Consider the following 72,089-nt stretch of genomic DNA (forward strand, 5'->3'; position numbering starts at 1 on the left):
GCTAAAAGGACTGCAGCACTTTGATTCAAATTCACATTCATGAATAGAAAGGGAAATGATGTTAAATTCTGAGTCGTGTGACACTTTACAAATGTGGACTCAGCTAGAGCTCTGATATTGAATTTTCTGACAGGTGCTCTCAAGTCTAAAACTAGCATCGATTGGAGTCTAGACGCATTTAGTCAGGAGCGAGAGGGCCGGTGCTTCTGTACTACAGGCCACATCTAAATGGCTTAGCACTAGGTGAACATTAAAAAGTTATTAATCAAACAGAAGCACCTTGGAATTTGTCGCAGGCTGATAAATTGTCTACTTCGCCTGGAAGATAGTGGGCAAACATAATCACTTCAACGATTAGTTTAGCCTTACAAGATCTACAATGCATTTAAAAAGTTGTTAGGAAACAATAAAAACAAAAGGTTACTTTTGTGCCATGGCAGCAGTGCTGAAAAATCACCCGGATTGTTAGAGGAACGTGGCGGAGTGGAAATGCTCGAGAACAACAGCTGGAACGCTGGGTACAAACATCAGTCCTGACGGGGGGGAAATGTTCAATAATCACAGATGAGTAATCAAGCATGTTTATGTCATCACATGAAATTGTTAAAGAACTGTTTTTGGTTTTCTTTCAGAAAAAGCATCTACAGTACATGCTTGATCTTGCACCAGTCATGTGAACATGTAAGGTCATGAAAGTGATTTAGTGATTATTGGGATTTCATCTGACCCTCCATCTCATTCAATAGAGTAGCACAACCCTTTATTATAGCCAAAACCCATTATTAGAGACCCACTCCAGCCTGTAAGATGGATTAAAGTAGAATTAGCTTTGCCAGGATTGGTATAGAGGTTCATTCTGATATGAATTTTAATCCAGGATTTTTCAATTTGACATGCAGGTTCTGCCAGGACTGGTCTTTGTGATATAAACGTTAAGCCAGCATTGGTAAATTTGATTTAGAGGTTCTGCAAGGATTTGCTAAACCAGTACGGGTCAATTTAACTCTCTGCTGATATGAGGCTCATTTGATTTTACTACCAAACCTTAATACATTCGCAACAGAGCTTGTCTATTTGCCGTGGATTAATTTTAGGAGATGAGAAGAACACAAGCTGTTTGCTAAAGGCAATTACTGTGGAGACATAATGAAGAAATGAGTTATACTACAACAGGCACATTAGTGTCATCAATAACAGTTCACTTACACAATTCAGACCAAACAGTGTTCCTACCAACTGAGGTTTGGTAAGACAGATGTGGGTGCAGTTCACAGGTACGAAACCGCTCTGACACCGGCTCCAGTGTGAACGCGCCCTCAGAAGTGCTAGTCTGGTTGTAAAGTTCTGCCAGTATGAGCCGGATTGACTCTGGTGGAGCCCGTGAGGCGACAGGGACAGATGGAGGTTGAGCCGGACTTTCACAGCCAGCAACTCTCGCCAAACACACGGACCCGTGAGAGAACAGAGAAACTGTCTGCATGTAGGCCACATTTTATATGCATATCATCTGCCACTGATATGATGGTCGTTTTCATCCCTAAATGACTTAAATTTAGAGATGTTACTGAGTTCAGCAGCTTCTGATGCAAATGAGGAATGTAATTAATATTTCTTAAAACAAGAGCTCTTGAGCAATAATTTGGTTTTCATGGGAATTAATTCAAGGATCTGCCGCTAATTCACTTCTCATACGCTGGGGTTTATGAGAAGATGAAGGGCTGGAAGAATGAAAGAAAGATTGAGCAGCATTTCAAATGAAATTAGTATTTTCTGCCTGAAGAGGTGGAGGAGTCTCATCTTCTGAGGATGAACCTGAACTGACCCCAAACCAGAGTGTTCAAAACAACAAAACTGAAATTACTCTACTTTGGGAATGCGTGTGTGTTATAGGAGAACTGTCTTTTTCTATTAATTTCTTCTGTCTGTCTTAATGTTTTCCATCAGTCTCATTACCAGGCAGGTTCAGCTTTCAGTGCAGATATGACTTTATGATGTTTTTCGGTCTGTGTGAGATGTTAATGATCCTGGTTCATTACTTCAGTAGGGGTTTGTCTCTATCATCTAATGGTGCTACACATTCCTTCCTCGGCTCCGTCAATCTTTCTCCATCTCTTAAGGTGTTGATACATGGGACAACTTTTTGAGCAATGTTGCCGAGCGATGTTGCTTGGCACTTTCCCATTGAGAATGGGAAACAAATTTCAATCTAAAGAATCCAGATAGAAATGTGTTGCTCATTCTCAATAGGAAAGGGCCCAAGCAACATCGCTCGGCAACACTTCTCAAAAAGTTCTCAAATATCATCACCTTTACCCCATTTCCACCAAAATAGAGCTTGGGTGGTGAGTTTCCCTCAAAATCAATTCATTTATTTTACCTTATTATGACAGGACAGTAAGTTGACAGGAAGCAAAGTTGAAGAGCGACAGGGGGACGGGATCGGGAAAGGTTCATGAGCCGGGACTCAAACTCGGGAAGCCCGAAGTGCAACTCACAATATGAGGCCTCATGATGGTGCTGCCCACTAGGCTATTGGCGCTAAAAACCAATTCAAATATTTAATATTTTTATTGTATTCATCATCACATGAATGCATTCAGCTCCTTTTCAAACATGCAATATGTAGGATTTTCTGGGTAAAAAAGAACAAAATTCCATTATTAAGCAAGTACGCAAATTTACTACAGCAAGCATACAATGACTTATATTTTTTAAGTGGGAAATTTCATAAAGAAAACAAGGTTCAGCTACTATCGGTATGCGAGTTACTTGCTAAAACATTTGCTTGCAGGACTTTCTTCTTACTGTCAGTGGGTGTATAGTGACAGATTGGCTCTTATAAGATCATTAAAGGGAACCATTTGTCCTGCATATTATGTTTCAACCACTGAAAGAGATAGAGAACCCAAACTGAAAGTGAAAACTAAACAACAGGCCTGTTATCAAGTTGTGTGAATACACTGTAAATTAATCCAACAGTGCTCTCACTCACAAAACAACTGCAGATTCTAGATCTATCTATCTATCTATCTATCTATCTATCTATCTATCTATCTATCTATCTATCTATCTATCTATATATCTATCTATCTATCTATCTATCTATCTATCTATCTATCTATCTATCTATCTATATATTGTTCTATCATTCTATCTATCATTCTATCTAACAATCCAGCTTGGATTGATTTATAAATAAATGATCCATTAAGAGGGTCTGTCTACATCAATTACTAATAAACGGCTGCTCGGCTAGGGACCTTTGTGTGTGTGTGTCTGTGTTGATTAGTTCCAATCAGCTTCAAATGTTCAAATCAGATTTTTAGAACTCCAGCCTTCTAATGGTCTGACGATGGATTTAGTTACAGACCTAGTTACTAAATAACCTGCTTTGAGTTCACATTTTACATGGAAACACAGAACCGGGCACCAGCTCATGGTCATGGGGAGAATCTTCCTCTCTTTGTCAGCCCCTCGGGCTTCAGGTTTTGCTTCAGGAAATAGACATGTGTCAAGGCGAACGCGGGGCTGTTTTTCATCCCTTCACACTGATTTCCACATGAATGGCATCTTTGACAGGCATGACACACCCTGCGGATTGGTGAAGCTCACGGACAGATTGGTTCCCAGTAAACCGCCTGCCCTGACAGCTCAACAGTCACGTGACTCCATCACAGTTTCTCTGCATCTCAATTTCTCCTTATTGCCCTGCTGTAGTGCTGGGTGATATGACTGTTCAACAGAATGCATGTCAACCGGGGGTGATTATGCAATACCATTGATAACAGTATGCATTTGACTGGATATCAGTGAGTGGAAAGGACTGCTTTACAAAACAACATGGAGTAATTCTGAAAATAAAATATAAAGTATTTGCAATATTGCATTGCATGAGATAAAGTAGTTAGTTCTCCACAAATAGTCATTAAGAGATGATTATTAAAATATAAACCATTTTTGCATTAAATTTATAGCAATGACATCTAGTATATATACTGTTCGAGTGATATTAAATTACTCTGTGAAATGGGATCTCGCCCAATCATGAGATCCGTCAGGCTGAATGACTCAAGTCTGTGACGCATGACCGATCTGTCGCATTCTCTGAAATGAGGTGAAGCTCGTGCCCCGTGTCACTGGGCGCTTTTCAAAAGTATTCATCTGCAAACAGCTCGTCAATTTTTTTTTGTCTTTTTTCCATCTTAATTAGATGTCTGCTCTGCCAGCGCCTCAGGAAAAATTCAGATGTGTCCCACAGAACTTTTAAATTATTCCTGAAGAGAAGAACCTCTGAAGCAGAACATGTAGCTTCCCTCTGCGTCCGCGACAGGGACTGACAGCACGCGAGTTATCAACCCACTGCAGACTTCTGTTGCAGCCATGGGGGAATTTTAAAAGCATGCGCTCAGAATATCTAAAAGGCTTCGGCTATCTGTCTCTGCATGCATCTGAAACAACTGTTAACCCTCCGCGATTAAGACGGAACTGCGGTAAACGGCTGGCGGCCATCTGATCCCTCTCTGTCAAACTGCACTCCATATGCTATTACACGGCTAATGCTGCATGCTAACGCAGGCCGCAGGATTTATCTGATATTATCTCTCTCTTATCCGCCGCTAAAAGCGATTTTCGCTCTTGCACAAAGAAGCTTAGAGCATTCTCTGATACCTCATCAGCCAATAACCAACAAAGATAAATGCCTCCCCTTTAGACAGCAATGTGAATACAAAAGACTCTAATCGCAGAATTATGACCTGTACTTCAAACCAGACCTGGAAAGACAACTCATGTGCTTCGCTATGTCCAACCTACCAAATATCATGCCAAACATGTGTCAGCATCCTCACAGTATTTGAAAGTGTTTTGATATAGTCCTCAAGAAGAGACTCTTTGTTAATCACCACATGACTAGTGGAATTAGTGGTGTTTGTTAAGTCACGCATCATTACTACTACTGCTCATATTGAGGGTTAGTGATTTCAACAAACTCCTACATTAACACGCAGCTCTTATCAACACCCTAGCAATTATATCTGATTTAATTTACCAGCCCATGTATTTAAGAACTATGGTGCAAGATCAAAGAATAAAATACATGACAGAATTAAAAATAGACTGTGGAAAAAAAAGACAACAAACTACATAGTCTACATAGCTTGCATCATTCCCTACTTACAATTAACCCTACAGATTTTAAGGATGAAGATGGACCCCTTAATTAATATCCCTTGTCTACAGTATAATGCTATCTAATCATTACACTCAAATCCAAACTATATGACATTTTTAAGATGATCCAACCAGTTATTTTTTTATAATCAACTGTGGCCTGAAAATATTCCTTTATTTGAACAACTTCAATTTGATGATTGTGCACTCTAAAAAATGAAGTTTTATATATACATATATATATGCGATGCGCCGGCGCCACCATGAAAGTTTCACCTCCCGCCAAACAGATGCACGACCAGAGCTGAAACACGACATGATTATCATTTGTAACAAACATTAAAGGGGACCTATTATGCCCACTTTTTACAAAATGTAATACAAGTCTCTGGTGTCCCCAGAATGTGTCTGTGAAGTTTCAGCTCAAAATCCCCCACAGATAATTTATTATAGCTTGTCAAATTTGCCTCTATTTGGGTGTGAGCAAAAACATGCCGTTTTTGTGTGTGTCCCTTTAAATGCAAATGAGAAGAGGGCGGAGCTTTAACAGCTCAACAACAACAAAGCTGGAGAATCTCACACAGCCAAAATGAGGATTGTCAGTAACGGTGTTCAGCCTTATATTGTTCAAACCGGAGTCGACACTGATGGAGAGACTCAGGAAGAAGTTACAACTTTTAGACGTTTCTGAATGGTTAGTGGATAAATTGATGTAGTTGCTGTGGAGTTGATTCAACTCATCCACTAGCATGTGCCGTCATGTTCATCTTTTGTGTTGAATTGACCCTCGTTTGTGAAGCAGTCCGGCGTAAAATGACGGCATGTCAACAACACTCTACTACAACAACTCTTCCTCTTCTCTAAAGCAGCCCAACATGGCCCCGCCCCCTTTGTTGTGTGTTCTCGGGGGCGGGGTTTATGTACATCTTAGGCTTAGTGATGCCAGCCGTTTGTTGTAGTCCTTAGAAAGCAATTTCTGTAAAAGAAAATATCTCCTTTTGCATTGAACTTTGAGTATCGTAACTTTGCAGATGTTGTTTATGATCAAACAGCAACATTACACACTAACTAAAGTTAAAAAAAGTGAAATCTTAATCAACCAAGCCTTTAATATATATGATTGTAATTTAATGAACTGGAACACCCTATTGATAGCAGTCTTCTTCACACAGATTCCATTTGGCTGTTCCCATCACATCCTAAAATGTTTACTAAATGTTTTTGAGTATTTTATGATTGTATAAGACTAACTTAACATTAAATAAAAAATATTGTATATGAACTGTTCTGTCCTATATATATATAAAACAGAGATTTTAGAGTGCATTTTTATTATTTAAAATGAAAAACCTTCAATATCAGGTTGACTGACCCAGCACTATGTCAAAAAACAACCCAGCATATGGGTTAATGTATAAACCTGACAAGCTGGGTCAAAATAACCCAGCCTAATTCTAATTCTCTTCAACATGATATGTTGTTTGCATGGTATTCTTGCATTTTTTTTAATAAAAATGTGGTCAGACTCTGAAGTATTGTGCATACACATACAGTAGGCTCGTGCACTCCCCTTTAAAACAGGAAATATGTGCCGGAAAAAACATGACACCTTATCTGTTTCAACATACCCGAATAATGATTGGAAGCTGTGGTTTAGATTAAGTATCTGTGATGAACTGTACATCAATAAATCACAACAATCTCATGCTATTGATAAAGACAACAGTGCAAGTTATTTTACGCTACTATTTGAAGCTTCCGCTTTCGAAGTGTGATAAAGGCTAACAGTTTCTATATCTGTGTGAATTTTCACTTCAAATAATCAGAACATGTGCTGTAATGATTCAGGTGCTCATTAGGATGTGATCTAACATCCATCTGACACGAAATAAAAAAAAATAAAAAAAACCTGCTTAATTAGGCCCAAACCTGAAAGAAATACAAGCCTGCACTGACACAAGCTAACCAGCAACTCCATTAGTGCTGCTGACAGTCTCTATGATACATAAACGCCCGGTTAAATTCCACACACACACTTAGATGAGGTGCTGAATGGTGGTAGACCAAGAGACATGGCAAAAACATGCCGTGTCTGAAGTAAACATGATCAGCATTATTAAGCCCAGAGGCTGTTTGCGTAACCACAACCAGAACAGAATTATTATCTTTTCCATAACCAGCCCAGAGCATTCTACTTATCATTAAACTAAATCTAATATGCACGCCTGTGAATAGGATAATCCATATCATCAGCATAAACCATTTACTACCTACAGAGCATCACCCGTCCCGTGAGGATCCAGCATCAGGACGGGGAACAAAAAAAAAAGTTAGTTCGCCAAGAGCTGTTTTTATCCACGTGAATTAAATATTCTGCAGTGCATAATCCAGCTGTCACTAATCACAATGTCAGTGTGTGTGTTGCATTTCAGAGCTTAAGATGTCCAGAACTTGGATTAGTTTGATCCGCAGGAGATCTTCTGGAAACTCACGCCGCAGCTGTAGAATCGGTGAATCCATCTGTTTCGGTTCCGAACTGTCAAGTCCGCAAACCAATCACAATCAAGTTCTATATCACGTGATCGTTGTTAAATTCGGTGGCGGCTGAACAAATGGCACATTTCATCAGGCTTCTGTTTACACAGTAATTATAGTATTACAATAATAGAGCCCTCACACATCATTCCTCACGCTTGGCTACAGGAAAGAGTCATCAGAGAGCGGACGTGTGCTGCCGCCGGGTTTACATGTGAGTAATAACGTTATTTTAAAGACAAACCACAGACTCGTGGGTAGAAAGAGATAAACTGATGAGACCTGTGTGACTACTGCCCACTGACCAACACACTCATTCAACACTGCAATCTAAAGGCAGACATACTATAAACTCACATTGTTTTTATATAGTCAATTACTACAGATTAATGTTCACACTATCCTTAACGGATAACCCTGGATAGATAGATAGATAGATAGATAGATAGATAGATAGATAGATAGATAGATAGATAGATAGATAGATAGATAGATAGATAGATAGATAGATAGATAGATAGATAGATAGATTTTTTTTTAAAAGTTCAAAGCTATACTTGTGGACAAACCTTTTTATTTAGAGAGTGGTATATTTTAATTGGTTTATCTATGACTTTCAGTGGCCTTGGTTCATGAAGTATTCTTTCCATTCATTATCTTCACAGGGATTTAAAAAAATCTTAAATAACGAGACCTAAGCCTTGAACTAACAGGCTGTGAGATGAATCACAACATTACAACATTTGATTTGAAGCAAAATGATATGAAAATTGGAAAAAAGACAAAAGTTTGACTTTTTATTGAACTTTACTTTTTTGTAGGTATTTAAATACTATCCCACAATGCATTGCAAATTATGTAATTGTATAAAAATGACTAAAAATGAGTAAAATATAAAAATGTTGATTATAAGTATAAAATATACGATTCCATTATTTGACTTTAACTAACAATGATTGACATTTGAACATTTGAAAGTGAATTAAGACAAATATTAGTATTGTAACTTGTAGTGGAAAATAAATTAATAATTATTATAATAAAAATTAATATTATTATTTTTTGACAATACGGTTGGAATTTACTAATTTATTTTATTCATTTTGATTTGACTTGGACTGATACTCAAATCACATTGAAAAAGAGGTTTAAGTCCACTTTAAAGTCCAGCTACAGTCAAAATAAAACAATATTTTGTCTATTTACTTGCATGTCATGTGATCATTAACCAAACATGTGAACATGAACCGTGAACATGTCAGTAAATAATTTAAATATTCATTTAAAATCTGAATAATTAGTTTAAGTCTAAGGGGTTCGGCTCACCAAAAAAAAAAAGGTTTATTAACCCTTGATCCTACATTTCAAGTGTCCAAATACTTTGTAGCCTCTGTATATGATAGTAATTCCATTTAGTTCTAGTAGGCCTGTCGGCTCTCTCTCTCAGAGAGTGTGTGTGTACATGGTTTGTATACATAAGGACACAAATTTGTCCTTGTAAACCAAATGGCTTACTAAACATCTTGAATTGTGGAAGTGTCCTCATAAAACATGTTTACATTGTAATACCCATGTCATTATACACATTTGTGTCCTCATGTGTGTGTGTGTGTGTGTGTGTGTGTGTGTGTGTGTGTGTGTGTGTGTGTGTGTGTGTGTGTTTGAGTGAGTTATGTGCCAGTGGCCCCCAGCGGCCGCTGCTCCACTCGCGCTCCCAGCCGCAGACAGACACACCCCAACAACAGCAGCGTGAGCTCCGGGACTCGATCCGGACTGCGGTACGGGACCTGCTGCGTTTATCTGACCTCTCACATCGGTCTTACTGTGATTTTACTGTGCCCAAAGTCTCTGAGTTACTGATAAATGCAGCAATTCCCACCGGTCCTACTAAAAGAACCGTTCAAAAGCGCAACTTAGGCTCGCCAGCAAACCTTTACATAACCTATAGCCAACATCCCAGCGTCCCATAGCCCTACATTGACATTTAAATGTGAAATAAACGGGCCTGAGAACGTAAATGGAAAGTTTAATGACTGTTAATGATCAGAGGAATCTCTGAAGGTCTAGCAGAAGCAAGGCGGTCCTTCAATAGGAAAATCAATCAACATTTTCTGACTGACAACAACAGTAATGCCAAATCCCATTAGTTATTTTCATCATCACCTCTTAAAAATATCGCTCTTCCGCTAATGGGTCTGCAAGTCCTGCTATGCGCATTGAGTATCCGAACCAAAGACACGAATTTGTTTTCAATAGACCTTCCAGATTGCATAATAATTTGCAAGGTACCACACCACAAGCAAACAATCGCTCATTATTTAATAAATGTTTGACCTCTAAGGTTTGATTTATTAAACAACGAGCTGGCATTTGAAGAAAAGCAGTGTGATGCTAAATATAGTCATCAAACTGAACGCAAATAACCAAAGTATTGGATCACAGAGTGTTTTGTTGGTGTTCTTATCGCTTAAAATGAAAACAATAAGTGCGTTACCTCCGTCCTGGAGCATCCAAACGCCTCTCAAGTTCAGAGCAGCACAGAAATGTCCGAGATCTTCTGATAGATGATGTCTAAATCACCTCCTCTGGGTCCAGAGTCTCGTAACAATATGCTCACCGGAATAAATATATTCTATAATACATATAAAACGATAAATGTATGAATATAGACCAAGAAATCTCATCCGAATGCAGAAAGTGGCGCGAAAATCTTAACGGCGATTCTTAACGGTTCTTCAATCCAAACGGCTCCCTCGATTCAAACGATCTTTGAAATCCCACAACAGACTTTCGGTTTCAGCACATTTGATTAATAAAGGCGATTTAATCCAATCATTTTTAGACTTCCAAAACACCGTTAGAATGAGAAATTCTCGAACAATCCATAAATGTTGATGGTTTACTTCTGAAGGAGGTCCAGTCAGACTTTTCACCTCACGTCGGATCGCCTCAGAGGAAACACGCCATATAACTACATCGACTGAGGTAAAATCAGTACGATATCGTCGTATTTAGTACATAAACACGAAAATTAGATAATCTGATGAGAAATGCGTTTACAATCCCCTCGGATAAAGAACAAGTGCATGAAAAAAGACGCAAAGGACAAAGCGTCCATTCACACCGGCGCTATTTCCCTCAGAAAAGCCCATCCAGTTTGCTCAGAATACAGATATATTTTCCAGCATTTCTCCACATGCAGCTCGCAGTTTCGTTATCATAGATCCAATGGCCAACACAGAAGGGATCCCACCCACGTTTATTTCATATGCGCATTTTTTCCCAAACGGCATCCTGCGGGAAACGGTCGCAGAAACCGAATTAGAAACATTTGGCACCGCGCTGGAGTCGCTGATGTATTGCTTTACTCCTCATGAAGGAGCATCTGCGTGTCCCTCCCTCGGTAACAGTCCACTCACGGCGAGCTGAAGACAACACTGCTCTGTGTCTGTAGTGTGCGAGAGGATGAGAGATGGATTTGCACACATGCCAATAGCGAAATTTCACCTGCCTATTCCACATAGGCTACTTTAAATGCACACAGTTTTGAAAATAGCCACATTTCTCCTTCGAAATTAGTCAGGGGTAATCAACAACGTTATCGAAACAAATATAACATTTAATTGTTTACCACACAATCATTCTGCATTATCAATCTACACCAAATAGGGGAACAGGGGCTAATTGTCACACTTCTGAGGGCAGGATTGAGTTTTAAAGCCAGTTAATGGACAAAAACCTTAAAGTCATGTCAATGGAAAAGCTATTTGCAATATTATTGGGGGAAAAAAAACAAAAAACATTTGTGACAACATGCTCAATAGGGAAAGCTGTTGTATGGGGTAAGTTGTCACAGTGGGAGTCTGCCATAGACACTTGTAATGGATTTATCAAAATTTTTAGGGCCTTACTATTTGGGACACACTTTGGTACCTTTAGCTTTGAAATGAAACTTTTGTTTCTTTTTCAGGAAAATCAATATAATATATTTTTGTTCAATAATATTTTTTTTTGATTATTATTTAGAATTTTGAGGGGATTTTATGATATTTATATAATTTTTATTAGTTATTTTTTACCATTAAAAATAATATAATTTTTTTTAATTATGTTTCAATAAATGTAATATTTTAGAATAAAATAAAGTGAAGGTAAAAAAAAAAATTCATTCATTTCGGTCATTTGTTGGTCACTTTTGACTGCGAAAGTGTAAAGGTGTTACTTTTTATTTTTCGACCCTTTAACATGTCAAAATCATATCCATGTTTGTGTGTATATGTATATATGTGTGTGTGTGTGTGTGTGTGTGTGTGTACTTGTTTTTGTGAAATATCAGGACACAAATGTGTATAATGACATGGGTATGACATAGGTATTACAAAAAGAGGTGAAATATGAGGACATTCAGCATGTCCCCACTTTTCAAAAGGCTTATAAATCATACAGAATGAGTTTTTGTGACAAAGTAAAAGTGTGCACAGTTTCCTGTGAGGGTTAGGTTTAGGGATAGGGGTAGTGTAGGGGGATAGAAAATACGGTTTGTACAGTATAAAAACCATTACGCCTATGGAATGTCCCCACATTTCACAAAAACAAGTATGTGTGTGTGTGTGTGTGTGTGTGTGTGTGTTCACAAAGCTAATGCGACAAAAGTCATTCCATTCCAACAAATTACAAATTTAAAAAAAATTCAAAGCGTAAAATGTTTCTGTTTCAGTTCTGACCGAAAAGGCTAAATACATCAACTCCGTGACCCAAACTGTAAAATAAAAATGTTACCACCCTGCATATGCTAAAAACAGTAACCACACCAACAATGAACAATAAATCAACAATATTTTTCATATGAAGTTAGTGCTGTCTGTCAGAAGAAATCTGTGTCTTTGGAAAATGGAGTCACATGTGTAGTGTCCTTATGATTGGCTGTTTTAACATGGCACATTGATTTGGCTCCACAGTTCTCTGCTCTCTAAACCTGAAGCCTGAGCGAGACGTGAGTGAATTTTCTAATGAAAAAATCCCTCGACTTCAAAGACAGCTGGTGAGACACTGCTGGTTAATATTGCATAAAAACTATGAAATAGTTAGGACTATACACATGATGAGCTGAAGTGAAAAAGTATTAAAACACTTGTGCTAGTTATGGATTGAGTCTTGCTTCATAAAACATTACACTTTACTGGGGTTTACGTAACAGTTTAATGTAAATGACCTATTACCTAAACATATATACACCGATCAGGCATAACATTATGACCACCTTCCTAATATTGTGTTGGTCCCACTTTTGCTCCCAAAACAGCCCTGACCCGTCGACTCCTCTAGACCCCTGAAGGTGTGCTGTGGTATCTGCACCAAGATGTTCGCAGCAGATCCTTTAGGTCCTGTAAGTTGCGAGGTGGTTCCTCCATGGATCGGACTTGTTTGTTCAGCACATCCCAAGGATTGAGATCTGGGGAATTTGGAGGCCAAGTCAACACCTCAAAGTCGTTGTTGTGCTCCTCAAACCATTCCTGAACCATTTCTGCTTTGTGGCAGGAGCATTGTCCTCCTGAAAGAGGCCACAGCCACCAGGGAATACCGTTTCCATGAAAGGCTGTACATGGTCTGCAACAATGCTTAGGTAGGTGGTACGTGTCAAAGTAACATCCACATGGATGGCAGGACCCAAGGTTTCCCAGCAGAACATTGCCCAAAGAATCCGCCGAAGCTTGCCTTCTTCCCATAGTGCATCCTGGTGCCATGTGTTCCCCACAAGAGCTGCCGTTTTGGAGATGCTCTGACCCCATTGTCTAGCCATCACAATTTAATGCATGCATCTTTATTGCCATTTCAGTTCATTATGATGCACGCATGTGTGCATTTTACAACAATATTTCTCAAAACCCGCAGCGCTAAAATCACATAAGAAGCTGATATTTGCATTGCCACGTTGAGGACGGAGCGTTGCCTGAGCAGAAGAACAGAATGCTGTTTTCTCCAGACAGAGGAGGTGTGGGAGATTTTGCTGAGTTTTGTGGCTAATGCAGAAACACGCTGTTCTCCCGTCACTCAAACGCCACAGCAGCACGGCAGGGATTCACAGATGTGTAGACATATCTAGGCCTCACACAGGGCCGGAGAGTGGGAAAGAGATGAGGTGATGGAGAGGGAGAATGTGCATGTGATGAAATAGAGAAAAAAAAAAAAGAAAGAGCATGCATTAGTTTGCATTTGCTGAAATGTTTAGCGCTGATGCCATTTCTAAGACTCTTTTCAGAAATACTGCATTACAGAAATGTGAGGATAGTTCACAGCTGGATCACCAGACAATGAACGTCAGTGATAAATGACCTTCACAAACATACAACGAGGAAAAAAAGTCTGAAACTACCTGGATGTGAACAGAAAGGTTTTTGAAATAAAATAAAATGGATATATTTATGATTCAGTAACATTTCTGCATCGCTAAACAATCATTTTGCAACTTCGACACTGTTACTGAACTGAATTGAATCTGAGCTGAATAACAACACTGTTGTCTTTTTAGAGCTGCTTTACAACAGAAATTAAATTTGTCTCATATTTGATAAAGTTTGAATGATTGATTTGGTTATTTTCCAGTGAATCTGTATTGTATAAACCGCTCGACTGTGCTTCCAAACGAACGAGTTGTTCTTTGATACATCTTGAATGCAAAGTCAGTCTGAAAATCATGTTCAATTTTCTATTCAACGTTAGTCAAAATGTTATACTGACCATATCATTTTTCACTGAAAAAAATTGCATTTTCTCTAGTGGTCTCAGAATTTCGACTCTTAAACAAAAATGCTCAAGGTCTATAACTTCTCTTTAGCAAAGCCAGAGAGGATTTCACTGCAGAACTAACTCACTAAAATACACAAAATCAATTTGGCATAACAAAAGGAGTATAAGTATTTGAGGCTGTTTTATAATATCAGCACCATGGAGAGTTCCCATTCTTCTGCCACACTCAGGACCTTGGACAGCGGCGGTTCAATAGACAATACATTCATTTCAATGGCAGATTCTACTCAATAATAGTTTAATATAATGGCCTTCTTAGAGCATAAGAAATTCAGTTTCTTTGACATGAGAAGAACTTGTCTTACCTGAATGTCTGATAAAAACACACATTACTCACTTGGGTTACTATAGTAAGCATTTCATTTCTGATTCATTCTCTGTCCAATCAGTAACTTTGTTAGATTGCCACATATATGATGAATTACTACACCATCTAAACAAACTGTAACTGTGCATATGCCATTATTGTGAAATACACAATAATGAATTCTATGCATTGTTATAAATATAATGGTAAATGACTGTTCATACGTGCATTATATGCCACATTTCACTGCACCGTTTATAATGGCTCCATGTTGTCATGCATCCAGAGAGCAATGGTTTTCAATTGTGGAAAAGGTGAAGAATTCCTGCAGGCTTTTTTGTATCGAAAAGAAAAAACAACACTGGTTTGTACACCTGCATCCATTCCATAACGAAGATTCTTTTTAATTAAGTCGCTGTGTGAATGCATTGCCTGGTGGCACAGATTAACATTCGCTTGATTGCACTGTACGCCAGTTCCTCAGGTCCAAATCTTCATAATTAATTAAAAAAAAACTGTAACATTTCACTTCTATTTCTAATTTATAACATACCTCCAAGACGTGTGAAATCCCGAAGGAAACGTGTGTGTGGCATGTTTCTTTTAACTTCGCCTGTCATTCGTACCAATGCTGACTAAACAACATCATTCAGCTTAGTTTTCTGATACTAGATTTTCATTTGTGCTGAACATGTTTCCTGTTGTTTGAACCACAATAGTGAGAGCGCAGCTACATTTTGACACATTTCATTGAATGGTTGATCCTGTGTGCAATGTACTATACATCTGAGATACTGTTAAACAAGGTTTCAAAAGCTCAAAAAGTGAAGTCTGCATTAAAGTCAGCATTAAAACTGAAGTAGCGCTCATTTTTCTTCCTTGTTGTGACGTATATCCGAGTGAAATGACTTTGCAAACAAGAAGAAATGTAGGGCGGGGCTTGATTTTCTCTGTAAGGAATTGATTGGATGGTTGTGGTTTGCTAGTGGTGGATCTCATGTGAGTGGCAGGTTGCCCCGCCCTCATCATCAGAGAAGAGAAGAGATGCTGCAAGAGGGAGGAGAAGATATTTTGGTTCAATATTGCCAGGAACATGAATTTAATACAGTGATGTGCAACGATAAATCATTTGTAAGTTTACTCTCATACCTGCATGAAGAAATTTACACTAAAAAAAAAAAACTATATATATATATATATATATATATATATATATATATATATAGTTAAGTATTTGCATCTGTTTGACTATTTAATAATCATATTTCAACACGTATTAATTCAATTTGCATAGAATCAGCATAAATTGTTAGTTGTGAAAAAATAAATCAGATATGAATGGTGTAAAAATGGCTAACTATAGAACAAGTTAAATTCAGTTGGTTAAAATGTATGATATTTAAAGAAATTGTATTTCTCTTTCTCAGGAAAAACATCTGAGAAGCTTTCCATTTCCACAAAACATTAAAGAGATTTGATTTCATCCGTGATTTGTCTTTGAATGATATGAATACTTCAGGTGTGTGTGTGTGTGTGTGTTTGAGTGGAAGGTCTCAGCGTGAGAAGATTACACTCATCTAGCAGGTTATCTAAAAATTGTGTTACCACAGTGAGAGACGGAGAGGAGAAATCGGAATTCTTATCAGAGGGAATCATCTCAGCGATACATTCACACTGCTGCCATGGCAACGGAGCATTCCAAAGAATTTTGATGAGAGATCAGGAGAGAGAAAGAGAGAGGGAGGGAGGGATGACAAGGAAGACAATTTGTTACCTGAATTGCATGAGCAAGCAAGCCTGATTGTTCAACACACACACACACACACACACACACACACACACAGAGCAGTTGTTATCTGGACCACAGCACAGAAAAACACTGATGCATCTGTTGCGTCACAGTGGACACTTCTGCCAGATGCGTGAGAACGAGTGATTTCTGCTGGGATTATCAACGCAAACTCATTTAGAATGTTCTCTCTTTCTCTGAGAGAGAGTGAGGAATAGAGGGAAAGGAGGTAAGAAGACAGAGTGTGTGTTTACAAGAAGGAAAGAAGAGAGAGAGAGAGAGAGAGAGAGTCTGTGTTTACTAGCTGTAGTTTCAAGCTCAATCTGAGAAAACCTCCCTGTGGTGACACACTCACACTCCTAAAACATGATTCATAAAGAAATATCTAATGCTTTGTTTAAGGATTTTAGGTTAGTCTGCAGCAGGGCTCTGCATCACTCGCAACTGAACTGAGAATGCTTTTTAATTATTTAATTTATTTATTATTTATTTTAATTCAGCGCATTTTAACTAAATTTAAATGAAAGGGAAAATAATTAAAGAATTGTAAATAAAATAAATTCTGTATAGTTTTTATAGAAAATGGATGGATGGATGGATGGATGGATATGTGGGTGGAAGAATGGACAGATGGATGTGTGGGTGTATGGGTGGATGCTTGTATGGATTGGTGGGTGGGTGTATGGATGGATGGATACGTGGGTGGATGGATATGATGGATATGAGGGTAGATGGATAGATGGAAGGATGGATGCATGGATGGAGGATTTGGGAGGGTTTATGGGTGGATGGATGTGTGGATGTATGGATGGATGGATGGATGGATGGATGGGTGGATAAGTGGGTTCATTCAGGTATTTCAGACATGATACTCGCAGATTTTTGCATATTTTATATCAGGACAGAAATTTTACCAACAAGCAATTTGCCTGTCCACACTAAACACAAAACATTCCACAATCACAGACAATCAGAAGATACTTCTTCCATTTGAAATATATTAACATCATTATTTGTTATATTATATCATATCATATATTAAAGGCTTTTTCACAAGATGTAATATAAGTCTAAGGTGTCCCCTGAATGTGTCTGTGAAGTTTCAGCTCAAAATACCCCATAGATTTTTATTTATTTATTTATTTATTTTTTAACTGCCTATTTTGGGGCATCATTAAATATGCGCCTATTCAGCGCACGTCCCCTTTAAATGTTCGTGCTCCCCGCCCCCGAGCGCACAGCTCTATATATAGTGCATTTACAAAGTTCACACAGCTAATATAACCCTCAAATGGATCTTTACAAAGTGTTCGTCATGCATACTGCATGCATGCATCGGATCATGTGAGTATAGTATTTATTTGCATGTTTACATTTGATTCTGAATGAGTTTGATAAAGCTAACATTACACACTGTTGGAGAGATTTATAAAGAATGAAGATGTGTTTATGAATTATACAGACTGCAAGTGTTTAATAATGAAAATAACGACAGTCTTGTCTCCGTGAATACAGTAAGAAACCATGGTAATTTTAACCACATTTAACAGTACATTAGCAACATGCTAATGAAACATTTAGAAAGACAATTTACAAATATCACTAAAAATATCATGATATCATGGATCATGTCAGTTATTATTGCTCCATCTGCCATTTTTCGCTGTTGTTCTTGCTTGCTTACCTAGTCTGATGATTCAGCTGTGCACAGATCCAGACGTTAATACTGGCTGCCCTTGTGTAATGCCTTGAACATGAGCTGGCATATGCAAATATTGGGGGCGTACATATTAATGATCCCGACTGTTACGTTATGTTGAGATTCGCCTGTTCTTTGGAGGTCTTTTAAACAAATGAGATTTATATAAGAAGGAGGAAACAATGGAGTTTGAGACTCACTGTATGTCATTTCCATGAACTGAAGCCGAGGTAAATTAAATGTTCAATTCTATGGCACCTTTAATATAATATAGTCTGTGAGATTTCTGGTCTCTGAACTTCTACTTGAAATCTTCTTTTGCTTTTAAGTATGTTTATGCAGAATTATGACTGATATACCTGTAGATTATCTTAAGCAGCTCAAAGTCAATCTTTTCAAACACTGTTAGTTTCCAGCAGTCTGGTTTTGATCAGTGTTTAGAGATCTGAGGTGACATGCAGCTTCAACACTTCTCCAGCAACACTGCTTCTGACACGACGCCGGTCACTTTCAGCACACACACTTGTAAGTGCGTCAGTCAGGAGTTTTTCCTTGTTTTTATCAGATGGAAGAGATCAATCTTTGTCAAGATTCCCCTCACTCCTGCACTAATCACAGCTGCTCTGTAAACATTACACACGTCGCCGACACACAAACTCATTCAGCGCTCAAGACAGAGTGTGTGTGTCCTCAACATCAATTGATCAAACTGTCCTCTACTTCAGTGACCCGAGTTTAAAGGGACAGTTCACCTGAAAATAAGTTATGTCATCGTTTCATCAAACTCATGCATGACTAACTTTCTTGTGCAACATTTATAATCAACAAGACATGGCATCAGGTTTCAAAAACAACAAATAAGCCCCATAACTATCATTATAGTAGTCCACTCAACTTGCATACAAATGACATCCACTCTGAAATCAATGGTATTAAACCTGGTAACATCGCGTAAAGACGGGTTCTGTTGTGATAGTCACTGTCAGATAATGCAATTTTGACACTTTTTTGAAATTTTTGAAATTCTTGTCGTGTCGTGAGCGAGAAATGTCAGATTACACGTTGATTTCCATCCAATGTGAGTGATTTCATCAAAAAGGTGGAACCATGTCTCTGTTATTGTCTATCCAAATTGTCTCTATAGCGAAGGAGAATATAATGAATGATTTTGTCATAGCTTTGCATAATTCCACCAAGCAGCACCAAAACCATCATCTTTCTTTCGCTTCACAATGTTTGAAAGCTGTGTACAGAAGAGCTTCTGTGCTCCTATTGGTCAGTGTCACAGATGTAACCTCTATTTGAAGGGACAGCCATTTGTACTGGTGTCTGAAACCATAGTGAACGTTTTCAAGTGCACTCATTCAATCCCACAATGCACCGCAATAATGAGTGTACAACCAATGTACACTCAACAGCTAGAGAATACCAATAATGCACTGTGAGAGTCATGTGTCAAATGAATTCCCATGTCTGATCAGAAGATGAATCAGCTGAATCATCCATCCATCCATTTTCCAAACCGCTGGTCCAATGTGGGTACAGTGTAATATCACACAGCTACAAATTCATTTTTAATCAAGTATTAAGTTGTTTAATTCATGTTTATACTCATTTTCCATGACAGAGTTCAAGATAAACTTTTTCATCTTACTACTGGAGCTGTCGGTTTGCATAGCTTCAAAGGATTATTAAACAGTAAGCACAAACTATGCAAAAGCGACAGCTCTTCCGGCGCACTCAGTGTCCAAATTCACTCCCTCAAGTGAACAATATATCAGTGGACTATGGGGTCTAGGGGGGCAATTTTGAACACGCACTATACGAGATAAAACAATTGATTCTTGAGTCCCGACGACCAGTATCATTTACAAATCACCATGACACTCATGGAGATCATGCCAAAATTGGGCTGATATTGTGTATTCTGAACCGGCATAGTAACATGTCAGTTTATGCACAAGCATGAATGAGATTTCAGTTCTACTTTTGTCCCACAGAGTTTCTGAAGACTTGGAATATAGTGCACACGTAACCAGGCCAATTGAAGTCAAATGTGTTTATATTGTTTCAAAGCAGCTTTACAGAAAATCATAATCTTGATGTTTATAATAATCTTCTTGTATCTTCATATATCATATTAGAGCTCGGCGATAATATAGTTACATTTTGCGATGATACTAGCAATCAGGCAGTTGAGATTTGCTATATAGTATATTCCGCTTTATGCAAGTATAATGTATGCGGATAAAGTTGGACACACTGGGTGATAATATAGGTCATTTTTTAAAGAATGTCTATTTAAACTAAGTGCAAAAACGCTATTTACACTAGCTCCGCCCACCAATGTCTGGTTGGGCCACACAAGTTTTAAAAAAGACATGCAAAATTTAAAGTCTTCAGCAGTACAGTGGCTTCTAACACGATCAACGTGGGTTTGAATCTACCTTTTGCCTATAGCTCACATTTATTTTCAATACAATCAAAAATAATGTTCTAAAAATGGAAATAGACTCAGAATGAGTGTTTAATAATATTAAAAGTGTTTATTGGGTAGGGTTAGGAGAAGGTGTAGGGAGGGTTTTTAATTCTCTCAAGGCAGAATCCCTCATTTTAATAAATATAATCATTTACACTTTATGATATTATTGCATCCTGTTGATGCACAAAAACTGAGGTGCAAATAATATCTGCCAACATAAAGTATAGATAGCATCTAATTACTATTTACTTTTATTGCAAAGAACTGATACTTTTACAAGGTGTAAATAGCATATCGTTAAGGAAATATGCTATTTTCACTTAGTGTAAATAGCTGCTGCCAAATTTTTCTGCAAAATAAAATCTGCATTGCCCTTACGCAAACATACTGTATGTATGAAAAAAGTTGGATTTAATATATATCTGATTTTATTTATAGGCATGTGTGATATTATAGTTTACATTTTTTGATGATATAAACATTCACACAGCAGAAATTTGCTATATATATATATATATATATATATATATATATATATATATATATTTCTTTATGTGAGTGTACATGGGTAAAGTGGGTTGTACTGTATATCCGTCTTCTTATACATCACATTCATTATGCTTTCATTGCATGGAAAACAGCCGTGTTTCTCTTGAACTTTTGTTTTTACGCAGAAGAACTAAGGTCAGTCAGATTTGGAACGCCGTGTTTTAACACCCATTCGCCTTGAAAGCTGACCTCTCACGACCCAAATCCTTCGTTTTGTTCCCTCCATCTGCCTTTCCTTTGTTTGTTTGCTTTAAATTTTGCTTTATCTTCTATCTGGATGGAAAACCTGCCTCCTCCGAATCCTGCGCAGTAATGAACGCGCCACCGCCCGGGAGCCGAACACACCACTTTCTCTTCCTCTGATAAATGTTTCTTCTCCACAGGCAGGATGTGTGTTTGTTTACTGCAGAGATTCGGTCGGGCTGAAGATGAGCAAGGTTAATTAAATTCATGAGACACCTCAGACTCACAGAGATATCGATCAAAAATGGAAGAATATCAGCTTATCTCTATCCAGCCAGTTAGCAGAAGAAAACTCGTTGAGATGGTTCCAGTATACACTCCAATTTATGAACACACACAGAGAGTTTTGACCTCAGGCCAGTAGATTCTCCAATCAGAATCCCGGAGAACACAAACTCCTCAAAACCAGCCTGTAGATGAATATCAGGCTGAGCTGGATTGAATCTGTCCTACAGACGTGACCGCGTGTGTACAGATTTAGACGACGCGCTACACACTGAACGATGAACTCGTTACAGCGTAATGAGAGACATGGAGACAATCCTGAAAGAATTTACCATGGAAATGCTCCCGTTAAATAAACAAAAGTGGTTTATAGTACCAATTATTCCATCACTCGCACAAATGCAGTTAAATATGCACTGTAAAAAATGTTTTCTAGTTTTTGTCTTGTCAAATAAACTTGGATTCATTGATGTTGTTCAGATAACATAATATTCTGAGTTTTTGTTTACTAAACTAATAGCTTTCTTTGTATTAAATCAAACTTTTAGTTTCAATGAACTCAAAATTTTAAGGCAGTTTTAAGTCAACAAATCATTTTTACAGTGTACTTAACACCTAAAATTTTATTATATCTATGTAAAATAGATATATAAACAATATTATAAATATACACTACTTTGCAAAAACACAAATATAATAATATAAATATATAAAATATAATAAACATATAAACCAGTATTATAAATCTATAACACTTTGTCAAACACACATTAAAAACTTATATAAATAGTCTGTATGCTACAACGCAAATATACAAATAAATATAAAAATTTAAATTGGTATTATAAATCTATACTACCAAAAAATTAAACTAAAATGCACTAAAATTAGATTACAATAGTTTGTATACTACAAGTAAATTAAGACATCACAATATTAGAATGTACAAATACATATAAAAATATAAATTAGTATTATAAATCTATTCTACAAAAAAATAAACTAAAATGAAAAAAACTTAAGATTAAAATAGTTTGTATGCTACAAAAAATTAAGCCATCACAACATTAGAATGTACAAATATAAAAATATAAATCGACATTATAAATGTATGCTACTAAAACATTAACAAAAACGCGATGAAAACTAAGATAAAAATTGTTTGTTTACTACAAGACTTCAAAACATAATGTACCAATAAATATAAAAATTTAAATTGACTTTATAAATGTATAATACTAAAAAATTAAACTAAAACACACTAAAAACTAAGATAAAAAATAGTTTATGCACTACAAGTAAATTAAGACACCACAACATTATAATATACAAATAAATAAATAAAAAATACATTTTTTTAAAAGGCACTAAAAAGTAATAAAAGTAGTTTGTATGCTATTAATAGTAGTAGTATTAATAGTAGGAATGACAACATATTAATGCACAGTATGAAAGTTATAGAAAAGTATAGTTTAAAACAAACACACACACATACATACATACATAAGGGATCCCTGGGATGCTGATTAGATAAGAAAAAAACAAAAAATTAGAGCCCAGATTAGTGCTTGATAATCTAGATGTTAAAACATTTTAAATGTTAAAACAAGTGTGACATTCGTAACATTAATAGTCCAGAAGTGTTACTGAAGAGTTTGACTGAGACGCAGGTCTGTAATACGATGCTTATTTTAGGCCCCACTGTATCTTAATGTTCATCTTTATATGGATTATTAAAACATAACCCTGTAGAATTGGGCTATTCGCTCACTTGTAAATAACAGCGGGTTGATGGGCCTTGAACGCTCCACAAACTCTGACTTCTCTCTCAGATCGCAGCACAGATGCTGTAATTATCACCAGTGTTAACCCACGTCAGCCCTCGCCGCTGAGATATGAGCACTTTGCCAAGCGTTTAGACCCCTTGCACCTCAAAAAAACAACATTAGATCTTCTTTTAGCCCTTGGTTCCCCCCGACGAGACTTTGGAGAGTTTGAACTCTGAGAGGGCGGCGCAGATGTCACACGCTGGTTAATAGAATCAGCTCTGAGAGCCGCTGGAAGTCATGATTGAATGAATTCTCCCCCCGAGAGACGCTTTTCTGCGGCAGGAGGAGTTTCCTGACGGATCAGAGCATTTCTTTTCCGCACTTGGGATGCTCGCAGCCCACCGGGTTTGGAAGGATGACTCTGGGGATTTGAGCATTATGGACGGAGCGATGAAAAGGTGGATTACTGCTGTTTGTGGTGTGTTAACGGTGAATTTCCTGCAGCCTCTCTCTAGCCTGTGTGACTACAAAACATTACACCATTTTTGACAGAAGTTATTTTTGGTGTTACATACACGACAATAATCCTCTAATTCCTAATAATTAAAAAAGGTGTGTGTATCTGTAGGCTAGAGACATACTGGTGTGTGTGTGTGTGTGTGTGTGTGTGTGTGTGTGTGTGTGTGTGTGTGTGTTATTACTTAGTTTGAGGACAAAACCTCTCTGCTGAAAGACATCTGAAGTCATTTTCAACTGGGAAAACAGTTCATAAATACAATAATTAATGGTAATAAATAAATAAATTACATTAAGATTGTTATAATTAATATGGAATTATTATAGTATACCACTAATATAATATGACATATAACATAATATAACAGTGAAAGAATTATTGTTTCCTCATTCTGAAATGCTGGAATTTGGTTTTTATATAAAACCAGCTGAATTCAGTGATAAATCCTTATTTAAATGTGTGTGTGAGTAAATGGAAACAGAGTTTCTGCAGGAATTACAGGTTTTGTCTTTGGGTCAGAGTTTCTGTGACTTATACAAGACAGACAGAAAGAGAGCGAAGCACTGAGACAGACAGACAGATGTTGGCCTTCAGTGTTTGATAACTGCAGCACACAGACGCCTGAAGGAATGATTTCAGTGTTCAGAGAACAGAAAGACACCTGTCTGCCTGAAATGCCAGAGTCTCGGTCTCAGACGGCCTGCCCGCGAACCACAACAACAAGCTCACGCTGACTGATGCATACTGCACACAAAGTTGGCAGACACTTGAAAATGGAAACTGAACCTGACTGCCTAGCTTTATGCATCATCAGGACACTCAGGTTTATATCAGTCCACCTGGAAAACAGGAAAGTCTGACTCTGCAAACTCCAGACGGACTTCCCACAGGTTTGAAATATAGTTGCGGTGGTAGCCAGGTGAAAAATCCTCCTATTACCCATGCCACAAAAATGATGTACTACATGTGACAAACAAATAATGTGTGATTTTTAACAGTATTTTTATTTATTGAAATTAATTTCAATTACATAGCATACCATTACATTTAATTACATACTAATATTATGCATTGTAAATTATGCAAAATTACAGCATTTAAATGGTTATCCTTTTCCTATGTTCTCCTTGCTGTCATATAGTGTCTCTCTCAGTGAATGGGACACAGATTTTACTAGTAAAATGTATATAATGAATAATAATTATTATGAATTAAATGGAAATCAATTTATTGTGTAACCAAAATACCAATAATGCCTTTTAATTATAAACAAGCCTGAAATACACCAGGACTCTTATTTTGAAATGTCTGTACTATTCCAGGCAGATCCTTCAGATTCTTACAACCGTATAAAACATTTTATATAAAGGCCATGAAGTAGACTTTGTATTATTTAATCAGCTTGAGTTCATTAGCAATCGCTTGGCATAAATCTGCACTTTTCATTGATTGAGAATCACTTTGAAGCAGTTTGAAGAGCTGTTGCACAAGCTTGTAGAACACGCAACAGCGCCCCCTTGTGACTTTGCAAAATGCAGCGCCTGTGGGAATGTTAGTAAACAGTTCTGACGCACACATAACGAGCAGGTATGAAACGACTAGTTATTCGATCACGGTTGGTTTCATCATCTTGGGCGGGTATAAAAGTATAAGAGGATAAAAATAATAAAAGCAAAAATGTGTCTCCAAATATACTTGGGCGGCCGTTAATATACCTGGGTGGCCTGCCCAATTAAAGTCTATGTGTGGGAAGCACTGGGAAACAACCACACTCCTGAGAGAGAACTAGTCACATGATTGAAACTTTGTGAGATTCATTGCTTCAAATCTTTGACAGATATTCAGTAAAGGGGACTTATAATGCCTCTTTCACAAGATGTAATATCACTCTCTGGTTTCTCCAGAATGTTTCTGTGAAGTTTCAGCTCAAAATACCCCACAGATCATTTATTATAGCTTGTCAAATCTGGGTTTAAGCAAAAACACACTGTTTTTGTGTGTGTCCCTTTAAATGCAAATGAGCCCCCTTTCCAGAAGAGGGCGGAGCTTTAACAGCTCAACAACAACAAAGCTGGAGAATCTCACGCAGCCAAAATGAGGAAAGTGTTCAGCCTTACATTGTTCAAACCGGAGTCGACACTGATGGAGAGACTCAGGAAGAAGTTACAACTTTTAGACGTTTCTGAATGGTTAGTGGATAAATTGATGTAGTTGCTGTGGAGTTGATTCAGCTCATCCACTAGCATGTGCCGTCATGTTCATCTTTTGTGTTGAATTGACCCTCGTTTGTGAAGCATTCCGGTGTAAAATGACGGCATGACAACAACACTCTACTACAACAACTCTTCCTCTTCTCTAAAGCAGCCCATCATGGCCCTGCCCCCTTTGATGTGTGCTCTCGAGGGCGGGGCTTATGTAAATTTCCGGGGTTGTGATGTCACTAACCCAGGAAGAAGCTCGTTGTAGTCCCTGCCAGCCGTTTGTTGTAGTCCTTAAAAAGCGATTTCTGTAAAAGAAAATATCTCTCTTTGCATTGAACTTTGAGTATCGTAACTTTGCAGATGTTGTTTATGATCAAACAGCAACATTACACACTAACTAAAGATAAATAAGTGAAATCATAATCAAGGACCCTTTAAGAAATGTACAGTAGTCGCAAGTAAACTAGAATTCAATGATCAAAACTGTACAGAATATTATGGACAGACACTGATGGTCTGTACACTTTTTCTCTGTTGTGCCGTTACACTATTATTACTCTCACTAAACGGCACTTAAAAGTCAATTCACCTTTATAATTGTTTTTATTTTTGCTTCATCGTTTGTGTCACAGAGTAAATGCGCATTCCACGTTTTTTACCCATAATGCCTAGGGGTGCACAGCTGCCGAATCAGGAAGTAGCTCAGCAGTGGGAAACCAATTTGGCATGTAACATTACACCCACAGCTCGACTATCCCATCATCCTCTGCTCTGTCAGACTGCTTTCCTTTGCCCTGAACCTGCCTGGAGTGAGAAAACAAACCTCCAGGAGAGCATGCTGGGAACAAACAGAAAGACAGAATCAACGAGATTCACTTAACCCTCATGTTTTCACATAGGAAAGTGCAAATGAGATCGCTTTAATATCTCAATTCCTTCTCCAGCAATGAGCGAACGGAGACTCCAGCAGCTCAGATGAGATCTACTCAAGATGAACTCAAACGTGTCTCATCTAATCATCTCTGTATACTTTCATTTTATAGCTCTATTCTCTTACCGTGTGCCAATATTTGACGTTTTTAAGTTCTCCTAAGAAATATTAAGATAAATATCTCAGGCAAAGTTCATACTGTGCTTTAATAAAAATAAGTCTCAAGAGCTATACAGGAGAAACCGAATAAAAATGAATAATAAAAATAACAGAAAAAGTACTGGCTCTTAAGACTTACAGTTTGCGCTCTGTAACAGGGTTATTATAGTTTGATCAGTTATCTGGAAGAGTAACACTGTTTCACTCACATTACAGTAACATTGCCGTAATGACAAAGAATAATTGAATACATCTGCATTTAAAAGACGCAGAGTGAGCCTCATGTTTTATTCATGTGTCAGTGGTGCTCTTACTGACCCGCAGGTCTGCAGCGCTGCCGGTTATTTCTGGTGACTCTGTTTAATGTGGACAGGTGTCTCTCACTCACCTGCAGAGAGTGAATTGGATAGCAGGTGATGCAATAGTGAGACATAATGTCATGTACTGTACTAACTCTTGTGCTAACTTTGAGCCGCCTCGCTGTCTACAACACAAACAGAGATAGAGATGAAATAGAAAAGCAACGACAAACAGCAGCAACAAAGCAACAGGAACAATAGCAACTGTTACAACAGCAACAAAGCAGGCAAGAGTTTAACTTTATGCATGAGTGGCAACCAGTGAAGCTGAGGAAGACTGAAAGATGAGATGAGTTTCCCAAACACTTGTACAGTGGTTTACTGTGTTTTTTCAACTGTTTACACACAAAATCCTTACTTTTCACACAATTTCTGAAACCAGAACCACACAATCAATTTCAATTTCATAAAACAGTTTTTGCAAAACACAAAAATCTTACAGGAAGTATCTTGTACTATTGTTTTTGTCCAACTGCACTTGGTTGATGTATTTCTTTTCTTATGTACTGTAAATACTGTATTCACAACCACAGAAGCTTATAGTAAAAAAATAAATAGTTTGGTTTCAATCTTGCTTTCGTGTTCATTGTGAATTTTTCAACATCTCTCTGCACAATCACTTTCAGTCTTGTACAGAAATGTGCATAGGAGCTCATGAAAGAAGCGCTTTAGGTTTTGAATAACTGTGTGAATATGATATATCCAAAAATAGAGTATTATGGCAAAAGTGTTTGCTTTGAGATGTGTTTGTGATATTTTGAATGCAGACTACTTTTTGTCAAGAGATGTGAGGCATTTTGCATTTTGTGTGTGCAATTCTTGGATTTGTGTGTAAAGTTTTGAAAAAAAGAGGCAAAGTTTTGAAAATGTAAGCAGTTGAAAAAAGCTGCAAATCAAAACGCAAAAATAAATGAACTTTTTGGAAGACACTTACAAATGGCTGAAGTATTAAAAAAAATAAAAAAAAATGACTGGCCAAAATTTTCAGACAGATATAATGACAGACAGAATGATAGACAGACTGAATTATAGAACGACAGAACAACAGACAAAATGATAGACAGAACGACAGACAGAATAACAGGCAGAATGATAGATAGATAGATAGATAGATAGATAGATAGATAGATAGATAGATAGATAGATAGATAGATAGATAGATAGATAGATAGATAGATAGATAGATAGATAGATAGATAGATAGATAGATAGAACGACAGACAGAATAACAGGCAGAATGATAGATAGATAGATAGATAGATAGATAGATAGATAGATAGATAGATAGATAGATAGATAGATAGATAGATAGATAGATAGATAGATAGATAGATAGATAGATAGATAGATAGATAGATAGATAGATAGATAGATAGATAGATAGATAGAACGACAGACAGAATAACAGGCAGAATGATAGATAGATAGATAGATAGATAGATAGATAGATAGATAGATAGATAGATAGATAGATAGATAGATAGATAGATAGATAGATAGATAGATAGATAGATAGATAGATAGATAGACAGACAGAACGACAGACAGAATAACAGGCAGATAGATGGATAGATAGATAGATAGATAGATAGATAGATAGATAGATAGATAGATAGATAGATAGATAGATAGATAGATAGATAGATAGATAGATAGATAGATAGATAGATAGATAGAACGACAGACAGACAGAATAACAGGCAGATAGATAGATAGATAGATAGATAGATAGATAGATAGATAGATAGATAGATAGATAGATAGATAGATAGATAGATAGATAGATAGATAGATAGATAGATAGATAGATAGATAGATAGACAGACAGACAGAACGGAAGAACGACAGACGGAATGACAGACAGAATGGCAGACAGACAAACAGAACGGCAGATAGAATGATAGAACGAAAGAATGACAGACAAAACGGCAGACAGAATGATAGAACGACAGAGAGAATTAAAGACAATGACAGACAAACAGAATGACAGATAGAACGAGACAGAACGACAGAGAGAATGACAGACAGACAGACAGACAGATAACAGTTATTATAGTTTAAGATTTGAACCAACATCATCTTTCATGCTCCATGAAAAGTGTGCGACAAGACTAACACATTTTACAGCTGAAAACTGATTTTTGTTTTTGTGATCATGTCTTCTCTCTTATAGGGCACCAACTGACCCACGACTGCCACTGGTGTCGCCTCAGAAAAATGGTGCATGCCGACCCCTGACTCGGGGTTGAAATCCATAACCCCTGATATGAGTCATAACTACAGTCACGCTTGCCTGAACACACTGACAATACTTCTGCCTTTCCACAGCGAGACACAGACTGAGAGTGACAGACAGGTTTCTCATGTGTTTGTTTTGTTTACCACTAAAAGTTTGTTGAAGAGGAAAATGAGTCACTCCTCGCTTCACTGTACCTTCAAACGCTTAAGACTCTCAACCGCCTGAAAGGTAGCTGTGAATGTACAGCTCCCCAAACGTCTTGCCCTCCAAACAACCCCTCTGTGATGCACAGATCATTATTATTGATGCAGAGTGAGAGAGACGACAGCTAAGATGAATTAATAAACACAAATATACGGTGGGAAATAATTATGCCTTCAGAAAAGAAACCAACAGGGCCAGCAGTTTTACTGTTTACTACTAGCATGACACTCTGTGTCCATTTGGAAGATAATTTAACAGATTTGTTTCAGTGTTTTATGGTCACAATAAGTTCTTTCTTTGTAAACATTAACAAACTGTTCGGTAACACTTCAGTATTTTAATTAAATTAACTACAACTTTTGCCTCAATTTCTAATTTACTGCTTAAGTGTAGGTATTGGGACTGTAGGATATGATCATGCAGAATAAGGCATTAATATCTGCTTAATAAGTACTAATGAACAGCCAATATACTAGTTATATGCATGCTAATAAGCAACTAGTTAAAAGTGAGAATCAAACCCTAAAATAAAGTGTTAGCAACCGTTATTCTACAGCATTTATTAATCTTAGTGTTAATTTCAACATGTGGGAGTCGCACTTGTGTTGTTGTTGTTGTTTCAGTAAAATCAATGTAATATATTTTTAATTAATGATATTTTTATTTTTTATTTTGTATTTTGAGAGAATTTCATGGTACTAATTAATATTTATGCGAAAATTATGATAATTTTTTTCCCATTTAAAATTAAAGCTATATTTCATGGTAAAATAGATGCAATGCCTTTAAAATCCTATTTTTTGAAGACAATGCCATCTGGTGAAAGTAAAAAACAAAACAACGTATGTAATGCTATGGTGTAACCACTAGATTCCTATATAATTTTATTTAAAAATGTTTATAAATTCTCTAGTTGTTTTACAGTAAGTGAAAATAGCGATAGATTCTATTTACACCTTGTAAAAGTATCAGTTCTTTGCAATAAAAGTAAATAGTAATTAGATGCTATTTATGCTTTATATTGGCAGATACTATTTGCACCTCAGTACTGCGATAATATCATAGAGTGTAAATGATTATATTTATTAAAATGATTAAATGGATGCTGCCTTATTGGGAGAATAAAAACCCTCCCTACAACTTCCCCTAACCCTACCCAATAAACACTTTTAATATTATTAAACACTCATTCGCAGTTTATTTCCATTTTTAGAATGTTATTTATATACTGAAAATAAATGTGAGATTAGCAAAAGGTGGATTCGAACCCTCGTCGATCACGTTAAAAGCCAGAACTCCGATCCTGCTGTGCCACTGAAGACGTTAAATATGTGCGTCTCGAGTGGGCCAACCAAACATTGGTGGGCGGAGCTAGTGTAAATAGCGTTTGCCAACAAGAGATGCTATTTTGCACTTAGTGTAAACAGACACTCCATATATATTTGGACATTCTCAAAGATTACTTTTTGTCAAGGTTTAGATATTGTGTTTGTTTGAAATTGATTTGAAGTGTCAGTTTTTGCATTATTTTTTACTAGTCAAACCTGAACAAAGAGAAAGACATTTTGTTACACATATGGTTTAAATCCTATTTGGCTAAAGATCTTTTTCGGTTCATCTTGGAGACTATACCTCCTCAACTGCTGCACTCACATGTGGGGTCCCCCAGGGCTCCATTTTGGGCCTATTCTGTTCTCCCTGTACATACTCCCATTGGGTCATATTTTTAGGAAATTTGGTATTTCTTTTCATTGCTATGCAGATGATCTGCAAATTTATCTGCCCTTGAAGCGTAAAGATACCTGCTCTTTAGCACCTCTTTTGCAGTGTTTTGAAGAAATTAAGACCTGGATGGCACTAAATTTCCTTAATTTTAATGAAAAGAAAACCGAAGCGGTGTTGTTTACGCCAGGGGGAACCTGTGAGACAGTAGACCTAAACCTCGGAGAGCTGAATCCATATGTGAAGCCCCATGTAAAAAATTTAGGTGTTGTTATGGATTGTGATTTTAAATTGGATAAACAGATTAATTTAGTAGTTAAATCATGTTTTTTCCAATTGAGACAACTCACCAAGGTGAAACCTTTCTTGTCATCTAAAGACTTTCAAAGAGTTGTGCATATTTTCATTTCAAGCCGCCTTGATTATTGTAACAGCCTTTATTTAGGCATTAGTCAGGCCTCTCTCTCCAGACTGCAAGTGGTCCAGAATGCGGCAGCTCGCCTATTGACGGGCACACGAAAGCGGGAACATATCACTCCCGTTCTTGCGTCTCTTCACTGGCTACCTGTCCATTATAGGATTAATTTTAAAATTTTGGTGCTTGTTTTTAAATCTCTTAATGGTTCGGTGCCAAGTTATTTATCAGATTTGATTAATCTGTATTCTCCGTCATGAGCACTAAGGTCTGCTGACCATTTGCTTTTAGCTGTTCCTAGGGCAAAACTGAAGAGCAGGGGGGACAGAGCCTTTGCAGGGGCGGCCCCGAAGCTCTGGAACAGCTTGCCTCTCTATATCAGACAGGCTCAAACACTTGAGGTCTTCAAATCTGGCCTTAAAACTTATTTTTATAGTCTGGCTTTCAATGCCATGTGAGAGCTGCTTTCTTTACTGTTTTATTGTGTCTTAAGTGTTTTTTCTTTATGGTGCTGACTGTTTGTATTATTGAATATGTTTTCTTTTTGTATGTACAGCACTTTGATAAACACTTGTTGTTTTAAAAAAGTGCTCTATAAATAAACTTTGACTTGACTTGACTTGATAACATCAAAATGTAACAAAAATGAACAGGAATGCTTTATCAGAGATATATAAACCTGATTTTAACCTCTTATTTGAGTTTACTATATCAATTTTGCCATATTGTTACAGCCACATCAGTTCATTTGTGTGTACAGTAGTGTGTTGTGTGGGTCTGTGAGTGTAAGTGAGTGGGTGTCTGTTTTGCATTCTTGATATTTTAGAGTTTCACTCCTTCATTGCTGTGCACTTTTTCTGCATCATGGATGATTTGTAGATTGTACACACAAAAAAATCCACTGTATTGTCATATTTTTGCCTATTTCTCAATCATTTCCTATGGTGGCAATTTCTGACAGTGACTTTTTTTTCTTTTTTTTTTACAACCATTTAGCTTTTTCGAATCAAGTCCATGATTATTTTTTTTTTTTGTCATCATTTTAACTGGAAGTAGCAATTTTTAAAATTTCCTTCTTTTTTGGGGGGTCTAAAATGACCAAACAACACCAGGGTTTAATCAAAAGTTAAACATTATTCATGTTAGTTTACAGTGAATGATCATATGTAATATGACAAGCTCAAAACATCAGATGTAAACTGAATGCCACAAAACTTCCATTTGGATATGTTAATGAGGGACACGGCCATTTAATAAAATGTCCCCGGTAATAAAAGGTCTTCTGACTCTCATTATTGGTTTTCTCCTTCTGTCTTTTTCTCTCGCTCTGTCAGTCTCCTTCCTCCTGCTGTAGTACTGCACTTATTTCCCATGGTGCACATCCCTCAATATTCAGTAGCTAGCGTTCTGCCACACGAGGATGAAGCCGTTCTCTTACTTTCCTCTCACATCCTGCCCTGAAGACACTCCTCTGCGGTAAAAAAAGGAAACCGTTCGGTTTGCGGACATGAATGACAGGATAGCTGCGGGGAATCTGTTCAGCCGTCCGCTCCCGTGTACTGATCTGGGATCAGTGTAGCGTATTCTGCCATGATTAATGCTGGAGCTGCTTTCATCCAGACTGTGCTGTGCGAGTTGTCAAGGTAAAGGTCACTCTCAGTCTGAGCCATAAACCTCATGAAAAGATAAAATAACAGTTTTATGCTATAATATGAAACATTATCCTAGAGTAAAGGTGAAAAAACACCTTAAATATTCCAAGACATATTTCAACTCTAAATAATTTCATTATAACAGATGTTTTGGCAGTGGCCATTTTTTATGGCTCTTAAATGTGTGAAATTGGATTTAGTACTACCAAACTAACTTCTGTTCTTATTCTTCACATGGAAATATGCAATCAAACAAGAATTTAACAAATTAGCAAAAGAGACTGAATTGAGTTGGAACAGATAGTTTCTCTCAACGCAGGAGTAAAAAGCGCTGGAAAAACTAATATGACAAAGTTATTCTCCGGCTTACTTGCTTCTAAGTGCCTCAAACAAGACTCTAAATTCCTTTCAAACATTTCTAAAAAATCCTGGGTTAAAAGCAACCCATGTTGGGTTGAAAATGAACAAACCCAGTGGTTGGGTTAAAATCTTTGCCCAATGTGCTGGTCATAAACTATTGTTTAAAAATGACTGCAATGAACAGAAAAATCAGACATAATTATTAGAGGCAACAATAATAATATAAATGTGAACATTTATTAATAAGCAACTAAATGCATGGTTTAATTATTATTCATTAAACTTATTAATTAATGTTCATTTACAACATATTTTGGGTTCATTTTGAGCAAGAAATACAGTTCCCTTTCAAGGGAACTCGCGTTGCGTCGAGAAATTGACGCTGTGGGAACGCAACGCGTTATGTCGTCATGAAGCACGTGTGAAATCCGTCCATTGGAGTGACGAGACGTCACAGGCGGGTGACGTCACGACCAGGAAACTATAAAGCACGCTCAAACAAAGCAACGCTAGCTTCTGTGTCTTCAGTAGCGCTTTGTGTGACTTGTCTGTCTTATTTGGTGTTGTTTGTGACTTCTATATATCTATATATTCACTATTATGGCGGAAAAGCAATTTAGATTGCATCCCTGCCCTCGCTACATCACGAGTGGGGACACACTCGAGGGTGCTGGCTGTGAACACTGTGAGATGCTTCCTTTACGGACGCTCCGCTCCCGCCTGGCGCTCTTTGATGAGGGCGCTCAGGCTCGCGTTCCCCAGGGTTCGGGTCCCGCTGCTGCCGAGGCACAGCGGCGTTCTCTATCCTGGGGCTCGCAAATGGATCTATCAGAGGGGTTTGAGACGGGCCCAGCCTTATTTCAGCCCTCACCTGATAGATACAGTGCTTTTTCTCAGTGTCTGGAAGCACGCTCTGCGGTTCCTTCCACACTGGGTCAAGCACCGATGCTCAATATGTCCAGTTCCGAGGAGCTGGATGTGGAGAGCATCGATACTGTTGAGAGTGAGGACTCGCCATCCCACTCGCCTGCTTTTGAGAGTTGGTGGAGGTTGTGTCTCGCGCTGTTGCCAGATTAAACATCGACTGGCCAGCAGAGAAGCAGGACGTTCGTCCTAAAAGCAAATTGGATGAATGTTTTCTGCCCTCTAGAGCGCAACCTCCGCGTCGGGGTCTCCCGTTTTTTCCAGATCTCCACACCGAGGTGGCGAGATCTTGGAAGAAACCAGCCTCATATCGGGTGCATAGTGCTCAGACCACGCACTATGCATCGATCGTGGGGCTTAAAGAGCACGGTTATGGGGCAATGCCAAAAGTGGAGGAGACGCTCGCGAGCTATCTCTCTCCACAGTCGGCGTCGTCCCTAAAGACCCCGACGCTGCCCACTAAGCCAGTAAGAGTCACCTCTGGTTTAGTGGGCAAAGCTTATTCGGCTTCTGGTCAGGCGGCAGCATGCCTTCACACTATGGGTGTGCTGCAGGCCTATCAGGCTTATCAGGCTATTAGGTGATATTGATGAGGGCGGGGGAATCACTCCCGACGTAGTCGATGAGCTACGTCGGGCTTCAGACCTTTCTCTCCGTGCCACCAAGGAGACGGCCAGATCCGTGGGTCGTGCTATGGCAGCACTGGTGGCTACGGAGAGGCACTTATGGTTGAATTTGAGTTCTATTAACACTCTGAGGTCTAAAAACGCGCCGGCGCGTTTTGCAGTTTTTTTTTCACATTGCAGCAAAACAGACTTCAAATACTCCGTCATTTTTTGTCATAGAGACATAAGTAATATATCAATTGAAACTATAGAATGTCTTCTTTTATTTATATACACTCAAAGTAAAAACAAAATGTTGTGCTTTTTGTAAAATAAAGAAAACTAACATGATGCGTGATCTCTCCTCTCCCTCTGAACGAAATCCAATCTGATAATTCTCAGAAAATGAACTGTAACTTAGTGAATACTAATCACAGAAAAATTAAACTTATGTCTAAAAAACGTTAAGATGTCAGGTTTTAAATCATGTAAGTCAAATCGAAAACAAACCTTCTGTGTTTATGTAATCTGTATGAAAAGAGAGCCATGTCAGAAGACTGTGATTCAGCTCATTATCCGCTAATGCGGCCACGCCCACGGAGCCAGCGCTATTCAGACGCAAATTTAGAGGCAATACATGCATTCATCATCTCAATCGTGTATTTATTGTCTTGAAAAGTGTTTATCTGGATGTAAAAGTCATGGTTAGCGATCTCTAGAAGACATACAGTTAGTTCCTGTTTACGTTTCTTCTATGGATGAATTTTAGATGAGTTTTTGTTTCTTTAGTGCCCTCCTGCTGCTGTATGAATTGGAAACTCCATTCATGGAATAGCCTCTTCTTCTTTTAGATGAATTTGTGGACTAAAAATGCACAGAGCGCCCTCCGACTTCAAGGATGAATTGAAAACACCAGCGCTCATAGTAATGACAGTGAATATTAAATAAAAATAACTCCTCTGTATAGAAAATTGACATAAGCATATGAGAATCCAATATTTCTCCAAATGTGCATGCTTTTAAACTAAAAGCCTATATTCAGACTCTTTGCATCACAGAAATACATTATATTTTAAAGTATAATATAAAACCATTACTTTATATTGTAATAATATTTTTCTGTATGTTTCATATATCATAATGAGCTTGAGACATCACAGAAGGTTTTTCACAGCCTACCTGACTGAAATGCCTCATTAATATGCAAGTCATTTCAGCTCATTACTATCCAATTCTTTTTGTCTTCTCAGGTGAGAATGGCCCATTTTCAGTGGTGATTCACGCCTCCTCGCATACTGTGTTTCTTGGCAAAAAGTGTCTTACAAAAACTAAATGAATATATTGTTTTATATGAAGGAGTAGGCAGCATAATTTTTACATAATTCTGAAGCAAAAATTCTAGTCTACAACCTCCAATACCCAAAAGTCTTGTGAACACAGATTTACTATACTTTATTTGGCCTTATTTCAGTGACTTAAGTTTTTTGTTTTTTCAATAACCACGCATAAATGTTATTCCTTCAAAAACACAAACATGTACATACATGTTCCTCACATATTATTGTAGCCTAGTTTGTGCTGAATACAGTGTAATGACACTTTTTCCATTAATATGTCTATGAAGAACTGAAAAAAGCACAAATGTCAGAGCATGTCAAAACTTCTCCAGGCCCCAAATCAGCCTCAGACTCCAGAGGGTTAAGGACAAAGATAAGAACTTCCTTATGGACACCCCGCTTGCGCCCCCTGGCCTCTTCGGCGATGCTGTTAACACGGTCGTCGAGAGGTTTCAGGAAGCCAATAAGCAGGCGGCGGCGTTCCAGAAACTCCTCCCCCGTCGCTCTTTCACCCCTGGGGCTGTTCCACAACACCAGCAGCCCCAGTCATCAAAAGCCAGCTCCTCACAGCAACACCGTGCCAATCAAAAGCGGAGCGTTTCCGCAGCCTTCAAGGGGTAAGACGGATCTGAGGAACGTCATTATCGCCAAGAAGGCTGCAGCAAAGAAGTCCTGACGCTGCGAGTGTCAGGGCTCAAATGAGGGCAGCCCCCGCTGGAGAGAAGTGGCGCACACCTCAGTATACGGTGCCCAGTTCTCTTCAGTGCCCTCAGGGGGCCGTTCTGCCAACCCTGCCACCTCGTGTGCTTCAGGGCGCGGTGGGCCCCAGCGAGCAAACACCCAGGTGTCCGCCCGGAAACGTAGCGGCCCTGGGGCGCTCGCCCCCTCTAAGGAGGGTCTCCGAACAGTCAGCTCGGTTGCCCCCTGCTGGTGCGCCGCTTCAGGGCACCGTTTTGGCTGTTCAAATTACACCAGAGGCCAGTCTCGAGAGACTGGTTCCCTTAGTAGAATATCTGACAGCATGGAGGCTACTGCCAAATATTTCTCAATGGGTCCTGCGTACAGTCGAAAAGGGGTATACTATTCAGTTCGGGTCTCGCCCACCCAGGTTCGCGGGGGTCCTGCCCACTGTGGTGGGCCCCGAGCAGGCTCTGGTTATGGAACAGAAGGTAAAAACTCTGTTGGAGAAGGAAGCCATAGAGCATGTACTTCCTCTCGACAGAGAAAACGGTTTTTACAGCCGTTATTTTATCGTTCCGAAGAAGGATGGGGGGTTGCGTCCCATTTTGGATCTGCGTCTGCTGAACCAGTCAGTTATGAAGCTCAAATTCAAAATGTTAACGTTGAGACAAATCGTGTCACAAATCAGGTCCACATCTCCATCCTTCCGCATCACAGGAAGTTCCTGAGGTTCGCTTTTGGGGGCAAAGTTTACCAGTATCGGGTTCTTCCGTTCGGCCTAGCGTTGTCACCCCGCACTTTCACCAAATGCACGGATGCAGCCTTGGCGCCACTGCGTTTACAGGGCATTCGCATTCTCAATTACATCGACGATTGGCTAATATTAGCTCAATCGCAACAACTTGCGGTTCGGCATCGAGATGTCGTTCTCGCCCACATGAGAAGGTTGGGGTTAAGGTTGAATGCCAAGAAGAGTGTTCTTTCTCCAGCTCAGAGAACCACTTTTCTGGGCGTGGTTTGGGACTCTGTTGTGATGCAGGCGCGTCTTTCACCTGCTCGCATAGATTCAATCCTTTCTACCGTAAACCGGATAAGGCTAGGCCAGTCACTCACTGTGAAACAATTTCAGAGACTGTCGGGTTTAATGGCAGCAGCGTCCAACGTGATTCCCTTTGGCCTGCTGTACATGAGACCCCTGCAGTGGTGGCTCAGGACCAGGGGGTTTTCTCCAAGGGGAAATCCATTTTGCATGATCAAGGCCTTGGGTTTTTATCCCAAGGCCCGGTATTGGGAGCTCCTTGTCGTCGCAAGATGCTAACGACAGATGCCTCCCTCACGGGTTGGGGGCGATCCTAGACGGACGCCCAACTCAGGGTCTGTGGAGCGAACATCATCTCTCCTGGCACATCAACTGCCTGGAGATGATGGCTGTGTTCTTGGCTCTCAGAGTCTTTCTCCCAGATCTCAGGGGCCACCATGTTCTTGTCCGGTCGGACAACACATCGGTGGTTGCCTATATAAATCACCATCGAGGTTTGCGTTCGCGTCCACTTTACAAACTGGCGCACCAAATCCTCCTGTGGTCCCAGGGGAAGTTGCTGTCGCTTCGTGCAGCATACATCCCCGGGGTTCAAAACATAGGAGCAGACGTCCTGTCGAGGCAGGGGCTGAGGCCCGGGGAATGGAGGCTCCACCCCAAGGTGGTGGAGCAAATATGGGGGATGTTTGGCCGGGCTCAGGTGGATCTGTTTGCGTCTGGAGAGACGTCTCACTGTCCACTCTGGTTCTCCCTCACCCATCCAGCTCCTCTCGGACTGGATGCTATGGTGCAGACATGGCCGAGGCTTCGTCTGTACGCTTTTCCTCCGATTGCTCTGCTCCCGGGAGTCTTAGAGAGAATTCGCCGGGACCAAGTCCGGCTCGTCTTGATAGCCCCACGGTGGCCGGGCAGAGTTTGGTTTTCGGACCTAGTATCTCTCCTAGACGGCTCTCCCTGGGAGATTCCAGTCAGGAGGGATCTTCTGTCTCAGGCGGAGGGCTCAATATTTCACCCTCGCCCGGAACTTTGGAACCTGTGGGCTTGGCCTCTGAGGGGACCCAGCTCATAGACTCTGGTCTCTCAGCCGAGGTTGTGGGTACCATCCTTCACTCTAGGGCTCCCTCCACGAGGAAGCTGTATGCTTTTAAATGGAAGCTGTTTTCTACTTGGTGCAGTGTTCGTCAGTTGGATCCTTTAAACTGTTCGGTTGGGGCAGTGTTGGAATTTCTGCAGGAGAGGTTCACTGCAGGGTTATCTCCGTCCAACTTAAAAGTCTATGTGGCGGCTATTGCGGCTTACCACACACCTTCGGCTGGTGGCTCTCTGGGGAGAGACCCTCTTGTCACTCGCTTCCTTCGTGGCACACTGAGGCTGAGGCCTGCGGTACGCACGAGGGTACCGGCTTGGGATTTGGCTGTGGTGCTCCAGGGCCTTTCCTTAGCTCCCTTTGAACCCATTGAGGAGGTTCCTGTTAAGTTCTTGACCTTCAAGACTCTGTTCCTTCTTGCTATCTCCTCTCTTAAAAGAATAGGAGATTTGCAAGCTCTTTCGGTTGCCCCATCGTGCTTGGAATTTGCACCCGGTATGTTGAAGGCTTTCCTTCATCCCAGACCTGGTTATGTTCCTAAGGTCCCCACCAATGTGGTGAGGCCCATAGTACTGCAAGCCTTCTGTCCTCCTCCCTTCAGGGATTCAGACCAGGAACGCCTTAATCTGCTTTGCCCAGTTCGGGCGTTGGATGCTTATGTCCACAGAGCTGCCCTGTGGCGTAAGTCGGAACAGTTGTCCATTTGTTTCGGGTCCCCTAAAAAAGGGGCCCCGGTATCTAAGCAGAGGATGAGTAAGTGGATAGTTGAGGCTATCTCACTTGCTTAGGAGTCGGCCGGACTGCCATCTCCTTTGGCAGTTCGAGCCCACTCCACTAGGAGTTTGGCGGCCTCTAAAGCTCTGCTCTTCGGAGCATCTTTGCAAGATGTTTGTGATGCGGCAGGCTGGTCCTCACCGCATACATTCATGAGGTTCTATGACCTTGATCTGAGCTCCACTCCTGGGGCCAGGGTTCTGTCTGGTGTTGACGAGTCACACTAGACAGGCATTGGTCATTATGGCGGCGTGGGTATTAACGTTCCCACAGCGTCAATTTCTCGACGCAACGCGAGTTCCCTTGAAAGGGAACGTCTCGGTTACGACTGTTGCTTTGTTTGAGCGTGCTTTATAGTTTCCTGGTCGTGACGTCACCCGCCTGTGACGTCTCGTCACTCCAATGGACGGATTTCACACGTGCTTCATGACGACATAACGCGTTGCGTTCCCACAGCGTCAATTTCTTGACGCAACGTCTCGTTCCCTCTTCAGGGAACTAAGGTTACAGTCGTAACCGAGACGTTATCTTTAAACACTAGTTGAGTTAAATAAAACTACCCAGCAGGGTGGGCAAACATTTAACCCAACCTTTGCATTAAAACAACCCAACTGCTGGGTTTGTCCATTTTCAACCCAACTTGGGTTGTTTTTAACCCAGCATTTGCAAATCCATCAACTAGCTCTTTCTTCAAAGTGCTTGTTCAACCTGGTACCTTGTAAACTTCATTTCCAGATGGACTGGTGCATCCCGACTCCTGGATGGGGTGTAAAGATCAGATTGGAAATGGCGATTTTTTGTGTGTTTAATCAGGCTGAAATGATCTGTAACAAAACCATATGACATTTATGCATTAAACTAGATGATTTGAGGTTGTTTTATACATGATATTCATATATAATCAATAATATATACAAATGATAGTTCAAATGGTAATTACATTGAGACAGAGAGAGAGGTAAAGCATGAGTGAGCGGTGTTCAAATCAATACTTATTAAAGTGTCTTTCTCATCTGAATGTGTGCAACTTTTGATGCTTGAATGACATTTCAATTCAATTTTCCATTCAAAGACCAATTCCAGACGTGCACGGCAGGTCATCGGCGTATCAAAGCCAAAGGCTTGCAGACATCTCATCTGTGTCTCGTTCATATTTGAGCTCAGTATTCACTGATGTGGAAATGCATATGACCTGCCGGCACACTTCATCAGTACGACAGCCAGAGCAAAACGGACAGAAACATTCTCATCATATCCTTCTTAATGACACTATTCACTCAGGTTCAAATCAGACGTGCAAACTGGTTTATTCAGAATATCTACTCTGAGAATCAGTCTCATTGGCCGATGAGTTTATTGAAGGCTGATTGGATCAATCGACTTGTCTGTTTGAGGTCTGGCAGCATAAAACTCAACACTTATTCATGAAGCAAACAAAACAAGATTCACAACATCATTTGTCAGCAGTTTTTGTTTGGTTGACATTTACTAATTCAGGGTTCAACATTAAGCTTGCCTTTCATTGATCAACACCCGAACAATACAGTTTCAGTATATTAAAATCGTTAACAAATTGCTGAGGGACCAGGAATAGGAAGTCAACCATACAGTGAACCACATTATGCATAATTCAGACAATGTGACCTTGACTGCCTGGTGGGAAAACAGGGGTCGTTTCCCATCCAAATTAATGTTCTTCTGTGATTATTCTTCACTACAAGTTAGAGGGCAAGAGTCACTAATGAATATAATTCAGGGTGTTTTTACTCTTGAACCAAACCTACTAAAATGTGAACCAAGACAAAAAAGGCCCCAGTTGTCCTCACATGATTCAATTTATATATAAAATTACACAAATGTGAAAATAATGTCAAAAGTGCATTGTTCCACATGGGGGAACTGGGCCTTAGACTAAAAGTGACCAAAACATTGCCACTGTTTTCAAATGGATAATTCCTTGTCAACTCAACCAGAGACATTTTATTCTGGTTAAACATACATGAATGAAGAAGAAAGCCAATATTCACAGAGATCGGTGGATGTGTTAGTAAAATCAGTTGCCAATGGTGACAGTTCAAAAATGAAAAAAAAAAAAAAAAAAAGCACTTTTCACAGTTTTTACATGCATATATCTCAAGTAGTATTAAAGATATCATAATATCCTTTTAGAGTCTGGTACTTAACAGTTTTCTTCTGCTATTTGCAGATTATTCAGTTCAAGAGATATGGGGATCTCAGTGTGGCTCAACCAGTAAATACTTACATTTTCAGTGGTCAAAAACCAAAAGTGGGTTACTTTGCATTTGGGTTTAAAGTGCATAGTGCTGAAACGATTTTCAATGATCAAAAGTCTACCCTAAAAGTGCCAGAAAAACCATAAGTTGTAGAGACTGGAAACTACAACATTACCAAGTCTTGCCCTAATTGGCCTGACGGTGGTACTACATCAATCTAAAGTATGAAATTGCTCATAACTCCTAAATCTTTTGTTGCAGATTCAAGACCAAGCCATTATAGATTTGTTGATAAACCTACAGTCCTAAGATTTTCGGCCAATTTAGAACCAAACCAGTGCAGAAAGTTTCTCTTAAGTATGATTGTACAAATCTCCAAACTTGGTACACCTATGTATGGGCTCAGTCTGTGGTCATGTGAAAAGGGAAGCAGTGACTGGCAACTTGGTGGTGCCATAAAATGAAAAAAAAAAAAAACGAAAAAACAAAACAAAAAAAAAAACATGTAAATGGCTATAGCTACACAACAGTCAGTCTGATTGACTTGAAAATTGGCATGCAGTGTCTTTGTCTAAGGTGCCATAATTGTCTATGAAGACATTTGTTTATTTTGAAAAACAATGAAGTTTGAGCACCCTGATAATTGCTTTTCTTCAGACATTCAAAGTATCATAGGTATGCAAATTAACCCACATTTGGTTTTGGACCACTGACAATGAAATTGAAGCATATTGGGCCTTAAACATGAAGATACCAAAAGAATCTTGGTTAAGAACCAGCATCTAAAAGGATCTTAAGATATTCTGAACGTTTCTTGAGTTACAGGCATACAAACTTTGGGGGAAAAAAATGCATTTTTTTCCCATTCCCAACTGTCACCACTGGCATATAATGCAACAAGGATTGATAAAATCAACTGATATTACTATTTGATCCACCAATCTGTGTAAAAATCATAACAATGCTGCCATCTTTCTAAAAATGATTTTTCTCTACTGTAATTGCTCCAAATCTCAGCAGAGAACTAACTCTCCTCAACAAAATAATGAGTACTCAGTAAATAATCATCCATGACATTTAATATTTTGAATTTCATCAGTCTTTATGTTTGACTTTCTTCAGAAAAAAACATTGAAAAAAATCAAAAAATGTCAGAAGTTTCTAAAATGTGGTTGATTTGACACAGAATGACCCAAAAGCAATAAGATGACTGTACTTTTGTAATGGAGCAGAAGAAGGACACCTGCTCTTCTGTCTTCAATGTACAATTATATAAACAAGAGTAATTGCCAATTACCGCCAGGTTAATATTGATTCACAACCAGTCTAAGTAATTACACCAGAACACTAAAAAAAAAAAAAAATCCATTTCATTTCAGATAGCATGACGCGAATTCATCTTTCCACTGCCCTGTAGGACACAGATAGAGTGTTTGGAGATGTTTTTAATTGGTACATGTGCCGTGAAATATAGCACAATATGTGCTTACATCAATTACCTGACCCGAATGAGTCAAGAAAATGAGTTTGATCATAAAACTGTAGTCACTCACAAAGCAAACACAGGCAGATTCCTGCAAACCTCAGTCCGTGTCTTCCTCTGGGACTGTGACGGTGATTTAACCTGTTCAGAGTCCAGCAAACCACAAGAGCTTATCCTCCTAATACAGTCTGTCGGATTATGGAAATAGAAACCTTAATGTTTACACTCCAAGATGAGAAAGTGACTCTAGAGAAAGATCACGAATGAGCATGAGATGGAAAGAGACAGATAGAGAGAGAGAGAGAGAGAGAGAGAGAGAGAGAGCGACAGCTTGACAGAGAGAAAGGCAGGTAGAGAGAGATCTTGACTGCTAGTATTTCACACTTACTAAAGAGACACAGTGCAGAAAATAATAAAAATATATGGCAGAAAATAACACCTTGAGCAGTCATCGTGGGAATGAACTCGGACAGCTATTTTCAGTACCGCTCCTACTTAATTGAATGGGGGGGGGGATCTCAATTTCAATTACATATTTCAAATAAGCAATAAAATCTGGCATTAGTTGTATGATAAATGTTGTTTCTTACCCTCAAACAACACTGAAAAAAAATGCCTTTTCAGCCTATGCTTTATGTCAGCATGTTCAACAAATTGAGCATGGATCTGCTTTGAGATCCCCATATCTATGGGACTGAACTGTAAAAGGCCTTAAATCAAGATTTCAAAAGTGAAGTTTAATAAGAATGAGAATCTAGAAGGATACTAAGGTATCTTGAATACTTTTAGAATTACAGACATGCAAACTTTGGAAAAGGAACATTTATGGCACTCAGACAGGAATGTTCTATGCAATTGAGTTGATAGAAAAACATTTTAGTTTCAACATTATTTGTTCTTCAGATATTCCTTTTCAAAAGAAAAAAGTATCAGCTGTTTGCAAAGTGCCCCACATTTGGTTTTTGACCACTGAAAACGTGTAAAATTTACCAATTTGCTCATGGAGCCACATTTAGATCTCCATATCTCTGGGATTAAACCATCGACTTTAAAATGAAGATACCAAAAGAAATGTATCTTAAGAACCAGAATCTAAAAGGATATTAAGATATCTTTAATACTTCTTGAGTTACAGGCATGCAAACTTGAGGCAAAGAACACAAGAAGTGTTTTTTGCCATTTTTAAACTGTCACTGTTGGCATATATTGAAACAAAGATTGATAAAGTCAACAGATTACTAATAGATCTACCAATCTCTGTGTAAAAATAAAATAATGATGCTCCCATCTTTCTAAAGTCATTTTTACACGCCTGTAAATTGCGGCTTTAAATCTCAGGTGAAAATGGTCATTTTGACCCCCTCTACAAAATAATGGATTACTCAAATACACATCCATGACATTTAATAGTTTGGCTTTCATCGCTATTTATATTTAAAATCTGAAATTTGGTTGATTTGACACGGAATGACCCTATAGTGTAAATGCAGATATCAGGGACAAAGTCAACAAATCATAATTGGGCATCAAGACCTGCCGTGTAAATGCAGCCATAGAGACACTTTTCACCATCTAATCAGTTCCTTATGGATAAAATCAAATCTATACTACACTGTAAAAATGATTTTTTTTTTGAAGTTGTAAATAAAACAAAGATTATTGGAATATGTTGCACAAGAAAATACTATTTCTGTCTTTCTACTTCAAAATTTCACATTGCTGTTTCTTTGTAATTAATTGTCAAATTTACTAGCAATTTCTTGCCAAAAATTGTTTATATACACAATTTTTTATACAGTGAGTGTAGTCATTGAATATCCAACAAATTTGACTACAATACTTAAAATAGGTGGTGCAAATGTTTAACGAAATGAACTGTGGTTACTGCATTTCTTACCGCAGATACTGCCTTCAGCGAGCAGCATGCAATTCATCCAGTCCAGACAAACTCTAAAAATGAGACTATGATCTGTAATGCTTTAAAATGTTGTCTAGGTATGTGTTTGGATTTGAGATCAGATTATCAGACTATAAAAGGGAAAGTTTCAAAACTGAGAACATTTTGAACCTGCATATGATGATGCTTCTTCACTGTTAATTATTTGAGAATCTGTTATTGAATCTGGTTCAGACAATAATAAATATTCATGTAACATGTTCAAGCCCAATTAAAATAGAAATAGACGCTCTAGTTGCTCTAAACGTAGCACGCTGCCTCACAGTACACTACAGACATAGCCAAACTTTGGAAAAATAATATTTATGGCACTCTATGTATGGTCTATGCAAATGTTTTGATAGAGGGAAACAAGATGAATTAGTAGCAGTTCCTCAAACATTCTTCTTTAAAAGTAAACACAGTATCAGCTGTATGCAAAGTGACCCACGTTTGGTTTTTGACCACTGAAAATGTGACAAAAAATATGAGTAAATGTGAAAATAACGTTGTCACAAGTTCTCCTGGTGGTACTTACCCTAGTGACGCAAATAACACAATGTGAAAGAGACCTGCAAGGTGAAGAGGATAGACTCAGACTACCCAGAAATCATTTTTATTATTTTATCTTTCAATTTTCAGCTGAAACTAATGGATCATTTAGAAACACCTGACCTACTTCCATCAGAACAATGTTTCTCAAAGCAAAAGGAGAGAGAAAGAGAGAGAATAAAATGAGATAAAGAAAGATGACAAGTCAGGCAGGAACTGCATTAGCTGGAGAGCATGTACATGGCTAAAGAAATGTGCAATTTACAGCAAATTATAATTTGTAATTTAGTAACAGAAGCTCCACGAATGAACACATTTTTAAAGGGCAATGGACATGAGAGAAGGAACAAGATAAAACAGTGCCATTGTGTTTCAGATATCAGTCTGGTTTCACCATACAGATAAAGTCCTGTCTAATACCTTGTGGTGAGTACAGAAAAGCAAAACCAGACAAACTGGCTTTGTTTCAATATGTGAGCTGCCTGCGGTCTACTAAGAAAGCATCCTAACTGAAACACAGCTGCTCTGGCATCTCTAGATCCAACTCTGATAGGCACACAAATAGTAACACTAACAGCACAGTACACTAAAAAAACCTGGTGTAGTATTTACTTACTTTAGCGCAGAAATAGCTAGTAAATTGTATTTTCTTGTCAAACACACTCCAATAATTATTCATATTTACAATTTCTAAAAAAACAACAACAGTGTACTCCAATAAATCAATAACTCGTGCACAAATGAGTATTTCTATATTCAAATTCTCATCTTTTTTGTTTTTTTTTTTGTTTTACCTTAACAGAAAATATATGCAATGCTAGCTTGGACAAAAAAAGACATCAGAAGGCATTGTAGAATTACAAAGCTGCTTACAAATGAGGAACATTTATCATGTTAATAACATAGCTGCAAATATTTTTATAGAGCATGCTTTATAAAAGGGAAAGTTTTAAACCGGGTACAAACCTGCATATGATGATGCTTCTTCAAGAGAATCTGTTAATGTATCTGGTACAGACAATAATAAATATTCATGTAACATATTCAAGCCCAATTAAAATAGAAATAGACGCTCTAGTTGCTCTAAACGTAGCACGCTGCCTCACAGTACACTACAGACATAGCCAAACTTTGGAAAAATAATATTTATGGCACTCTATGTATGGTCTATGCAAATGTTTTGATAGAGGGAAACAAGATGAATTAGTAGCAGTTCCTCAAACATTCTTCTTTAAAAGTAAACATAGTATCAGCTGTATGCAAAGTGACCCACATTTGGTTTTTGACCACTGAAAATGTGTACAATTTACTCCTGAACTGAAGCTACATTGAGATCTCCATACCTCTGGAACTGAATCATATTGGGCGGTAAACATGAAGATACCATATGAAAAGTTTGTTAAAGGATTAGTTCACTTTTAAGTAAACTTTTTTAAAATTTATTCACCCCTATATCATCCAAGATGTTCATGTCTTTCTTTCTTCAGTTGAAAAGAAATAAAGGTTTTTGAGGAAAACATTCCAGGATTATTCTCCTTATAGTGGACTTCAATGGCCTCCAGACGGTTGAAGGTCAAAATTACAGTTTCAGTGCAGCTTCAAAGGGCTTTAAACAATACTAGATGAGGAATAAGAGTATTATCTAGCGAAATGATCAGTTATTTTCGAAAGAAATGTAAATGTATAAGCTTTATATAAACCGATATATACTAAAAAACGCATTTCCGTATTCTCCAAAAACTTTACGCTTTAAGTTCTACACCTTCCATATTCTAGTTACGAAAGAAATGTAACTGGCGCTGCATTCGTTCCGTAAGTAGAATAGGGAAGGCGTAGGACATACAGCGTGAACGTTTTGAAGCTGCACTGAAATGTAATTTTAACCTTCAACCGTCTGGAGGCCAGTGAAGTCCACTATAAGGAGAATAATCCTGGAATGTTTTCATCAAAAACCTTCATTTCTTTTCGACTGAAGAAAAAAAGACATGAACATCTTGGATGACATGGAGGTGAGTAAATTATCAGGAAAAGTTTATTTAAAAGTGGACTAATCCTTTAAGAACCAGCATCTAAAAGGACATTAAAATATCTTTAATACATCTTGAATTACAGACACGCAAAATTTGGGGAAAAACTGTGAAAAGTGCTTTTTTCCACTGTCATGAGCACTGGTGTTTAATGCAACAAGTTTGACCCCTCAACAAAACAGTGGATTACTCAGTACATATTCATCAATCATATTTAATATTTTGGCTTTCCTCTTGTTTTATTTTTATATTTTATATATATATATATATATATATATATATATATATATATATATATATATATATATATATATATATATATAATATATGAGAGAGAGAGAGAGAGAGAGAGAGAGAGAGAGAGAGAGAAACTTTTTGGTGGGGGACCTCTGGCTGAGCTGAGACAGAATGACCCAAAAGTGACTGGATTTAAACACTCTTTATGGGCAGAAACTCATACTCAGATGAAGAGACTACATTCTCTCTCTCACACACACACACATATGATAATTTAGCGAATTCACTCCCAAATTTAAGTATGCTTGCCATTCCTACAATCTTGCCTTGTGTTTGTGAACATTTTACATGTACATATTACCATATCAGACAACAGAAATCACAACAGCAGTGTGTGGGTTTGTGTGTGTAGTAACTCCTTATTTCTGATACTGTGCGTCCACTCGTGTCCTTCAGGATGTGAGAGATCACTCTGACAGTGAACATGGATCTGATGTTTAATTAAATCCGCACAGCTTCAGGAACATGCTGACTTTGAGAAAACAAAGACACATTTCACCTTCCTGCTGAGCTTCCTTCATATTTATCACATCTCTCAGTGAAAAACGAACCCTGCACTTGTGTTTCAGATGGGAAAATCCTAACATGTGGAGATTCATCTGTGAAACAGCCCTGAATTCATAAACAGAAATGTTCTACCCCATTAAATAAATAAAAAAAAACATCTAGTCTTTCTGGTGGAGAAAGCGGGATGTGGAGGAAGACATGCTAATTTCACATTCAAACCAAACTAAATAAAACTGAAGCACTGCAAAATGTAAAATGTTAAAGGAATAGCACAAAAAAACAACAAAACAACAACAACAACAAAAAAAAATCATTTATTTGCCCTCAACTTAATGAGGAATTGTGTATCACAAACGTTGAGCGAATAACAGGGAAAAAGAAATTACATTATTCTACCATTACTCTTGCAACAATGCTGCAATGTGGTTTGATGCATCATACAAACCCGATTCCAAAAAAGTTGGGACACTGTACACATTGTCAAGAAAAAAGGAATGCAATAATTTACAAATCTCATAAACTTATATTTTGTTCACAATAGAATATAGATAACATATCAATTGTTGAAAGTGAGACATTTTGAAATGTCATGCCAAATATTGGCTCACTTTGAATTTCATGAGAGCTACACATTCCAAAAAAGTTGGGACAGGTAGCAATAAGAGGCCGGAAAAGTTAAATGTACATATAAGGAACAGCTGGATGACCAAATTGGCAACATGATTGGGTATAAAAAGAGCCTCTCAGTGTCTCAATAGTGGAGCAATATCAGAAAGGAGTTTCTCAGAGAAAAATTGCAAAGAGTTTGAAGTTATCATCATGTACAGTGCATAATATCATCCAAAGATTCAGAGAATCTGGAACAATCTCTGTGTGTAAGGGTCAAGGCCGGAAAACCATACTGGATCCCGTGATCTTCGGGCCCTTAGACGGCACTGCATCACATACAGGAATGCTACTGTAATGGAAATCACAACATGGGCTCAGGAATACTTCCAGAAAACATTGTCGGTGAACACAATCCACCGTGCCATTCGCCGTTGCCGGCTAAAACTCTATAGGTCAAAAAAGAAGCCATATCTAAACATGATCCAGAAGCGCAGGTGTTTTCTCTGGGCCAAGGCTCATTTAAAATGGACTGTGGGAAAGTGGAAACTGTTCTGTGGTCAGACGAATCAAAATTTGAAGTTCTTTTTGGAAAACTGGGACGCCATGTCATCCGGACTAATGAGGACAAGGACAACCCAAGTTGTTATCAGCGCTCAGTTCAGAAGCCTGCATCTCTGATGGTATGGGGTTGCATGAGTGCGTGTGGCACGGGCAGCTTATACATCTGGAAAGGCACCATCAATGCTGAAAGGTATATCCAACATATGCTCCCATCCAGACGTCGTCTCTTTCAGGGAAGACCTTGCATTTTCCAACATGACAATGCCAGACCACATACTGCATCAATTACAACATCATGGCTGCGTAGAAGAAGGATCCGGGTACTGAAATGGCCAGCCTGCAGTCCAGATCTTTCACCCATAGAAAACATTTGGTGCATCATAAAGAGGAAGATGCGACAAAGAAGACCTAAGACAGTTGAGCAACTAGAAGCCTGTATTAGACAAGAATGGGACAACATTCCTATTCCTAAACTTGAGCAACTTGTCTCCTCAGTCCCCAGACGTTTGCAGACTGTTATAAAAAGAAGAGGGGATGCCACACAGTGGTAAACATGGCCTTGTCCCAACTTTTTGAGAAGTGTTGGTGCCATGAAATTTAAAATCAACTTATTTTTCCCTTAAAATTATACAATTTCTCAGTTTAAACATTTGATATGTCATCTATGTTGTATTCTGAAAAAAAAAATATTGAAATTTGAAACTTCCACATCATTGCATTCTGTTTTTATTTACAATTTGTACAGTGTTCTTTTTTGGAATCAGGTTTGTATTTAAAAACGTTTGTCAAATGTTTTTTTTTTTTTTTTTTTTTAATGTTTCTACTTATTTCAGAATGTTCAAAATTCAAAAGTAACATTATCATAATGTTTGTAGGATGATAAAATGGAATGTTCCCTTCCATTTGTTCCATATTCGCACAATTAAGAAAAAAAATAATTAAATCATGTTTAGGGAACATTCAGAAATAACATTTTTATAACCTAATGGGAACGTTAGCAAAAGGTTCTTAGAAGATATTTTTATTAGCTGGGTAACTATTGTTATGTCACATTTATGGTGCTTTTTTTTTTTTTTTTTTTTTTGGACCTTGATAGTCCATTCATATCTGCAGCGAAAAGTGCAGCACGAACATTCAGCTAAACATCTCCTTACATGGAAGAAAGAATGTCATACAGATTTACAATGTGGGATAAAATAAGTCTTATTTTTAGATTAATTATTCTTCAAAAAAACATTAAAGACCTCTCTTATTTCATTACAAGAACTTTTAGAAGACTTAACTGGCATTCTGAGGACATGAAGCAGAGACAGTCAATCTGAAATGTCTTTACATAACCTCAACCGGTGAGCTCTGGAAAGTGATTTTCCGCAGCATTACAAAACAGCGAGTACTTGCTAATTTAATGATTCAAAGCGCCATGGAGTGCAGGTGCCCGTGGGAGGAATCGTGTGTGAGAAAGAGAACTAAAAGGAGGTGAAGGTTGGACGGTGGAGAAAAGCTTCGGCTTTCATCTACAGCAGCAGTAAGTCTGAAGTCCAGAATGTTGCTCTCTGATAATGTGCTTTTAAATGGACCTGGTTCTGTGGCCCCGTTTCTCCTCATTGATCACATGAAACAGAAATGACCGCTCAGAACAGCAGAGGAATCCGCACACACAGCTGTTTGAGGCGTTTATTCTGATTAATGACCCCCTGAAATCCCAAAGCCCATCCCATAAATCCCATGAAAGCCAATGATAATGAGCGCTACAGCTCGACAGAGCGAGAGAGAGAGTGAGTGAATATGCATAAAATATGCAAAGACTGAAGTCTGTTACTTTAAGTTGTTCATATGATGTATTCAGGCAGGAGATGAAGGGTTAAACTAGATAGGAATGATTTGACCAGTTTCCCAAAAGCCACCTGCGATCCGCACTGAATGACTTTGCTTTATTGTCTCTAACACACTCTATCTGCTATGAATGCGAATCACATTAATCCAATCAGTGGAAGATTAATGTGCTTTCCGCCTCCTAAATCAAAACTGGATCCCTGTATTTCCTGAAACAATGCATGAATCATCCTGTGAAATCACATGCTGCTTCAGCAATTCTTTAGTCAAAACTTTAATACAAATAGTTAGCATGTTTAAGGGTGCGTTCACACTTGTAGTTCGGTTCGTTTGGTTCACTTGGTCCGGACCAAAGAAGAAAAAAAAAACATTTAGTCCTGGTCCAATTAGCGTTCAGATTGGCAATTTTATCACCGAACCTTAAGGCATAGGGATACATTCACAACGTGATTGGTCGGATTTTATGACGTATTGCCTAGTTTGAGACAGAACTTACAGAACATCCAAAACAATGCTGTGTGCTGAGGTAAATGCACTCGTTGTGTGTGCGTAGCGGTGCGTAGCCTGCATATGATGATATTTTGGCCAACTGGGAACTCGTGAAGAGCTTATAAAATGTGTAAAGTAGTCAAAACACCGGCGGGAATCCATCCGTCACACACACACAAATGGTTCGGATGGCAGCGTTCACATATGTTCAAATGAACCGCACTAACCGAGCAATCGCACCAGGGTTCGTTTTAAACGAACCCTAAGTCACTCGTCAGTAGTACTAGTCCTACTAGAGATGTGATCAAACCTATAACCATAAGTATTAAAGTAGAGTGTGTGCATCTTAGCAACTCCATTGTGATGTGCTTAAAAACATTCAAACTTGGCAACCAATCAAAACACCCTTACAACACCATAGCAACACTCTAGAAACAACCCAGAACACCCTAGAAACTGCAGAGCATTTTGCTTAAAAACACACAGAACATCTTAGCATCGACATAGCAAAACCCTAGAAACCACCCAAAACAGCTTAGCAACTGCATAGCAACATGCTACACTCAATACACTTTAGCAACCTCTTGGAAACACTGTAAAAACCACCCAAAACACCCATACAGAACAATAAGCAACCCCATAGAAACCACCCAAAACACCCTATAAACTGCAAAGCAACATGTCTAAAACATTCAGAACACCTTAGCAACCACTTGGAAACGCCATAGATACCAGCCAAACACCCTAGCAACTGCATAACAACACGCTTAAAAACACTTACAATTTCTTAGCAACAACATACCAACCCCATACACAGTAAAATCCCCAGAGTTAAATCAACAGAGCTCAGAGTACATATGGTCCCTCTCTAAATAGTGTTAAAGTAACAATGAAGCAGAGTTAAAGTTAATGAGATAATTAAGCAATTAATAAGACTGTGACTGAAGTCAGCTGTAGTTCTTGTGTTTCTCTTTTCTTCAGTGATTCTGCTTGTTAACAGCAGGTGTTCATCACTAATGCACAATCATCACTTCATTAATTGCTTAATTATCTCATTAACTTTAACTCTGCTTCAGTGTTATTTTAACACTATTTAGAGAGGGACCATATGTACTCTGAGCAGAGTTGATTTAACTCTGGAGATTTTACTGTGTAGAAACCACCCAAAACACCCTATAAACTGCAAAGCAATGTTTCCGATCAGAACACCCTAGCAACCACTTGGAAACACCGTAGAAACCACCTAAACACCCTAGCAACTGCATAGCCACATGCTTAAAAACACTAACAATTTCTTAGCAACAACATAGCAACCCCTTAATAACCACCCAAAACACATTGTAACTGTGAAGCAACATGCTTAAAACGTTTAAAATGTTTAAAACGTGTAATTTTCAATTAAAATCAAAACTTTACTTTAAACAGGACACATGAAAGAGTTGCACAGTATTCAGGTTTATGTTCAGACTGTTTTCTCTCCAGTAAATGTCAAGCAAGCCTCATTATGTTTAAGCTGTAGGCACTTCATGAAGGTATCTAGAGATAATCTGACTGCAGTTTAAACATTTTAAACCTTAAGAGGACTTTACTGCCAAACTAAATATCAAAACCTCAGCCAGACAAAACAGAAGTGTCTAGAAAGAAACATTGTCTGCTTTAGCTGCATATCTCGTGTCCCAGTTTAATCCTGCGTCAATAAAAGTTATGTGAAGTTTGACTTTCTGATCTCAACTATAGTGACAGCAAACTTGAGCAGAGAATAAAACTAGAAACAATTGAAGTTGGATGCAAAAACTGTTATTTCTTGTTACATTACATTGCTACTTGCTGAAAAAAAGTATCTTTTGATGGAAAAAAAGTGTAAATGCATACAAAACTGGCTTGAAGCAGATATTAGTTCAGTATATTTCCTGATGTTTGAGCTGATATGTTTGTACTCATTGCAAAAAAGCTCTTGTGCTGTCTGCAGGTATTAAATAACAGAGCCCTCAAATCAGCAGAGATTTGCTTTAGAGAAGTGAGAGAAACTTTCTGTGGGGTTTTTCATCAGATTCATCAAAACACAGCCAATGGCGGCAGAGATCCAGAGATATTAGGTTGCGCATGAGGAAGCATATCCATCTGAATGCAAAGTAAGTTGAACTCAAACTGACTGTAATTTCACATTCCTGGAGTCAAATCTCAGTGCTGCCTTATTTTTCTCTTCTAGAGAAAGATTCCATGCCATATCCCCGACATGGAGATATTACTGCAATAACGACACGATTCCAGCCATCAGAGTTTGTTTTCAAAAGGGTTTTGTGTTGTGTGTCATTTCTGTCAACTTATTCAATAAAACACATCCAGCGAGGCGTTCTAGACTCCCTCACAAGCTCAGAGATGAACAATGGATTTTGAGCACTGCATATATGTGGAAAATGAGATTTCCAACAACACAAAAAGAAAAAAAAAGACATATACAATATAAAATGATTCGTTCCTGTCCTTGATTCTGACTGGTCAATAGCTGTGTTTTATTCACGATAAACCACGGCTATGACAGCTTCACCCAATGGTTCTGAGTATCACTACACAACACCCTTAGCAACCACTCTTAGCAACATAAACCGTATGTTCTCATCTGATGTTGTTCATTGAAGCTTACTGTATTCTGTAGAAGAGTATTGTGAGAAAGAGATCAAACGAGCGAGTTTATTACCTGCATTCAGCATTTTCCTTCAGGTCAGTCCTATGTTCATAATAAAAAATCAGTTTAAATGTCTGCTGTGATATCTTGTCCTTTTAACAGTTGAGGGGTTTTCCCATGACTGACAGTGCTAGTCAAAGCATTGCGTCTTGTTCTGTGTTCACAACAATTCAGTCTTTTCAATTTTGTCTTTGCTACTGGCTAACACACTCATAAAGACAGTCTTTGTCGCCATCTAATGGCGTAATAATGTAACTTCAGTTGCTGTTCACGGTCAGGGACAATTTTTTTCCGGCGGAAGGAAGGCTTTTAGTGATTTTACTTCATGAAAGTTGCATTGATACATATTTCTGGCTTTAATATTTGTATTGTTTGGCAACCGTTTTATAAAAGCAATAAGGCACTCGAGGCTAGTGCTGTATTGTCATGGCTGACTCCGCTTCGCGCCGTGCCTAACAACGCCCTTCAGCGTGACTTATTCACAATATAGTTATATAAAATTTAAAATAAATCAGTAGATACATGCAGAAAAATTACAATAAATTATATAAAATATATATATATATATATATATATATATATATATTTATTAATACATTGTAATGTATACAATGTAATGAAATAGGTAGATAAATAAATAAATAAAAATATAGTCTATAAATTATGATAAAATGAGTAAGTAGATAAATAAAAACAAATAAATTCACTGTAATCTATAAAATGTAAAAAATAAGTAGATAAATAAAAAGAACATAATTAAATAACTAAAATGTAATTTATAAAATTTAATAAAATAAATAGATAAATAAAAAGAACATAAAAATAAATATATAAAATGTAATAAATTAAAAGAAAAACATTTTCTTAATCAGTGTTTGTCCAGTAATATTTAAAGATACTAAATGTTAAAATATTAATTCTAAAATACATCAAATATTAGGAATATAAGGGTTTGTTTTCAATCCCTCAAAGAGCAATGACTAATTAGATCTTTATTAACATCCTGTTCATTTCCTTGTCGCTGTGTAAATAATAGAGGTTTAATTAAATAAAGTGTCTGAGTTTCATTGTCTGATAAACCCTTTTATAGAATCACTTTAATTAATTTCAAAACAAGTACATTAATTTTCAGAAGGTGTTGTAGAACAGGAACGACCCAGTGCAAACTGCTGAAAAACAGCCAAGTCATGTTCAATACAGCATGTTCGCATTATAGGCCCAGAATAATGCAAAAACTGATATATATTTTGCACAAAATCAGTGTGATTCAATCTCTCCCGCCTGAGTTAATGTTAATGATGTCATATCACGGTCATCATCATCAGCCCTTTCAAAACTCATATATGCAGCACTTTTGACTCATTCAGCGTGATTAGAAAACTCATTTTCGGGCTCTGCCATAGAGGTGCTTCACAAATCGTTTACAATACATTTCAAAGGAAGCCGGCAGGGATATTATAGCGTTATGAATCTGAGTTAACTTCAGGCGGCAGACGTCCACAGGGACTGCTGAATTGTTTGGCTTGACATCTATCAAACCGCCCCGCTAAATTGCACGATTTGTGTTCGTGTGTCCTTTATTAAACCCTGTGCTGTTCAACTAATAGATGCTATTTGTTCTTGGACTGGATTTCGACTATGTGAGCGTAATGCTGAACGGTGAGCGGGTGAATTACTGTGCTGCCTGGATGAACTAGCCAGTCAAATGCCAACTACCCACTCGATAACAAGTAGATATTTACAAAAGAAAGTGTGAGTGGCGCTCACCGTCATGTTCTGGATGGTTGTCATGTGTTGATAAGCTGGTTATAAGAGAACTAACCCGTCCTTGTCTGCTGTCAGCAGAAGTTTCTGATGGGTGAGAAGATGCAAGACATTTCTGTGCATGACTGTCAGTGATCCTTCATTTAATGGAGAATACTACACTCGCACACTGAGAGCAGGACTAGAGATCACTACTAATGGACATGCAGAATGAAAAGGTCATTTTAAAAGTGTGTAGATGTGGCGGTAGATTTACATAGACAGAAGCGTATCTGTGATTAGCGCCACAGCATGTGCCTCACCGACAGGATGAATAGAGCCATTAATGGATTAGAGAATGTGTGCTCTTCATTTTTAGTGTGCATGTGCAGCATGTTCTCACAAAACTGCTCTACATTCATGTGCAAAATGCAATATCAAAATTAGTTTGGTAAGTAATCGTTCAACTGCCCCTATTATGGTACTAATTTTGTTTTAGTTTCTCCTAAAAACACTTTTATTTTCTCATAATAATCATTGCAGCATCTGCTCTTTTCTCACAGTGTCTGAAACGGTTTGATCAAAGATTCGGTCTCTCTAAACTCAGCACTTTCTCAGAGCCTCCTCTGCTCTGATTGGTCAGATGACCCCGTCTGCTGTGACTGGTCGAAAACCAAACACTTATTAGCATCTGAATTTCAGCATTTGATACACAGTGGTTTTACATCCAAACGTGAAGCAAATCTTTTCAGAGTTCGCAAAAATTTTTTTTGCAATATTAGCTGCGTTTCCATCAAGTTGTTCGAGGGGATGATGGTGGGATTGGTAACCAAGTAACCAACAGTAAATAAAACACCATCAGCGGAAACAGACAAGAAGTCACATGGGTTTGCTACTTCTTAATTTATTCAGCAAATGTGTTTCCATCTCCCTTTATTCACATTAACTCTTTTTTGCACGTCAAAAACCATCTCAAGCGAGCATAAAAACTCATTACTCGTTTCTGATGCGGTACTTCAAAATGGCCATAAAAACAGGGTGATGAAAACAGCTTATGATATGCACAGTAACAATGGCATCAGTTTTACCGTATCAATCTCATCAAAGTGGATTTGCTTTGGCAGCAGAAAACAGCATCTTCTCAACAACACGAACTAAACTTTTCCAACTACAGTGTTTGAGAGCAGGGCAAAGTAGACACTGTTGAGCCAATGAAGACCACAAGCTGGGATTATGCAAATTAGTTACAAACCTACAGAGGTTCAGCAGGAAGTGAGACTGGAATTATTGACAACTCGTTTCAGTTCAGAATCACTTTTTTTAGGAGACAAAAACTCTTTATATTAAAATTTATCTGCACTTTGATCTTTGAAACTTTGTAGAGCTTTTACATTCATAACAGCTATATTACACACTACATGAAAGGTTAATATCTGAAAAGTATAAAAGGGGCAATTTAACACACATACACAAAAAAAACAAAACAAAAAAATATAGCTGCAGGCAGCGATGACGGGCCCAATATAAATATAAATACACACATATACATATGTATATTTAAGAAAAATGTTATATTTATATGTAATATATATATATATATATATATATATATATATATATATATATATATATATATATATCTATATATATATATATGCATATATATATTTCTTAAATTTATACATGTATGTGTGTGTTTTTCTATATACAAAATTATTATACACAGAACACACACTTTTATTACGTAAACACAGTCTATTATTTTGCAAATGATTAATCGCGATTAATTGTTGTGCAGCCCTACACAATATGAGACACTTCCTGTTCCCCCCCCCTTTTTTTTGTCATTATTTTAATCTCTCGCCATGGAAACACTGTTCGAAATATCCAATAATTGTTTGCAAATTAGCATCTTCAGTGCCTTTGTTGACCGAGTTTGGTGGCAATTGCATGAATCTCCTATTTGGAGTACATAAAAACTCACATTGAAACCAAAATATCTGACTTCCTTTGGTTGGAGCTAATGAATGTAAATTAGAAAGTTGTCCGGTTTGATGAGATCAATATATGTACTGAGTTTGGTGACTGTAGGGAAGACTAACCCCCCAACTTTTGTCAAAGGTGGCACTAAAGAGCCCTCCCTGCCCATTTCTAATGCTTTGCCCATGTCTACTGGCTGACAACGTGTGTGTCTAGTTTCATGCAATTTGAAGCATGCTAAGAGCCTCAAAAACACCCAAGAATATTATAAACTTAGACATGCTGCCATGGCAACAGTATTTAAGATATCAAGAATCCTTTCACAGGTCTATATCTGCCATGTCTTAACATTATTCAAGCAAATCGGGTAAAAATAAGAGGGCGATTTCAAAGCACTTTGAAAGTGTAACACTTCCTGCTGCCAGCTGGCGGCGCTATGACTTTGACTCACAATAGTCACATCCGTGTGATCGGCCTTCTTCAATGAACAAACAGCTGATGTTTCCTCCGAATCAGTCAATGTTAGTTATAATGGAAGTTATAACACACTTCCTGTTTCCCTTTTCTTGTAATAAATTTGTTCGAGATATTAAAAATCTGCTTGAAATTTAGCATCCTCTATGATTTGTCTTTATGCTTAAATTTCCTAGGAGGAGTATATCAAATTCCAGAGCATGTGTTTTTCAAACAACCCTAAATAGCCGACTTCCTGTTGGGCTTGCGTATGACTTAGAGTGTGAAAGTTGTTCGGCCCGGTGAGATCTATAACTAATAATATAAATAGGGCTGGGATAATACATTGAATCTCGATTTGTGATACAAAGCATCTGGAATGATTCTGATATTTTCCGATGCATCACGATTCTCCCTCGAATAGATTCAGAGCTTAGATTTCAAACAGCAAATGGCACTACTATGCTTGCTTTAGAAACACTCGTACACTGTCTGCTTCCACTTCCTTTACACACACCACTTAAACCTAAAAAAATCATTTATAAAATTTGAAAAGGTTGAAGCGAATTACAAATCTTGCATCATGAAAGCATTCTGAGCTGAGGTGCACGTATATTTAACCACTGACTGGCCCTGATAGCTGACGATTCCTACATGTGTACAAAGTTTCAAGAGTTTTGAGCATGTAACGGGACCCAAAAGTGCACAAAAAGTAAAAAAAAAAAAAAAGTAAAAATAGGAAAATATATATATATTCTCATGTAATTACTGTTATACTTCAAAATAAGCACTTTAGTCATTAAATATTTGCTTACAGTCACATCTCAAAATGTTATGGTGAATGGTAAGTTAAGCCTAAATTTCATCATCCCAGGATATTCATGCGAATCCAAACAACACTGGACCCCACTGACTTTCATTGTATTGACAAAAACAAACACTTTTTAAAAAGGTTTGTGTTCCACAGAAAAAAGAAACTCATACAGGTTTGAATGACATAATGATCACTTTTGGTTGAACATCCCTTTAAATCATTGACTGGCTGTGGAGATTTCCGAAACAGCCTTTAAATGTCTATATAATTGCATGAAAATGTTCCTGAGCTGCAGTTTGTTAGTTTGAGTCCTCACTGACAGATTCCACTCGCACAGTAAATCCAGTGTCATATTTAATTAGAAACAGATTTGAATAAATAATGAAAAATAATGAGACCCGTAGCATTTAAACCACTACAACAACCATAATGAGCGCGACTCAGAGAAAGAAGCGCTGGAGAGACAGACAGATGAAGATGTGTGCAGCAGTGAGACGCTATAGTGACATTTGGAGATGCTGTAAATCAGGGACGAGGGGTCAGAATGAACTGTGCTTCTTGTGAAATATTAGCACTGATGCAGGCAGACGGCTTTTAGCACATCTCAAGAATGATGCTTTTCTTCCTATCTCAATCTAGACACGCTGTTATGAATGTAAACAATCAGCACACTCCAATCCATAAAGCATCTGTGAAATGGTGTTTGAAAGTCATAGTCACTATGAATTGTTGTTGTATGGAAATAAACTGGATATTTTTATGGCCCAAGCCCTGAAAGAGTGAAGACCATATTGTATATATATATATATATATATATATATATATATATATATATATATATATATATATATATATATATATATATATATATATATATATATATATATATATATATACACACACACAGTATATATATAAATTTACTCAGAGTCTGACATGTTTGGCTTGTCAAAAAATTCAGCTGTTGCAAATTAATTGACTTTTGAAAATCAAGTTCATTATTTTACCAGGAAAGGAGTGGTTTTGATGGACAAAGTTGTTTTTTAGTCACTTATAACAAAAATATTTTATTCAAACCCATGAAAATGCAGATTCTGTTGTAAATAATAGTGAAAAATCACTATTTAGAACTGTTGTTCCATTATTACTTCTTATCAGATTTTGACCCATATTTATATAATGGTTATACTTTGGCTTTGATATGCAAATGCAATTCTAATTTGAAAGCAATTTTTTGTGGTATGTGGATATAAGATATTTAAATATAATTTTAAATAAAAGAAATAGATAGATATCAACAGAAATGTCTCTATGAACTGTTGTTGTATAGAAATGATTTGTGTGATGATTCTTCAAATATTCTCCACACAAACACAGCAGCAAACAGGTTTGTTTGGAACAACAGGAGGATGAGTAAATAATGACAGAACTTTCATTCATCCTGCACCCTGCCGAGGTCCTGCATCACTGGCCAAAATCTCTCTTCCTTCTGCTGTGAATTCCTGCAAGTGCCTTTCATTTTTAAACAATTTCACCATTGCATGACTGAACATATGTTGGGAAGTCAAAATTAGTCTCCATCTCGGTCAGCATCATTATATAAGGAGAGCTGAATGCTAAAGCTGTGTTTTTAGCTTCGTTAGCCCCTGCTTCCATCTTGGCTTCGGCTGCTCTGTAGTTTGACAGTCTGACTTAATTAGAGCCGTCACTCTCCTCAGCACAGAGCTAAAAACCACCCTGACAAAATCCATCAAAAAACTCTTAAAGCCCAGGTTGAAATGGCAGAAAAAAGCTCCAGACTCAAGCAACAGGAATAACACACTAATTTAAAAGTGATTTTGATCCAGATCAGTGCTGATAGAAATCAAATAATTTTGATCCAGATCATGTTGTGGCTTTACAGCAGTGCTCATATTATTCAAGAAGTTTTCAGGCCCGGCAACTTTTGAAAGGCATTTCTAGTGATAATTCAATAGAATATGCTGAAATTCATCTTTCACATTCTACACTGACTTCCAGGCCTATTTTCAGTTAAATATTAAAACAGACTTAAAAACATTACTACATTAATATAATTATATTTTTGTGGGATATGTGAATAATATGATACAATATGATAAAATATACACACACACACACATATATATATATATAGTAATTCAATTCTATTACATTTATACATTTTTCAAATTATATCATATACATTTATATAATACATGTATTAAAATTTTATCATTTTTAAAATTATATTTGCACATTACGAAAACATTTTTTATATACATACACTCATTTTATATACAAATATAGTGAGCTATAATGGCAGTTATACTGATCCTAATGGAAAGTGGCCTACTGTTGCTATGGTTACCTCTTCAGTACCAGGTGAAAATACACATTCTGACTAACTTTTGATGTTACTGAAACATACGGTTTGCTGCATGTACTCCATAAAAAGGCTGTATCGTTTTTTTTTTTCTCCTGAGATCCAATTACAATGTCTTTTCCCCCAGAATCATTCATAATTTAGCTTTTCATGACTACGTTCACCTTCTCTGACTCTTACATGACATTCTTCAAAGATCTCTATAATAATATCTTCTTTGCCTTTGAAAGTTATTGTTATCGTTGGATCTTTATCCATTTAGGAATAATAGTAGTATCTGAATGGATGGGCTTGGATGTTTATAATCATTGTGAAACGAGTGAGTTTCACATGAAATGAGTGTGAAATGAGTTTCATTAGAAAGTCTTTCTGGACTAGAGGGAGTTTTGAAAGTTGCAATATGTTTTCGAAATTTTCATAATATGAGCCTTCATATTCAAAACTCCCCAACTGTCCCAAAATTTAATAGGGTTCAAACTCTCAAAAGATGCACTTCTGGTATACAGTAGTCTGCAGTAAAAAATTTAAAAGTTTCCACAGAAAACTAAATAAAAAAATACAAAATAACCATTTATTTCCAAGATGATGTCATTCATATGCGACGTGATGAGGTCAGGTGACCAAAATTTAAGCAACTAAGCGACTTTCTGTGAATGTGCATGACTTCCAATTCATTAGCTGCTAAAAATGTCTATTTCAACTTAAGTGTAACATCGCCGATTTTCAACCCGCTTTGTATTGTTACAAAGTTGGGATAAATGTAAATGAACAATGTTTACTCCTTCTCCATGTTACCTGGACCGAGAAATTTACATTTATTTGTCAGCAAACTTTTGACTGCTCCAGGACTTTCATGAAAACTACAGATTATATTTCCGCATTTTTGTATCCCGGCCACGGACAGTCAGATCGACGGAGGGTTATTAACATATCAGTTAGGGTTTATCACTGATTGTATCATACCTTTTGGGGTCAAACACTGTGCTCGTGGTCATCCAGTTTTTCCTTCCAGATGTTCTCTCCATTTTTATTTAAGTTTTTATCCACAGATTGCAATGCGCTGGATCCTTCACTGGAAACTGAAAGTAACTCGCTCCCGCTAGACATTTACTCTTTGAATTCGTGCACCTGGGAACAATACAAGTCAACACCATTTTGATTAAAAGTTTGCTAAGAAGTATTTCCTACTAAAGCAAGCAGTATGAGACTCTGGTAAGCGCAGAATGGTGGGAGTGGCCCTATGGGTGTTGAAGTTTTCCTACCTATTTGAGAAAAGGGAAGACAACAGCCTCTGTTTTCTCTACTCAGGTAGCACTGATTTCAAATATTTTTGCCTTTCTACTGTATAGGCAGCCATGTTTTACCAAAAGCCCCTTTTGCAAGCGGTGAAGCAGCCTTAAATTTTTAAGTACAATCAAATTGGTTATACAAGTCATTTCAACTTATATTGTTAAACTGACTTAAAAAAATCAAGTTCAATCTTGTATATCTTAAATTATTATTAAACCAGTGAATGTTTATGAATATGATAATGAATTAAAATAATTTGATAAATACCAGTATGCAATAATGACACCGGGACTCCAGGTGTAAATGGCTAAAAATAAGGTGGATAAAAATAAAAATGATTATCATTGCTTAATGTCCACTGTTTCACTTACTATTCTTAAAAAAAGGGTGCACAGTAGTAAATCAGTCTTTGACTCCAAACACAGTCTCTGATTTTTCCGCTATCTTTCACGACAGTTTCTTCTGCCTGGAGGATTCTGGCTTTACTCCTTTGCAGCTCAACTGCTGCCAAAAAGCATCCGTTTCCTTTTAGCCATGTCATTATTCGCATGTAAAGGTAAATAATGAAGGTTTTTCCTCTGAGAAAGTGCTGCGCTGCTCTCAGTTTGTTTACGAGCTGCAACAGCGGAATGAAACTCGGTTAATTATTAATGTTCCTGAAAAATGAAAGTTCTGGCGACATCACCCTCATTTCCCAAGCGCCTTGTTAGTTTGGATAATGTTATTAGGTCTTGGCACCACTCTGCATTACATTAAAACAATCTTATGCACACATACTTCAGTTTCTATAATGCTTGCAGAACCATCGAGCCAAGGCCCAAAGATTAAATATTACAACTAGAGTCAATAGTTTGACCATGACAACTTTTCTATGACAGAATAACATCTGCAGTTTTAATGAATTAATGTTAACATTTAATGGATAGATGCTTCAAGTGGGAGTAAATATCCTGCATATGTAACTTCACACCTTAATTAAGATGTTCAAATGCAGTTTTTTTTAATGAGGTGGTTTGTTTACCTCACACTAATGGTGTATCTGTTTATCACTTCGGAGCTGTAATAATCCCATAAATGCAGAACCTCATGAATTATGGCAGGCGAGGTCACAAGAAAGTTTTCTCAATAGTTTTCAATTAAGCAAGCCTTAAAGGAATCATCCTCTCAAAAATGTCAATTTTGTAATAATTTGTCGTTCTAAACCAGTACAACTTACTTAACTCCTTGATTTCAGGCAGCATTTCAGAGATGCAGTTTTACACACAATGAAAGTAGATGCTGGTTTTTACTGCCAAGATCCAAAAAGTTTAATAAACTCATCTCAGTAAGTTTGAATATGCTGAAATGCACATAAGATTTGAGAGCTACAGCTTTGTATGCCTTCAAAAGACCTGGAATATATAGCATACAAAGTTAGACATAGGGGCTATTTTTATGTTTATTTCTGGTGTATTTATTTATTATTTTTGCACTTGTTGCAGCTTTTAAAATTTAATATATACAATCAAAAAATATTTAGGCCTAAATTAAATCTCCATGCATTTAGATTACACAGTTTTAACATAAACCAATACACTTAAAGGAGTCGTGACATGAGAAATCAGATTTGATATACACAAGCTCTTTGTACCATTAAAACATCCTTCAAGCTTCAGAGCTTAAAACGTCCTCCTCATTATAAACAAAGCATTTATTTATTCAAGCTTGTTTTGATATTGCGGGATCTGTGACGTCACATGGGGAAATACATTTGCATATTGCATTGACGGATAGTTATACATCATCACACCATAGACCCAGTTCTCTTTGCGTTCACACTGTCCATGTCCCTGAAATAGGACTCTGATCTTTTTTTGTCCACTCATGTAGGAAAGTGGTCTCAGTCCTCTTTGTGTTCGTAGTGTTGCTTTGTGGATCTAGTCCAGTTCAGTGTTTTATGGCTTGACCCTACAGCCTTCAAAATTTGATCCCATTCACTTACATTGTATATGCCTTACTAAACAAGACATTTGTTTGTAAAGATTATAAATATTATTATTATTTTTTAAAACAACATTGCAATAAATACATTTTGAACAAGCTTAAAGTTCTGTAAATGAAATTTCTGTCATTAATTACTCACCCTCATTGTTGTTCCACACCCGTAAGACCTTTGTTTTTCTTCGGAACACAAATTAGACACAAAGATATTTTTGAAGAAATCCGAGAGATTATTTTTATACTGAGCTGGTGTTTTAGAACCTGGAAGAGCTGCAACATAAATAGTGTAGCACAGGGATGGACAACTCCGGTCCTGGAGGGCCGGTGTCCTGCAGAGTTTATCTCCATCCCTGATAAAAACTCACTTGCCTATAACTTTCTACTAATCCTAAAGACCTTGATTAGCTGGTTCAGGTGTGTTTGATTAGGGTTGGAGCTAAACTCTGCTGGATACTGGCCCTCCAGGACCGGAGTTGTCCATCCCTGGTGTAGCAGAATGACGGGACAGATGAATTTGTTGATTAATGTTGTTATTTTTGTTTTGTTTTTGCACACCAAAAGTATTCTCTTCGCTTCAAGATTAAGATTGAACCACTGTTGTCACACTGACTATTTTAAAGATGGTTTTTACAATGCTGGACCTTGAATATATAATAATTTCGTTGCCTTCATTAGAGGATTAAAAAAAAAACAAAAAAAACTCTCAGATTTCACCAAAAAAATCTTCTGAAGATGAACAAAGGTCTTACAGATGTGGGACGACATGGGAACAGGTTTATAAAAGAGGTTTATATATTTGTCAATCAATCAATCAATCAAATCACTCCAATGTGTTTAAAAATCATACATTTTAACCTACTGAATATTGCTTGTTACACAGCAAGACATATTTTAAACAGAATAAATGCAATTGTTTTCACAATGAATAGATCTGTGCTGATTCTGAATAAATGATTTCTGAGTGCAGAAATCCTACCTGTTTAATTTATGCATGACAAAGTTTATTAGTTTATGTTAAAACGGTGTAATCCAAATGCATGGAAATTTTATATGAGGGTGAGTAAATTATCACAGAAATAAAACAGGTTTAGGTGAAATAGTCTTCTAAAAGAAGGGCAGCAAATCAAATCTACTCGCTATTGGAAAACTGTCAACACAACCATGTTCAGCCAAAATACATTAAATGTGAAAATAAAGTGAGAATTTTGGGGTCACAAAGCACATGCAAACTTCTGAGTGTATAATTACATACATGACGCATACTGAATTATGAAAAACTATTTGAAATACAATTTGACCAGCATTCTAATTCTATAATGTTCAGAATATAACTATATAATTTGGACATTCCAAAGTTTGATTTTCCAAGTCTGAGGCTCCAAAAACGGCTAGAAACTGTTTTCTCCCCATGACAACACAAGCAGCATGAATCTGGCAACGGAGATATGCAAGCTTTCGTTTCTCACACGCATCATTTCAGATGCACAGGACAAACCCTCCAGCTGGCTGTCAGAGCGCTGACGCTGCCCAGCATGCTCGGAGACATTTATATAAGATAAACATTGATTTGCTCAGTCGCAACCTATTCAAGATGAGTAGCCGTGCAAGCCCAGATAACCCATGTAACATTAATCACCAAACACTTAAAGGAACAGTTTTACAATCAAATAAAACATCTCTACTACATCGATCAAACACAACCCAGGATCACTGGAAAAACATGCCTTTGGCATCATTTCTGCAAATTGCAAAATGATATTATGTTGCTTCTGGTGTGTTCTGGTGCGACACTTTTAAAGTGAAATGTCCACTGAGTTGCACTAAAGGTGCATTCTGTTAGTTTTATCCCAAACAGATCAATGTGAATCTGGCAACGTTTCATTCTGTTGGTTGTTGTGCATATGGCGGAAATTAAATGAGTGGCGTTAAAAGGTTAAAACTCTATTGTATTGCATCACAATAAAAGAGCGTAGATGGTGTCATCATTATAATGAGATACACGTAGACAGTGTTTTTGACGTGACGTTCACATCCAGTGTAGGCAAACATCAGTGGGCGGGGCCTATGGTGCAATGATGTATAACTATCCGTTAATGTCATATGCAAATGTATTTGCCCGGGTGTCGTCACAGATCCTGCAATATCAAAACGAGCTGTTTTTGGAGCTTGATTAAATAAATGCTTTGTTTATAATGAGGAGGATGTTTTAAGCTCTGAAACTTGCAGGATGTTTTAATAATACAAAGACATCTTACATGTCAAAAGATCAAGGCAAATTTGATTTCTCATGTCAAGATCCCTATAAACCTAGACACATATGGAACAAGGCAGTTGCTAGAGTGTTCGCTAATAAGTAATTACGAAGACAGACGTACAGACAGAATCATTATTCAAAACAGCATCTTGTTATGAATATGCATGATTTTAAAGTGATCCATTTGCCAGGCAAACTACATATACATCAGGGTTAGACTTTTAGTCTCTAAAACTGAGATGTGCCCACCATCAGAACTTGGGATCTGAGTCTCTCTCAACTCATCCAAACATGACATGTATCTTCTCACCATTGACAGAGTCGCACCTTTAGTGGTGAAATGAAGCACCTGCTGACATCAGAGTTAATCAAAGCTGACGGGCGACACCATCATTAAACATCTGCTAAATCAGTCAATCAGCCTATGATGCTGTGTTATGACAGAATAGTTCATAAAATCTAAGCACAGAACATAATGTTACATTAATCACCAGACAGTTAATAAATAAATAAATAAATAAATGAATAGTTGAATATGTTGGGATCAAAAATAATAATTAAATAATATTTTTTTATAATATTTATATTATTATAACACCACCACAGGGAGGGAGGGAAAAACGAACAAACAAATATTGTTGTATATGTTTGGGAAAAGTTTAATTAAATAATTAAATAATGTTTATATTAATATTTATATTATTACACCACCACCACTGGTTAAAATAAATAAATAAATAAAAATTGCAACCAGTCGTCCTGTCCCTGCAGCTGAAAAACACCCCCACAGCATGATGCTGCCACCACCATGCTTCACTGTTGGGACTGCATTGGACAGGTGATGAGCAGTGCCTGGTTTTCTCCACACATACCGCTTAGAATTAAGGCCAAAAAGTTCTATCTTGGTCTCATCAGACCAGAGAATCTTATTTCTCACCATCTTGGCAAACTCCATGCGGGCTTTCATGTGTCTTGCACTGAGGAGAGGCTTCCGTCGGGCCACTCTGCCATAAAGCCCCGACTGGTGGAGGGCTGCAGTGATGGGTGACTTTCTACAACTTTCTCCCATCTCCCGACTGCATCTCTGGAGCTCAGCCACAGTGATCTTTGGGTTCTTCTTTACCTCTCTCACTAAGGCTCTTCTCCCCCGATAGCTCAGTTTAGCTGGACGGCCAGCTCTAGGAAGGGTTCTGGTTGTCACAAACGTCTTCCATTTAAGGATTATGGAGGCCACTGTGCTCTTAGGAACCTTAAGTGCAGCAGAAATGTTTTTGTAACCTTGGCCAGATCTGTGCCTTGCCACAATTCTGTCTCTGAGCTCTTCAGGCAGTTCCTTTGACCTCATGATTCTCATTTGCTCTGACATGCACTGTGAGCTGTAAGGTCTTATATAGACAGGTGTGTGGCTTTCCTAATCAAGTCCAATCAGTATAATCAAACACAGCTGGACTCAAATGAAGGTGTAGAACGATCTAAAGGATGATCAGAAGAAATGGACAGCACCTGAGTTAAATATATGAGTGTATAGGGTCTGAATACTTAGGACCATGTGATATTTCAGTTTTTCTTTTTTAATAAATCTGCAAAAATGTCAACAATTCTGTGTTTTTCTGTCAATATGGGGTGCTGTGTGTACATTAATGAGGAAAAAAATGTACTTAAATGATTTTAGCAAATAGCTGCGATATAGAAAAGAGTGAAAAATTTAAGGGGGTCTGAATGCTTTCCGTACCCACTGTAACACACAATTCATCATACTGTGTTCGCTGTACATTTATGACAGCAGTAAGCCACTGTAGGCTGTGCGTAAGAGTGATTTTACCACGGTAAAATGATTTTAACACACGACCTCTTGCTTTCACAAAACAATAACCTGTTCCGGTCCATCATTTGTATGTATATTTAACACCTAACAGCATGTTAGTATGTCACTGTGTGAGTGTCTATGCATGTGCATTAGCATGTGTGTGTGTTTGCAAGGATCACAGCAGGTTAATCGAATTCTCGTCTGTGCTGTATGATAATAAGCAGCACAGCAGCAACATACACTCATCAGTCCTGGCAGGTGTCACCCGCAATGAATCAACCCATGAGTCTGTGTGCGTGGGAGAGAGAGGGACATACCTGAGTCACATGTTCTCCAAGCACATATAAGGACCTGTTCATTGGTATTACTCAGACACCAAACAATTAATCCAAATAAGACACAAATCCCCTGACAGACACTTGTCATATTAATGCCTCGTATCACTGCAATGACAGCGATTACCACCGTATGAAACACTGTCCGGCACAATGTAACACAGTCCAATGTAATAAACTGGTGCATTTTAATATGTAAATATCTGCTTTTGGTAATTACTTGCAATTTATTCTTTGCTTATGTAAATTAGCTGGAAATGTTTACAGAGGAGTTTGTTCAGGTATTGAGTCATTTAATCTTAATGCAGCTGTTGTGTATAATTTCTGTGTCACTGGTGGCAACAAACAAACACTGAAAAAACAACATTTAAATTTTCATTTGGCTCTGGTTCCTTTTCAATGTGCATTTGTGGGATTTTTTCCACCTGTCTTAAAATTTTAAAATTGTGCATTGTCACTAAATAAAGTAGCAGCACACCTCCTGGAGATTGCAAAGGGTTCCTCTATTTGTGCACAGTGTATGGGGGGCCTAAAACTCAAAATTGAACCCTGTGGTCTGGAATATATGACACACGAGCCAGTGTATGGCCTTTCAACACCATATGATCATAAAAAGTTGGGGTACGTTTCATGACATCAATGTACTAAAAACGGAAACGTTTTTCTTTTGCGTTTTTTAAAAGTTTCGCTTGCAGATGAAAATGTTGTCAAAATGTTTCCTGTTCACACAGATCCATGAAAACAACTAAAAATGTCATAATCTGCTGCCAGGCCTGTAGATGGCGATGTCACTTTGTAAAGAAACACTCTGCGCCTGTAGATTGAACACGTAATGACGTCACAGTATTCACAAATTCACATTTTTGTAGTTGACACAGAGACGATAACACTATCGCTTTCAAAATCATGCACGTTAAAACCCATGAGTTTACATTTTCAGGTCCCCAAAATGGCATTGTTGTGTAAACAAAGGGCCAAAATGCATAGAAACGTTTCAGTTTTCAGTTGAAAACTGTGTCATGTAAACGCCCTATAACACATAACTACAGATCAGCA

Source organism: Chanodichthys erythropterus, chromosome 17, assembly GCF_024489055.1.
Source record: "Chanodichthys erythropterus isolate Z2021 chromosome 17, ASM2448905v1, whole genome shotgun sequence".
In the NCBI taxonomy this organism is placed as follows: Eukaryota; Metazoa; Chordata; class Actinopteri; order Cypriniformes; family Xenocyprididae; genus Chanodichthys; species Chanodichthys erythropterus.